General features: G+C 50.5%; 4 protein-coding genes and 2 pseudogenes across 4 annotated transcripts in view; 5 read left to right on the top strand and 1 right to left on the bottom strand.

The window, feature by feature from the left end:
* POU3F1 (POU class 3 homeobox 1) overlaps positions 1–1,372 on the top strand; it is a 2,800-nt gene extending 1,428 nt beyond the window's left edge. Inside the window, exon 1 of the mRNA XM_037032638.1 lies at positions 1–1,372. This exon is cut by the window's left edge and continues 1,428 nt beyond it. The gene's annotated coding sequence lies outside the window, so the exon portion shown is untranslated.
* Positions 1,373–18,774: 17,402 nt separating this feature from the next.
* On the bottom strand, positions 18,775–28,607 carry UTP11 (UTP11 small subunit processome component). Its single transcript, XM_037032586.1, has 8 exons — positions 28,431–28,607; positions 25,289–25,350; positions 24,004–24,106; positions 23,504–23,617; positions 22,948–23,041; positions 22,721–22,851; positions 20,146–20,256; positions 18,775–19,423 (listed from the first exon to the last, which is right to left on the bottom strand). The coding sequence occupies exons 1-8, from the start codon at positions 28,491–28,493 to the stop codon at positions 19,340–19,342; spliced, it is 762 nt and encodes a 253-aa protein (XP_036888481.1). The 5' UTR covers positions 28,494–28,607; the 3' UTR covers positions 18,775–19,339.
* Positions 28,608–33,709: 5,102 nt separating this feature from the next.
* On the top strand, positions 33,710–41,281 carry FHL3 (four and a half LIM domains 3). The gene is made up of 6 exons (XM_037032609.1): positions 33,710–33,908; positions 38,455–38,628; positions 38,720–38,894; positions 39,889–40,058; positions 40,183–40,369; positions 40,502–41,281. Exons 2-6 carry the CDS (start codon positions 38,473–38,475, stop codon positions 40,654–40,656), a joined length of 843 nt encoding a protein of 280 aa, XP_036888504.1. The 5' UTR covers positions 33,710–33,908; positions 38,455–38,472; the 3' UTR covers positions 40,657–41,281.
* Positions 41,282–41,789: 508 nt separating this feature from the next.
* On the top strand, positions 41,790–47,406 carry LOC118977607 (60S ribosomal protein L17-like; annotated as a pseudogene).
* On the top strand, positions 43,661–43,753 carry LOC118977703 (uncharacterized; annotated as a pseudogene).
* A 7,997-nt stretch (positions 47,407–55,403) lies between the features above and the next one.
* SF3A3 (splicing factor 3a subunit 3) overlaps positions 55,404–69,077 on the top strand; it is a 17,538-nt gene continuing 3,864 nt past the window's right edge. The window contains exons 1-14 of the mRNA XM_037032557.1: positions 55,404–55,606; positions 55,879–55,926; positions 57,158–57,210; positions 57,316–57,421; positions 58,531–58,603; positions 58,977–59,068; positions 59,950–60,032; positions 61,964–62,102; positions 62,613–62,681; positions 63,118–63,185; positions 63,352–63,459; positions 64,529–64,598; positions 66,496–66,660; positions 66,746–66,856. Coding sequence (XP_036888452.1) covers positions 55,511–55,606; positions 55,879–55,926; positions 57,158–57,210; positions 57,316–57,421; positions 58,531–58,603; positions 58,977–59,068; positions 59,950–60,032; positions 61,964–62,102; positions 62,613–62,681; positions 63,118–63,185; positions 63,352–63,459; positions 64,529–64,598; positions 66,496–66,660; positions 66,746–66,856 — 1,281 coding nt within the window. The 5' untranslated portion in view covers positions 55,404–55,510. The remainder of the gene's footprint in view (positions 55,607–55,878; positions 55,927–57,157; positions 57,211–57,315; positions 57,422–58,530; positions 58,604–58,976; positions 59,069–59,949; positions 60,033–61,963; positions 62,103–62,612; positions 62,682–63,117; positions 63,186–63,351; positions 63,460–64,528; positions 64,599–66,495; positions 66,661–66,745; positions 66,857–69,077) is intronic.

Consider the following 69,077-nt stretch of genomic DNA (forward strand, 5'->3'; position numbering starts at 1 on the left):
AGCGCGGCCTGTACTCTTTTTGTTCGGTTGCTTTGGATTTTACAAAAAGCCCAGAAACTTTAGAACAAAACCAAACACCCGGACGACCTTCTCCAACGAGCGGCGAAGACGACGGATAGGCTGCGTCGCCCGAACCCCGGGGGAAAGAAGGGAAGATCCGGACCACGCCAACTCACCCTGGGCATCCTGCCCGGTGCCTGCTCCCTGCCCCCACTCCCTCGACGACCCCCGCCCCTGATCCCCGGGCTGTTCGGGCCGGATCCCGGCAGCGGCCTCCCCACAGCGACAGGTAACGCGGTACGGGGTTAGGAATTCCCCGGGAGAAAGGGAGAGAGGACGAAGAGAGAAGGGTTCCCCGTCCCCTCTCCCCCGCGCGGATACTGGAGCCTGCGGATCGAGAGTGGGGGACTGTCACTTTATTCGCTCCATGCCTCTTCTCTCCCATAAGGTTGCTCCCCATCCCCCTTACCCTTCCTCCGGGCTTGGTTTTTTACGGTTTTTATTTATTCATGGAGCCCCTCGGTTCCTGGGGTCCTTCTAACTCCGCCCGCGCCCTTAATTTAAATCGCTGTATACTGTATTTATCGGGGCCCCGGAGGGGAGGCCGCGAGAGCCGCGTCTGTGTATAAAAAGCAGGAAATAGCCAAAGCTTTAATCTAGCCTAATTTATTTTTCCCTCTTACCTTCCCTACCCTACCCCCCAAAAAGCAAAACAACAAAAAAAAACAACAACAACAACAACAAAAATCCTAACAAAAAAATTTTGAGTGCTCATTTTCGTTTCGTTTTATCCGAGTTTCAGCTCGGTTCGGGCCGCGCTGTAGGGGTCTGCGCTCCCACCCACACCCCAAGGGGAAGGGGGTTCTACTCCACTGCAGACCGACCACCGCGAAGCGGGGCCCTGCCTCCCGCCGGGCCCTGCCCTCCTGGCCACAAACAAACGAAACTTGGAAAAGTTGGAGGTATTTTTTAACCAGCTGTAGAAATAAGCCGATCCCTGAGAGCCTTCTGCCTGAGTCCCAGCAGCTTCTGTCTGCAACCTCTGCAGCCCCCTGGGATGCGGGAGGCCGGGAGAGAAATTACCCACGTTTGAGGTGAGGTGGGAGCCATGTAAATATGTGAGATATTGTACACACTGGCGGGGGAAAGAAACATTTTGTGCTTGATTTTTATTTTTTGGTTTTCCGGGTTGCCCTCTGTCCCCATCCTAAAGGATTTTGTACACCGACTAATCCGAAAAAGATATTTTAATATGATTTCCAGATTTCTGACCCATCTCTATTTATTTCTGGATGTGTTTGGAGCTTCCCCCTTCTCCATTTCTTGTTTTGTTTATTACAGTTTGAATTTAAATTTTGTTATTTTTATTATTTTTTGGAACAATGATTTGGTGCATTCTCTTTGTATCTTTATTGCAAAAAAATAATAATAACGTAGACTGGGAAGTTCCCTTTATATTTATGTTATAGTAAATATTTTATTACTCACATAAACATGTACCCCAGGGCTGTCTCCTGTCCTCTTTACTACCAGGGCTGGGTGGATTGTGGGTAAAGTGTCCTGGCTCCCCTCCCCTAGCCTCACTATTTGAGAGAAAGGTGACCACACAAACCTCCTTCCAGGCCAATGTCGGGACAGCCTGTTCACTTGGGCAACATCTGGGCCCTTGCCTCTGATGGGTGAGTTTAGGAAAGATGAAGCTGCCTCGTGTTCACTCCCATAAGCAGACTATCCTGAGACCAGACGAGGGCTGGGACAGTGCACTGCAGACACCACACTGAACGTGGGTCATCTGTTAGGACCTCAGGCACAGCCCCACTGCTGAGCCTGCTTTGACCTGCACTAAAGCCTGGCGTCTTGGTATCCCCCACCTGCACCCCAGCCCTTGCCTTTGGTTTCACTTTGCACTCCTCCTGTGGGGTCTGGGCCGATTTCCACCATTCCAGGTCCTGGGGCAGCGGGAAGCAGGGTTAGGCCCCACCAGCCCGTCCCCGCGGGTTCTCCATCCTCAAGCAGGTGGTGCTAAACCTACCTGAATCCACTGGCAATTCCCACCGTGGTCCTTCGGGAGACGAGCGGGTCTAGCGAGGGAGCCCTATCCATTTGCTTCAGCTACGGCCGTCCTACTTCTCAGCCAAAAAAACCCACCTGCCTCAACTTCTCCCATGGAGGAGCGGGGGGTGTAAACAACCATACGGTCAAAAGCTCCGCCATCTCCTCTCTAGGGATGATACCCAAGGACCACATCCCCCCAGGGAGTGAAGCTTGTGCCTGAGGAAGGGCCCCGCAGCTGTGTGGTCACCGGGGTGGAGGATGCAGGCCCCTCAGACATCCCCATCCCGAGCCTTCTGCAGCAACATAACACCCTCCCCAGAGTCAGCCTGTCAGCCTGGTGGGGGCAGATCAGCGTTCCAGGCCCACAGCTCAAACCACCTGTGTCCCAGCCAAGATCGGCCTTTAAAACAACTCTCCTTAAAAATACTATTAGAACAGCCCTGTTTATTCTGTAGATTCATTCTTTCCCCTTCTCAAGAGAAACCGCATGAGGTTCCTTTTACTCTGCCTGGGGACAATGCGTGAAGGCACAATTGCTTGATTGGGGAGAAAGTCGTGTCCGGATGAAGGTGTAGGTGTGGCCCCACTGTCACCAGGGAAGCTGCCCACACCTAGGCCTGTGAGAGGTCCTGGCTCCAGCCCGCAGCATCTAGGATGCTCAGAGGAGTGTTCCCAGGTCCCCACATTGGCAGTCCCTGGCCAGGCTGGGGCCTCAGGGTGATTGTGCTGTGTTGAGAGTTTCGGTGACTTTCTGGGCTCTGCCCTTCAGTCTTGGGAGAATTGTCTCTGCCAGTACAAAAGCCACCACGGTTCTCAAATGCTCAGCCTCTCACTCACTGCTCCTTTTTTTTTTCTCTCTCTCTCTCTCTCTCCTTCACTCCAGCCTAGTGGGCAATTAGCCCTGTAATTGGCACCCGTGTCCCAGCCGGTCCCCACACTGGCAGGCCGGTGAGTTTCCCCATGCTTCTTACAGAGGCGATCAGGAATGTACAGGCCAGCAGGGTGACACCACCTCCCAGAGCATCAGGCCACCTTGCCTTGGCCTCTCATTTCCTGCTCCACGACCTACAAAACTTCGTTCAAAGCAGTCCCACACTCCCTCCTTACATCCCCATTCCTGGATTTGGCCCAGCCTTGGGGCCCCGAAATGAAAGCACAACGGAGCTCAGAGCAGCTCCCTGTGGCCCACGCTGCCCTGAGCCTCGGCAGGTTTAGAAAGGGTGACTGGGAAGACAGGGCCTTTCTCTGGCCTCTGCCTGCAGCTGACACCGATTGATTGATTGATTTCCTAATTATCTGCTTAATCCTGTACAAGAGGGTGGATTTATTATTTAAGCAAGTCAACTCAAAAACAGCAAAACAATGTGGCCTCCCAAGAACCAGCAGCAGCTGACGAATAGAACAAAAAGATTTTTAAAAAGTAGAAAAGGGGACGGAAGAAAATCTTCCACTTTGTGAGGATTTTGCTTAATGAGACACCAGCCGGGGACAGCTACCCAGTAACCAACCTCTGGTCACCGAAGGCCCCTCGGACCCCTTCTCCCAGACTCCAGCTGGGATTGAGGGTAGGAACCGCAGCACATTTGACCATATAAGGAGAAGCCATAGGGAGAGAAATATTTTACCCTGAAATCTTACTCCCTGAATAGGGTTTAGAAAAAGCACAGTCAGCTGTGAGCCTGACAGAGCCGTTCCCCACCCCATGTGTGTGCAGATCTACCCGCTCGCTCCTGAGAGCCCTCGGACTTCCTTTCATTCGAGAGAGGAAGAAGTCCCTAGCATCGTCCTTGGAGGAAGCCCAAGCTCTCCCTAGCTAACTTGGAATTTTCTGGTCCCATCTTCCTTCCTCATCTGAACAAAATTACTTTCTATGGTCATGTGGCCACATGTCCTGTCAGAGCTCTACTCTCCCTGTGTGAACTTCCGTGTGTCGGCGTACGAATTTGTGTGTGCCATGCGCTTGCAAATCCATAGCTGCTCCCAGAGGTAGGAGAGGGGAAAGCAAGCCTATGCCACACTGCTAATGCCTTCAGCTGGGAGAACATTTGCAGAGTGGGGGCTGGCCAACAACAGGAGGAAGGCAGGCAGCCGCTGTGGTCACCTGGGGTTGTCCAGGCAAACCCAGAAGGTGCCCTGCGCAGTACCTCCAGGACACCCACCTCCTGCATCAGGAATTTGCACTAGCTTATGTGTTCCCTGGCTTTGGTCTGGTGCAATCATCCCTCGACCCCAGGACTCGACTGGATGGCCAGTGAACAAGCTGACCCATAACCACGGCTACCCACTTAGAGCTGTTTGGAATGGAGCCTCCTCTGCAGAGGCTCTGGGTCTGTGTGTGGGAGCGTCCAACCCCCAGTGATGATGTATCCAGGCCCAGGCTTCCCCCGGCAGAGCTTGAGCTCCAGAAAGCAGACCCACCTGAGTGGGGGAAAGAGCCAGAGGAGGTTTGTTATCTGGCCTAGGTGCTCCTCCTAAGCTTGACTAGAGGATTCACTCAGACCTCCGGCTTAGCGACTGCAGCCAGAGTAGCCGTCCATCCTGTCCTTGCCTGACATATTTGAAAACCTTGCCCTTAGTGTTTGGCCAGCCGATCAGGACTCTTCTTGCTGCCTGGGAGGCCTCCGTGTGGGAGGACTGCCCTCTATTGGTCCCTGAACTGGGACATGGCAACGGTCACCAGGGCCACCTCACAGCCACATGTCCCCTCAAAAAGTCAGCTTCAAGTTGCCTACTCTTCGGGAGCGCCAGGTAGACAGAGGCAACTGTCACCTCCAAGGGTGCAGTCACACTTCACACACACAGGCCTGCTGGAGACCCCTCTCACTCCATCTATCAGCCCAGCCGTTCCCACGGCCACTCTGGGGAATGTGCCTTCACAGCCGCCTCCTCTGTCTGTCTCCCACTCACACCCATGCCCACCTCTTCTGTCAACCAGCTAAAACCCCAATGCACACTCTCACCAGCTTGCTCACTTACTCAGGCTAACACACTCATGGTCACACCCCTGCCGCCGTTTGGCTCTCCAGCACCAGCTTTGTGAGCTTTGGCACTGGGCTCTCCAGGGTCACGGGGCACCTGGCGCCTGTAACATGCGATGAAGCACGCGCAGTCCTCCTTTGCAGCATCCGTCGAGGTTCCCCTACTCCCAGGATTTCCAAGCACTTACCCCACAAACCGCCTTCCAAACACATCTCTGCCCGTCATTGTTCCCAGCTCCTCCCAGCTCGCTCCTGTTCCCTTCAGATAATTCAAGTTGGGCTGTGTGTTTGTATGTATGTGTGATCTTATTTTTTAAACACACACCCCCACACATACATATGCGTGTATATATACAAACACACACAGCAATTAGATCTCTCCGTTCCTGCCATCATTCCTCTTGTGCAGTAAAACCTCAGCTACTCACACGTCCCCACTACACCACGTGATGAACCCAGCATCATCTAGTCATGGGCTCCTGATGTCTGTCTGTCTCTCTCTGTCTCCCTCTCACACACACATACATTGGCACTTCACACAGGCACACCCACCCCCAGCTCCCTGCCGTTTGTCCTGGGGCGCGACCCACCTCCAGGTCATCTGAGAGGACTCCCCTCAGATGAGCTTAGTACCAGGAAGGCCGTGTTTCAAGGCCCCCCGCGCACACACGCCCAGTGGACGTGTCTCCGGCTGAGCCTGACCAGGGTGGGTCTGGGTATTATTAGGCTGCGGAGACAGCACGGAGGCATATGGTCTCGTACACAAGAAATAATGTTCATGTTAAATCAGACCTCATGCATAATGCATGGTGCCTGATCTCACATTATTTTGGGTGTTCGTCAAAATCAGTGTTCTTTCTTGTGAGGGCTTCTGAAAAGAAGGGGGGAAGCGTTTGCTAATTGCACCTGCAGCCGGGACCCAGGGAGCCCCCCACTGGAGGGTCTCGCCCACCAGTGGGTCTCGTCCCTCTGTCCCCTCTGCCTTTCCACATGAAAGGAGGGGCTGACTCAGGTTTGCAGCAGGCGGAAGGAAGGCCCGTGTTATTTTTGTTTCTTTTCTCTCGGCGCTCTGTCCCCAGAGGGTTCTGGGGACTGGCAGTGGTTCCGTCGCTCTCGCACCCGATTCATTTGCCGTTTTATGAACTCCCCGCTGATTCATCGCCTCCCGAAGTCAATGATTCACTCTTGATGGCTTTTCAGAAACCCTTCTTCAAAGGCTCCAGATTATTCAGCTCTGAACAGGAGCAGACCAGAAACCCCACACTGCTACTGCTACCCTGGCTTAGGGTGGGAAATGGTCCCCATCCTCGGCCTTTCCCTGGGGCCAGCTGGCCTGGGGCAGACAGAGCTCCCTCCATGCAAAAGCTGCTACAGTTGACCCCAGTGGCTCACAGACAGACCTGACCGTCCAACAAGGCCCCCTCCAGCCACTGTGGGTCATCTGCCTTCTCCCATTGTCACTGAAGTCCCTGGGGAAGCTCTTCCTGTCTCAGGGGGAGACAGAGAGCTGAACAGTGAAATGCAGGGGCTGTGAGACCAGGCAGACCGAGGTGCAAATCCTGGCTCCACGTCCTGTCCACTGTACAACTTCAGGCAGATGTGCTCTCTTGCCTCCGTTCCCTAATACAGTGACCATGGCCAGTCCTGGACCACAGAGCTATTTTGAGAGTTAAGTGGGAGGATGTGCAGAAAGTGCTTCGCATCAGTAGGTTGATGAATGAGTGAAAGCCATTTGATTGTGGGCCCTGGGCAGGGCATCGTACGAAAACAGGTGAACAGGGAAGAGAACCAAAATACAATGCACTTTTACCGCAGACCCCACTCTGTCCCGGTCACGTAGACGTAATACCTCTCCACAACTTACTTTATTCTTTAGTTTCATTAACTCACATTAGTTACTCTTACTTTGCAAATAAGGACACTGGTGCCCAGAGCATTTTAGTGACCTGTGCAGAGCCGCAAAGCTAGATAATGATAGAACCTGGGATGAAACCCGTTTAACCTGACACCCCAAACAGTGTTCTTTTTACACTCCTCCCCGACCCTCAAGGCGGGCAGCAGTGCCCAGTGCTTGGGGGATGCGCACAAAGCAGACGAAGTCTCAGAACTCAGGACTGGGCCAGGGCAGGGAACTGCAGACCAAGGATGTTGGGCTAATTGGCTAGGATCTGCCCCGTTCCCCACCACGCTTCCATCAGGTAAATCCCATGAGGCTCAAGGAAGTTGATGACTTGCTTGGGGTCATCAAGGTCAGTAAGCCCTGGCTGGTGTAGCTCAGTGGACTGAATGCAGGCCTGTGAACCAAAGGGTCACTGGTGTGATTCCCAGTCAGGGCACATGCCTGGGTTGCGGGCCAGGTCCCCAGTAGTGGGCATGCTCAAGGCAACCACACATTGATGCTTCTCTCCCTCTTATTCTCCCTCCCTCCCCTTCTCTAGAAAAATAAATAACCGTATTTTAAAAAAAGAAGATCAGTAAACCCTCCTGATGCGTCTATGCAGAGTGCTGCACACTGAATAATCCATAGGTTCGCTGAGAATGTGGGTCCCGGCCCCCGCCCAGGCTTTCATTGTCGCTGCACCACCTACTCCTCATGGGACCTTGGGCAAGCCATTAAATGCTTGCCATGCCTCAGTTTCCCCTTCTGTCAAAATAAAATAAAGATAGTACCTGGTAGGACTGCTGTGAGGATTAGACGAGAGATGATATACGTAAACACTTACAGGAGAGTCTGGTAGATTGTAATTACATGTTAAATGTTAGCCATAAAATTAATTTTACATGTATAACATATATTATTACATTTTTGCTGGGCTGAAGCGGTGTAGAAAAATAATACCTAGTGTCTTTCCCCCCCTGGATTGTTTCTCATCATTCTTGAAACCCCTCTGGAAAGGCCAGCCCACCCACAGGTCACAGAGGAGGGAATGGAGGCCCCAGGATGTTGAGGGACTCGCCCAAAGTGACCCAGAAAGTTAGTGACAGGTGCGGTCTTCCAACCTCTTCCTCACTCCCCCCTTTGGGACAACCCCGTGTCCCCATAACGCCCAATGAGCCTCTCCCAAGGCTCTGTGCTGGATGCTGGGGAAACAGTCCCGAGGGCCGAGGAAGACCTTACAGATGGTGGCACCAACCTGGGTCATGAAGAATGAGTAGGGTTTTGCCTCGGGGGCTCCCAGCTCAGGGCCTGATCCCAAGGGGGCAAAACCACACAGTCCCAGTGGCGTCAGACCCCACTCATTCCCCCTCCTGAACCTTCACGCCTCTTCTTGTGGGCTTCCACCCCCTCCTTTGATTCCAGCACAGAAGATTCAACTCAGGGTCAAGGCTCTAGACCCCATGGGCCACCTAATATGAGACACAGTCTGACTATAGATTCCTGCAGGTACCAACTCCTGGTCCTACTGCACCCCCACCCTGGGGCTGACCACCAGATCATGCTACAGGGCATTCTGACATCAAGGGGAGGGGTGGTCAGTTACCTGGGTCCAGGCCTCACTCTGCTGTTCATTCTTAGTTTGACCCAAGTTGGCTCATCTGTCATCGGACCTCGATATATGAAGTGGCCTTTCCCTCATTTAATCATCTATCTGTCCACCCTACATCCATCCATTTATCCATTCATCAATTCACTCACCCACCCACCCATCCAACCATTCATTCTTCCATCTGCTCAGCCATCCACTCATCCATTCATACATGCAACCCTCAACTACCTCTTCAGCCAGCCACCATCCATCCTCCATCCAGCCATCCAGTGTGTCAGTCCCTCTGTCAAGCAGCGGGGACACAGACACAAAAACTTTTAGTCCCCCATCCTTAAAACCGTCTTAGATTAGCTTCATCCCCTCCCTACTTCTCAGTCACATAGGGTAGGCATGGGAGGGCCCCAGTGAGACCATTGTTTGGGAGGAAACAATGAAGTCTATTGTCGCATCTATGACTCTCCTGGGTCAGAGCCCTGGGGACTTCCACGCCCTGCTTGCTTCTCCAGGGCCTTCCGGAGGACGTAGTCAGTATGGCCTCTGCATGGCCTAGGACTGCCCTTACCTCTAATTTCTCACTCCAGAGATGCCAGGTGCTGCCCTGAACCAGAGGGACTTGAAAGGCAGTGGGGGAAAGGAAAGGGCTTTGGGGCCTAACTCCTGCCGAGACTGAAGACCCCCAACTGGGACTCGGTTTTCCTGCCAGAAATGGCAGCAGCATCTCAGCACAAGGGAGGTGCAGTGAAATGTTCAGTCCCAGGCCTGTCACCAGCAGCTGGGTGACCTTGAGCACACCCCACCATTCTCTGGACCTTGATCTCCCCGCCGGTGCAGTGTGAGTGGTGGTCTGTGGGTCCTCCCGGCTCTGAGATAGCCCCTCCTGATTCTCAAATCCCTGGGTGGGCCTGCCGCTGACAAAGGAGCCTCTCTGACCAGCCCACACACAGGAGGGGTAGGAGATGACGTGGTTGGTGTCCAGGGCCCTGAGTCCTCTGGCTATTCAACCCTCCCTCCCCTGACACAAACAACCCTCAGTCACCTCCCCCTCCCGCCCCCCAGAATCTGGGCACAGCTGGGGCTAGCTTTGCCCTGGCCACCCCATGAATCACCCCTCTATGGTCCCCTGGGGGAGTGGTCCAGGGAGCATCCTACGCCCCCTGCGGGGTGAGGGCCAGAATCACTGCCCTCAAGCAGGCAGTGTCCACATAAACAATGGGGGCCTGTGGCTGACAGCCGGAATGCAGCCATTGTCCTGCTCTGGCCCCCAACCCCAAGGCCTCAGGTCCCCAGGCCAGGCAGGCTGGCGTGGGTCGGTGCGTCAGGCGCTCGTGTGCCAGGGCCAGGACACATGGCCTGCCGTTTCCCTTCCCTGGGCAGGAAGGCTGCTGGGCTGATGGGCCAGACCCCACCTCCACAGCACAGGATGAGAAGAAGCAAGGCAGGACCCAAGGAAGCCAAGCCGGCCTCCAACCCAGCCATCCCTGGGGTACTGGGAGCAGACTCAGAGAAGGGGCCTTGAAGCTCTGAGACCCAAGCTATACATCACAGTGGGGAGGGGGACCACATTAGAATAATGCAGGATTAGAATGGGGTTGCTATAGCGACGTATTAGGGCAATACATCTAGGGAGTCCCGGCCCCTTGGTGATGTATGACTCCTCTCAGCTGAGGGGAGCAGGGGGAGGGGACCTGTCCTGCTGCTTCCAGGCGAGAGCAGACACCAAACATTCTCTTTATTGGACTCCAAAAATAGGCTTCTAGGGATCCTGTCGAGACTGAGAGATGCCCTGCTCACCCAACCTCCAACAACCCCTCTTCAGTCCCCGCTCAAGTGGGCTGCAACTTCAGACGTCCCCTCCAGCCTCGGCTCCAGCCCCCGCCCACCCCCAGCCACCCTCAGCCCCAGTCTCCAGCCCAGCCCCTCCAGGCTGCATCCTTCTGCTTCAGTGCTGAGGACCATTCTCGGACTTTCTCCCAGCATCCGATGGGATTACTAGGACTGTGTCTTGGGAGGGAGGGGGTGTTGTCCAGAAATACTCCAAGGTCAAACCTCTCGAAGCTATTAATTGAGAGACGCCTGGAGACTAAGTCTGAGGGCGCACATGCAGTCCCCTTCTCACCCTCAGGCCTCCCCACACTGGCCTCTGGACACCCCACCCCATCCAGTCCCAGGTCTGGGAATTCAACTTCCCTCCACATACTCCCAGCGCCACCAAGGGTTGTATGGGTGACTAGCCCTAGCGAAAAAATTGTACAGGCTCCCAAGGAAAAGTTCATTGAAAACCTTCATGTCACGTTTGCCGTGTTACGCAACAAAGTCAGGCCACCAGCTTGCTTTCAAAGTGCTGTATCATTTGTGCCAGCTTGCCCCCCCCCATCTCAGATGCCAGGGTCCTCAACCCCCAGGGCACATTAGGGAAAGTTCTCTTGAGATAACCCCCGTGGCTATTTAGCGTCTTGGTGAGGAATAGGAGGAAGGACCAGTTACCCCCTTTAAGAATCATCAGGCCCTGGCCAGGTAGCTCAGTTGGTTTGAGCATCTTCCCAAAAGGCCAAGGTTGCGGGTTCAAGCCCTGCTCAGGGCACATACAAGAAGCAACCAATGAATGCATGAATAAGTGGAACAACAAATCGATGTTTACTCTCTCTCTGTCTCTCTCTCTCTCTCTCTCTCAAATTAATGAAATTTTAACAATTTTCTTAAAAAGAACCATCAGTGTGCTGTGAGTATATATCCCTGTTTCCATCTTGACTGGCCCTCTGTGTCCCATGTTTGTATGTAACTCTCGCGTGCGTGTGCACATGCATGCACCTTGCTTCCTCGCTGAATGGTAATTTTTTGTTAATTCAACTGATCACAATAATAACACAAAATTTCTCCTTTTTTCTTTTGAAAGTGACGCTCTGGCCCTGTGCCAGAGAGGGGGTGTGGCTCCCGGCCAAGCTGGAAGATGCCGACCGTGGAAGTCACCCCCTCCCACCAGAGGAGAACACAGGTCATAGGTCAAGGCACTGTAGGAAGCAGAGCTCTCCACTGGGCACACATACACACTCCTGCCGGTGAATACACACACACGTACACTGTGGCCCTGCCCTGGTGGTGCGCCTACAGTGGAAGAAGCTACGTTCCTCCTTGATTGGAAAGAACTGATCAAGGGGGTTTCTTCTCTCATTGTCCTCAGCCTGGGCGCCCGCTTTCTGACACTCACATAGACATACATGCTCACACACAACATCCACATGTATTCACACATACGGAGGGAAGGGAAGGACTAAAAGAAGGTGGGGGAAAACAGAGTGTCTGTGCCCAGAGGGTAGTTCCTGGGGAGGGGGTGGCAGGGTGCCCAGGGCACTGAGTGGGCAGGAGACTCCATGGCTTCCTCTCTTCCCTAGCCAGCAACCAAAGGTCAGCCCAGGCAGCTCAGCCACGTGCAATCCATCCACCCCCGTCGGGTCATGTGAGACCAGGACCAAAGCCTCATCAACACACCATTGTCCTCCAGAGCCCAGCCTTGTGCTGAAGGGAACAAGCCCCCTCCAGCCCAGGGCTGGTCAGTGCCCCTAAGGTCCCTGGGCCTCAAGGGACCTTCTGAGGGGGTCTCTCAGCCCCACCTTGAGGACAAGCTGGGTGATGCTCAGCTGGATCTTACCCCTTGTTGGGACTTTCCGTCCCAACAAAATGGGGAAAATGGGAAAGAGCGGCTTTCCACTCACATTGAAAGTACCTGGAGTGAGAGCAGGGAGCAGAAGGACCCACTTTTTCATGTTCCCTCTGAGGGGCATACACACCATCCCATGCCAGCCACCCCTGCCCATTCCCCAAATGCTCTGGAGGGAAAGAGAGCAAAGCAGAGGGGGTCAAGGAGCTGCCCTGAAGGTCACCTTCCACGTCAGCACTGGGATGGGCCCAGAGCCCCTTGCACCCTGGCTCCCAGCCTGGGCCACAACACAGGCTCCATTGACTCCTGGACACCCTCTTTCCCAAGATGCACGCAAAGCCGTGGGCTCGTGGTTCCTGCCCACAGGCCCTGGGCCCCGTAGGGCCCACCCAGGGAAGGAGGCCAGAGCTGGTTGGATGGGTGGCCATGGGTGTACACAGTTTCCCTGGGGCAGCAGGAGGGAGGAAGAAGGAAGGGACGGATGCTGCCCCTACCCCACAGTCTCTTGAATCTGGGCTGATGGTTCCCATGGCCTGTCTCTAGGCCCTGTCCTACCCGGCCTGGAGTAGAGTCAAAGATCCTGGGGACCCAGCGAGGACAGATTCTCTGCTGGTGCCACTTCTACCCATCCCTAATCCATACTTTTTCCTTTCAAAAGCAGGGGCTCCCCCACCCCCATCACTGACACTAGACCCGGGGCACAGCCAGCCTGGCCCACCCTCTGTCCCCCACAGGAGAAGTCAGGTGGGGAAAGATAGCTGTGTCTGGGGGAGGAGGATTGGAGGAAAGCCGGGGCTCCAGTGGGGGGAGGGCTGCCCCAGCAGGATGACAGAGAGATGATTAAACCCACAGAGAAGATTGATAAGGGAGCTAAGCAGCTGCAGTTCTGCAAGGTGGGCTGGGGACAAATCTCATCTTGTCCTGGCAGCACTCAGAGCACTGGGGGGCTAGGCCAGCAAGACAGCTCATGACCCACACAAGCTCCCAGCAGGGGTGGGGGGGCGGGCCTGCTCCCACCTTCTTCCCCCAAGGCCTCTAAGGGTGGCTTCCAGAGCCCAGCCCTCGTGCCTGCCAACCCGGAGCCCCCACCCCGCCTCACACCCCTCTGCACCTGGGCAGCACGCCCCTTCTCACCAGTGCCCCCTTCACCCACAGCATCTCTGCCACCGCTCTCACTCTCGTTATTATTAGATGTGATTTGCAGCGGAAACGCTTAGTCAGACAGACCAAGACTCCCCAGGCAGAGGGAGTGGGAGAGGAGAGGAGAGCCCACGGAACGCGGCCCTCTCTAGGCAGGGTCATCAGAAAAGAAACAGGAGATGGGGCTCCGGGAGGAGCAGGAGGCTCATCTCTCCCATTCCTCCCCTCCTTCCCAGGCCCAGGAGCCTCACCAGAGTCTCTTGGACATCCCGCCCCTTTTCTGGCCCCACCCAGCCTTTCAGCTTTATCCTGTCAGTCTCTTATCTTCCTTGGCAAGGGAACAGCCCAAAGACCTGGAAGTCTTGAAATCAAGGTGGATCCCCTGGGCTGTTTTCTCATACCAGGGCTCCTGGTTCAGAAGGCAGCCCCTGACTCCCAGAGATGGAGAGAGGCAGGAAAAGCGCGTTGCTGGGGCCCTGGCCCCCACTCTGCAGGCAGAGAACACGGGCACTGTGCGTCCATGTGGACGTCCAAAGGCACAAGAATTTGTGAGGAACACACACTCGTTCCTGCCTCCACCTTGCTCAGAAGAACTCAGCAGGCAGGTCCGCCTCTGCTCCCCGGGTCTCTGACTCCCTGGCAGGGAGGAACTGGGCATTGTTGCCAAAAATAAACGTTCCCTCTCCCGCTGCTCCCTGGCTCCCGGCTCCCGCTCATTAGGATGCGTGGCGTTTGGCTGCGGTCCCACACCTTGCAGCTCATTATAAATATGCAGTCGCTGCTGGCGCTACCCCAATCATCTCTGCAATCAGAGCTTTTAATTAGGTTAATTAAATTGTATCAAATCTCGCAGGGACGCAGTTCACTGATGCTGATGAGGCAGCCAAAACAGACCCCAGCTCCTGCGCTAATGAAGGCCGCTGCCTGCCTGCGCAGCGAGGGAGCCCAAGCGCATAATAAACGCAGCGTCCTCTGGGAGGAGCTGCTGTCCAGGCCCTGAGCTCCCCGGACAGGGCAGGGGGTCTGCATCAAGCCCACCAGGCCCCAGCTTGGGCAGAGACTCCCAGCCCAGGGACCGTCCCCTTCACTGGAGAACAAACTGGGGCAGCTTCAGGAGCCAAAACAGGTGGGCCGTGTCAGGGCCTGCGCAGCCACCTCCCCTACGCTGCAAACTTACATGTACCCCCAAGCTCCACTGGCTCCATGGGGGGTTCCTTCTTTACTGTCCCCCCAGAATGGCACCATAGGGCCAGCCCTCGGTCGTCTGCACACGTGCACACATAAACAGGGCCCTGTCACTGTCCCTCTGGATTGTCTTATTAGCCAGGGAGGCCAGCATGAGACCAGAAAGCTCAACCAGCCGCTGGCGGCCTAGTCTCCATCTGCCATGGAGGCCATCTGCCCCTGTGGGAAGCGGGGGTGGTTTATAATGCTACCACCAGCCATAGCAGGAGGGGGTGGCACCCCATCTCCATGTGCCAGATGGACCCTGCACCTTCCCACCTACCACTCCACCTAAAGAGCCCTCTCTAAGGGACACTTGTCCCCCGACCTCCTAGGATCAAATTGGTTCCTTCCCTGGCCCCTGCCCGTCTGAGCTGGCTGTCCCAGGCCACACTGGCAATCCATGGCCAGCCACTGAGGGCCACAGCCTCCAGAGCTGGAGGGCCCTGCAAAGGTCCTCCCCAGCCTTAAGCAGGAAGGCAAGAGCTGCCGCCTCCCGAGGGGCTGTCCCCAACTCTCTGCTCAGCCCGGCTCCAACCCCCTCCACTGAACCCCTCCGGCACTGGTCTGTCGGGTCTGTGGCAAAGCAGCTGAGGAGGGAGGATGGGGAAATTTTCAGTGCTCTCGGGACATGCTCTTTCTGCTGTAGAAGCTGTTTTTTTTTTGGTTTGGAAAGGTTTTTTTCCACCCAGTAATGTGAAAACATGAAACCTGAAACCAACCCCCCCACAGTTATCACCTCAGAGCCTTTGGGGTAACTAGGAGAAAGCTGTAAATGAGTCAGGCTGATTCTGGTGGGGGGGGGTGCTGCCCAGGTGCCTCTGGGGCACGGCAATTTCATTAACACTTCTGATCTGAGCATGGCTGTCAGGTGACAGACGACAGGAGGAAAGCAAAGGGCTTCCTCCCCACCCTCGTTTTCACCCCAAACACAGTCCCCAGGTACACTGCTCCCTGCTAGAAATAGCCAGGCCCTTGACTCTGTTTGGACCAGCCCAGAAGCAAGAGGCCCAGGGCCGATCTCCTGCACCGGCTCCAAGCAGTTTGCTCCCCTCCCACTGGGGAGACCGCCCGGGGAGAAGCAGGCACACACTTTGGTTAGGAGACAGACAGACAGACAGCACTTCCCAAAAGTAATGATGATGAAACAGGAAGAACAAGGACATGACCTCTAGGGAGTCTGAAGAAGCAGGAGGGATGTCTTTTCTTGGACCAGAGCAGTTTAGGAAATACGAAGTAGAGAAGCAGAAGCGTGAACTGGGCTGTCTCTCAGCCTCCTAACTCCAAGTGGTGGGCTAGGGAAAGGAAGCCCCGCCCTCTTGGAGTTTCGTAACTTCTCTCTGATCCTTCCCAGCACTTTCTGCTGAGACAGACCCGTGTTGCTGGGAGGGAGCCTGCCAGCAGGAAGGCCCCGTGACATGACTGGCAAGAGAGAGTGCACCCTGTGACCCCAGGAGACAGCTGCACAAGCCCTAGAAACCTGCCCGATCGGCTCCAAGATGGTATTTCAGGTCTGCCCTCCAATCCCTCCACTCACCTAGGGCCCTGGGCCAGGACTCCCACCCAAGCTCTGGCCCGCCCTCCCCCGACACCCCTGGCACAAGGCTCCGTGAACTGACGCCCTGGGAGAGCTGAGGAGGAAGGGAGGCCAGCACCATATACACCCACTTGCCTCACTCTTTCAAGTCCCAACTGGCCCTGGCCTCACCGGCCCCCACAGGTCTGCTGGCTGCCTTCCCTGCTGGGAGACGTGCAGCTCTAAGTGCTGGCGGCCCCGCAGCCAGCCACTGACACACACTCAGCATTGCTCATGGGGAGACCCCTGCCCGGTCTTGGTGGAACCACCCACTGGACTACTGGGGACCCCAGGACAGTCCCTCTGTGGTCCTGGCTAGGAACGTAAGGGGAAAGCCCTTTCCTACCCAGTCCTTGTCTTGGGGCCAAACCAACCTCCAGGTAGGGGGGCAGGGGTGGGAGAAATGTCTTTTTAACAAGAGCTTTCCCCATGGCATTACATCTAATTAATAAATATACACTAAGCACCGATGGCATACAGGATGCTCTCCGACAGAAGCAGCGGGCTTGTGCGAAGTTGGGTGGACCTCAGCAGCCTGAGAACTAACCCCAGAGAAGGGGCAGCAGCTCCACCTACTGGGCCTTTCCCACCCTGTCACCAGCAGTCAGTTCTCCAGTCAGAAAAAGATTGTACTCAGGAATAAAACTAGGGCTCAACTCTCTCCCGTTTTGGTCAGCAGGGGCTTAAGCTGTGGTAATGGAGCACGTCTCTGCTGGGGGCCGGGGAGGGGAGGGGGGGAGTTTCCGTGTCCTCCAGTCAGTTGCTGCTTTGGAGACTAGGGTTGCACAAGAGACCTGAACCACACAAGCTCTGACTCACGGAAAGGCTTCCCATCTCTGTAGGCTGCCCACATTCCCCTTGGCACACACAGCCAGAGCGGGAGGCCAAGAGCCCAAACCACCCCTGCGCCCAGAGGGTAGATGCTAAGGAACCAAGCGAGGAGCCAGAAGTCTGAGGTCCCACCAAACAACGAGGCCATGGAAGCCCTGGCCTATTTTCGGGACTCCAGGCTCCTTGAAGCTGGAGACCATGTCTCAGTCTGTTCACAGGGGGCAGCCAATCTCTTCCCTTACGAGGCCTGGGCCTCGGAGACAGCCTTCAGTGTGACTGAAATTCCAGATGCCTAGCTTATCCCTGTGGTTCTGTCAGCAGCCTGGAAGTTACGCTGCCCCACGAGGATGGACTTTCCAGCTCCCTTCCGCCTGTGCACATGCCTCTTCAAGGAGAACGGGCACCTACAGACCACGTGAGGGCTCCTACGTGTAACCTCTGTATGTGAAACCCCGGCGCATGTTCGCTCACCAGAGGGTATGCAGATGTGCACGCACCTGTGTTTGAGTCCTGAGTAGCATGTGCTTTTTGCCGTCTATTAATTCGAGAGCTCAGAAGTGTAGCTTTGTGTGGGTGTGTGCTTAGGGAGAAGCATCCAGGCAGCCGCCCTACCACCTGCCACCTTCCTAACCAGCAGAGGCAATGGCCAGTCAGAGCAGCGATCAAGCCACTGTGTCCCAGGAAGAGAATGCCCATTGGCCTTCTATCGCCATGGACTTCGCGCCTCCCCAGGAGTTCACAAGCAGGCTTGGACGCACTTCCTCCCTGAGGGCAAACACTGCCAGCTTCCATTCCCCTGGCCCTCCTTCCTATTCTCCAGGGCCACCAGACCTCAATCCTGCTGGGTTTAACAGGCGGCAGGCTTTCATTTCAGGCTTTGTACGTAGCAGTCATGGGAACTTACGTTTTAACGATTTCTTTTTCAATTATTAAAACCCATGTCCTGCCCTGGCTGGTGTAGCTCAGTGCATTGAGCATGGGCCTGCGAACTAAGGGATTGTGGTTCAATTCCCAGTCACAGCACATGCCTGGGTTGCAGGCCAGTTCCCAGCGGGGGACTCATGAGAGGCAACCATACATTGATATTTCTCTCCCTCTCTCCATCCCTTCTCCTCTAAAGATAAATAACTAAAATCTTAAAAAAAAAAAAAACCCACAATCCACGTCCTGGTTGGTGTAACTTAGTGGATTGAGTGTGGGTCTGTGAACCAAAGGGTCACTGGTTCAATTCCCAGTCAGGGGACATGCCTGAGTTGCTGGCCAGGTCCCTGGTAGGGGTCATATGAGAGGCAACCAGACATTGCTGTTGCTCTCCCTCTCTTTCTCTTTCCTTTCCCCTCTAAAAATAAATAAATAAAATCTTTTAAAAGAATCCATGCATAGCTGTTCCCCCTCCAAGGGTGGAGGTGTAAACAACCCTGCTCCTCCCACATTTGCTGAGCATGCTCAGTTCTGCCCCAACAGCCTGGGCCTCCCATCCCTGTTGGGCAAGTAAGGAAAGAGTGGGGCTCCGAGAAGAGAGAGCTGCCACACACTCTCAGGTCCCCCTCTCCAAAGTGAAAGAGGGCTGTCCCAAGCCATTTACAGCCTTGGATTTCCGAGCTGGCCAGGAGTGCAGAGGCCAGGGGCAGAGGGCAAGGTCTGTTCAGATTAGAGCTTCAAAAGAGAAGAGGTGGGTGGGTTCCCAAGGGTTTCTATCTGTAGCTGTGATGTGTAGGAGAAAAAAATTCCTCCTTGGCTAACTCACGAAGCCACCTGCATATCCAATAATGTAGAATGAATGAGGGTAAAATCAGTCTATCCACTGCATAAAACAGTATGCAGACATTAAAAATAATATTTTATTTTTTACTATGAACATACATTACTCTTTTAAAATTTAGTGATGGAACAAATGGGTAACAACAAATGATTGAAGTGAAAAAAATGAAAACACAAAATTGTTTACTGTATTTCCAACTACAGAACACAAGAACGTACACAAAATTCAGTGCACACCTTTACAAAACGGAGGAGGCAAACCAGAACGCTCCCCTCCTGTCACCTCCACTGCCCCGGCACCGTGAGCGCGCAATGGCTACTTGTTGTTCCTGAATAAGCTCGAGGATTAGGAATGGACTCATTTCTTTCCCAGATTTGTTGTGATGAGATTATATAACTTTCATAATGAAAAAAATAAATATATAAAAATAAGACCAATTTTATAACCCAAAAACAGTGAGGGGAGGGGCTTTAATGTTGTTTATAATGTTGTTTATATCAAATGTCAGATCTGCAATAAATGATAACTACAAATAAGAAAACTATGTCATTTACACTAATGGAATTTGAAATCTTTGGGGAAAAAGAACAGAATTTTTTTCCACGTGGAATGACAAGGCTTACAGAACGCTCAACGTTTCCGACGACTCTGAAATTTGTAAATAGCTGGGGAGTTCACCGTTTCTTTCTTTACCTTCACCTTCTGAGTTTTATCCTATAGAAGAATAAAAAAAGATTACCAGTAAACAGTAGGAGGAAGTTTTGTAAAATAGGAAAGTTCATAAACTACTTTGCTTATTGGGAAACCGCTACTTCGGCCCCTCTCACAGGGCTGGCAGGAGACGAAGCCCAACCGCCCTAAGGCACCCCCGGGGCGCAAAGAACCAGCCTCTCCAATGGGCGTCGACATCGGTGTTAGTGTGCAGAGGCTCCTGAGAAAACTAAGAAACATACTCAAATCTTTTTTTTTTTTCAGTAGAGTTTCTCTCTCACGAACCCTAAGCAGCAAGGCACAACTACATGATGTGCAAAGCGGAAGATTTTGACATTTAGAGGAATCACAGTATGAAAGGGCCACGTATATTCCTCAGTTGTTATTTACTGGCACATTGTTGCCTATTTTTAAACACCAAGGAGTGACACGCACTGTTTTGTTAAACCTGTCTAAATGTTAAAGATAGCTGTTCATAAGCTACAAAGTTCATATGCTACCCGATCCTACCCTCTGCTGTTCCAAACCACTGACTAATAAGACTCTTATTACCTTCTTAATCAAGGCACATCGCAACAATGCCAGAGCAACAGACACTGGCTCCAACCGCTGCCCCTGAGGAGCAGACATTTTGGCTGGGGTTGATTTACACACAGCTGAAATCCAGTCCCAGCTAAGACCTTTACAAGGACGGGGAATGGAGGCCTCGGGCTCTCCCTCCTTACCAGAAGATCTTTGCGTGTTTGAATTTTCTGTGCAATAACGAACAACTTCTTCTCACGTTCAATCCGCTGTGTCAGGCAGTCATACTGCTTTTGTCTTTCTTTCGCTATCCGCTGCAGAGGAGACACATTTTCATGAACACTTAACAGGATAAAAAAGTAGTGACCAACTGTTTCTTAATCCACTTACGCCACAAGGCATAAATGGCTCAATTCCCATCACAGTCCGGAATCAAAGGTACTGTAAATTACTACTAAGTAATGATACTACAGAGTTGTCCGTTTTAGGGACTGACATTCTAGAGCCAAACGGAACCTTGGAGACCTGCCCAGGACACACGGTTCCCCTGGAGCAGAGTCAGAGCTGTCCCGAGTCTCTCGGCCCTGAGGAATCTTTCCACTACTGCGCTAAGCTGCTTTAACCTTCATGCGAGTGTACGGGCACCTAAGGCGGTTGGCGCAGACTCGAACCACTCCTGGTAAAACCCCGCATGCGGCGAGGCAAGAACAAGAGCAGCGCACCCGGCAGCGAGCTGGCACCCGAGCAGGACAGACTCAGGCTGCAGGAGGGCTCCTCCAGCAGAAGCCGACCGAGGGTTCTCGCTGCTCACAGCTCTTCAAAGACCAGTGTGGTCCTTCGATCTGGGGGAGTTACAAACCTCTGAGACACTGACGAAAGCTTTGGATTATTTTTTGAAATAAATGTACAGATGTGTGTACAAATTTGTAGAGCTCATTCTCTCATGGAACCTCAGCTGAGAAAGGCAAAACTAAATGATCTAAATTTGTATATACACGTACCCATTTACTCAAAACTCCAGTGTGGAAAGAGGGCGTTCACAGACTTCCTGAGCCCGTTTATGGACTGCCCACCCACCTCCAACTTACAGGCTGATCGTTCCTTGGCGGTCCACCCACCCGCAGTCTCTTAATGAAAATAATTTTGCCTTAAACACAACCATCGAAACCAACAACACTAGTGGGCAAAAACAGCAAGACGCAAACTCCCCCAGTTTCTCAAACGGTACGTTAGTGAGTTATTCTACACAGGAATTTGGAACATCAACCTCCTTAGGGACTACACTACACTACCTGAAAAGTATCAGCGACTCAGCTGACTGAAAACACAACTTACTGGCAAACAGAGTTATCACAAGAACTCGAGTCAGCCGGCTCCTCAGCTGGAAGTGTTATCTGCACCGAGGGGAGTACTACTGGGCCTCAGACTGAAACAATTCCCTAATCCTAGCACAGTCTCACAGCAGTGGCTTCAGACAGCTTTTGTTTTCACTTTATTGCACAGACTGTCAAATTTATGGGATTACCCAATATAGTCAAACTAATTAGGGGTATTTATATTACTAAAGCAAGTTTAGCTGCCTCTGAGCTAGAGAAACTGCTGTGAAATTAAACATTGGAAGCAAAGCTGATGCAGTGTAAATGATTCAAATCAAAATAGAACAGCTGTCTGACTGAAACACATTCACGGTGTTTTTTTTTTTTTTTTTAAATGAATCAGTCAGAAGTGAGAGTTCAACTCCAGACGGCTTTGAGAGAAAGCATGTCTCCCGTACAAATCCAGTTACAGTCATGGAAAACACCATAAGGAAGTCAATTCAAAATTCTGGCACAGCCGTGGCCAGGTGGCTCAACTGGCTGGAGCACCATCCGGTACACCAAAAGGTTGTGGGCTGACCTTCAGCAGGGGCGCACACAGGGGGCAGCCAACGTTTCTCTCTCTCTCTTACCCTTCCCCTCTCTCTAAGGTCAATAAACAGCCTGGCTGGTGCAGCTCAGCGGACTGAGCACAGGCCTGCAAACCAAGGGGTCACAGTTCGATTCCCATGCCTGGGTTGCAGGCCAGGTCCCCAGCAAGGGACACTTGAGAGGCAACCACACAGTGATAGTTCTCTCCCTCTCTTTCTCCTTCCCTTCCCCTCTAAAAATAAATAAAATCTTAAAAAAAAATAAAATAAAGTCAATAGACATATCCTCGGATGTGGATTAAAAAGATAAAAAATTTTGGTGCAAATGCACATTAAAGACTTTTTGATATGTGTATTCACTGCTAAAGATTCACCATCGAAGTGCCCCAGATCCATCAACCTCCGGTGCCCTCTCCTTGCTCGGTATTTTAACTGCTGACACCTGGCCCTGGCTAGGTTGCTCAATTGCATCATTTCAATACACCAAGGTTGTGAGTTCAGTCCCCAGTCAGGGCACATGCAAGAAGCAACCTGTGAATAGATAAGTAAGTGGAACAACAAATCGATGTTTCCCTCTCCCCACCCCCTAAAATTAATTTTTAAAAAAGTGAAAAAGAAAAAACTGTTGGCACTTGTTACAAGCCTCAAGAGCACAAAGCCCAGGATCAGAGTTTGGATTCAAATGCAGGACAAAAAGCCAAAACCTGAGCTCCTGACCATTATGCTACCAATCCTCCAAACTTGGAAACCAAGAAACTCTCCCCGACTCCCATTCCCACCATCAAACCCTCCTTCTAAGGAAATTTAATAAATCTTCCAGAAAAAAAAAAGCATACAAAATTCAGTGGCAAAAAAGGAAAACAGTAAATTACCTTAAGTCGAGTCTGATGAGTGACTCCTTTCACTTTCTCCTTCCGCAAGGTCTCTATCGTGGGTCTGTTAAAGACCCTGTCCACTAACTCTGGGGCTGTTCGCAGGTGGGTTGCGATATCGAACTGTTCAACTAAAAGTCAAAACGACCCATGAGGCACTGTCTTGGACACCAGACCACAGAGACGAGTGTGCCAAACTGTCCCAGGAACCTTCCAACAGCTCATACCTTCCTTTTTAGTGTCGAAAAAGAACACGTGCTTATTCTGTTGCTTCCCCTGGAAATCCAGCAGGTGGAGCTCTGACTTTAGTCTTTCAATTTTCTAGGACACAGAAGATGGTCTCATTTTATAGTGGGTTCTTGAAGGGTATCACAAATGAATCTGCAAAACTTAAACCATTTCACATCCTTATCACCAGCCAGCAAAGACATTGCTTCCTTCTTTTAAATGGAAGAACCAGTAAAATGTATCAAGCACCAAACATGTATTAGAAAACTTATTTAATCCTTATAATAATCCAATGAGATAGAAAGAGCTTCAGAGAGATTAATTTGCCCATAATTTGGGGGCTAATAAATAGCAGATCCAGAATTCAAATTAAGCCTGTCTCATTCACCACATTCAACTCTTTCCATTCTACCACACTTCAAAATCACTTTCACAATGAAGCATACTTCAAAACTGTAAATGCCAGAAGAAATCAATGTATAACTTTAGATTGATGAATTTATATCTCTTCCTAACTGAGAAAAATACACCAGAACAAAGAGTTTCAGTTGTTACCTTAGCTTCTGCAACCCTTTTCATTTCTATATACTTGACATCCTGCGTTCTCATCAGTTTCAGCTGCTCTGGAGTTACTTCTTCCTTAGTCTCCTTAATAACATGAACTCCATCCTAAAATCCAAATTTAAAAGATACAGTCTCTATTAGATTAAAACCACCATTAAGTTGTTGACACGGTTTATGGTCAGAACAAAGACAACCCAACGTTTTATACAACAGCCATTCAGTGCACTAGGCCTCAAGGTGCACGGTCAGTTTGGCACCTCCAGCCACCCATTCTCAGGTGAGCTCCAGGCAGAAGACAACTCAGAGTCTGGGGCAGAAACCCGTGCTGCACTGAAGGGGCAGTTTCGCCCAGGATACTGGTCAAGAGCACCTGAACCACCTGGAGAGAGGCTACATAAAGGCCAACGCTCTTTCCCTCCACCTCCTCTCCCATCTTTACTTTACGTATTTTGCTGAAGCTCCAAACACCAACTGATCCATCAGACACCCACCTGGAGTTTAACGCGAGTCATTTTATAATAAAATTCATCTGGATTTTTTTCAAGAGCTTTCTTCCGAAGAGCTCTGAGGTAGTCTTGCTTTCTCCGGTAGTCACTAAAAGGCAGGTTAAACAAAGTTCATAGCAAAGAAGAAAAAAAACACAACAAGAAAACTTCACAAGCATCTAAAGTTCACATGAAATGAAACTCAAAAAAGCCACAGCAATGACGATTTGACCCACCCTCCACTGTCCCTGATGTTGAGCCCCGGTCTCTGCAGGCCCTCTCCTGGCCCCGTCCCACTTGAGATTAACTATTCCTATCTCACAGGTATTTCGGCGCCCTTTCTATCACCACAAGGCAAAACCAAACAAAGCACAAACTAAAAGTGGGTTCTGATGGGAGCTTGGGCACCAAGTGCCCCAGTGAGATTCAGAAATCACACAGTGCAGTTATACCCTAGTGGCTAGAATTGTGGACTCTGGAGCCAGACACCCTGGGTTCAAACCCTAACTCCACCACTTCTGGCTGAGGAATCTTCTGGCTCAGTAATCTGGCTGGGTAAATTAGGTAAGCACTCTGTATCCCTGTTTGATCTGTACACTGAGTGTATTAACAGCAGTATCCCAGAAGGTTGTTGGGAGGAATAAAAAGGCACAAAACCTGTAACTCTCTTAGAACACTGTCTGGCCCAGTAAGAGCCCAAGATTATTATTATCGGCCTTAAAAACTCTAGGACTCAGAGTGACCCATCGCCCATCATGGGCACGGAAAGGACTTCAGCTGACATGCACAGCTAACAAAGAATGATAAAGTATTTGGAGTGTTTTGCAAATGAAGTATGAGAAAAAGAATGGGAATAATTGTTTTATAAAACGTTTTCAGAGTTCATTATCACCCACGCTCAGTCTCATGAATCCATCTTTCACTTCACTTCATTCCACACTCAACGACTGGAATTTTAGATTGTATCTTGCACTTCAAGAAAGGGGAGAGAAAAAGACTCAGCTTTTGGCTCAAACACCAAGGCAGGGGCAAATCAAAGCCACTGCGAGAAAATGATCTGTAGCAATATAATAAAAAATTTCACAATGCAACTACAGTCAAAGAAATAATGGTCTGCCTAAATAAAGAGAGAAGTTTAGGGTCACAGACAAGTATCTGACAGGCTGCCAGAGCTGGCCATTCCATCAATGGCAGGAAATTATCCCCTGCTGGACACTCAGGCAATTCAACTGCAGCGCAGGGAGGCCGTGAGCTGCCTTGGCAGCGTCTCTCCCAGAAAGACTGAACTCACTTTGCACGAAGTTTGTAATCTTTCTTTTTTTCCAGCAGGCCCAGATGTTTTCGAAAACCAGGCTACAAGACAAAAAAAAAAGTTAAGTTTCCTTACAACATGAAGGGAACAGGAGTCTCTGGAGTGCCCAGTAAACCCATGTCCTTGGGGCCAACTCAGTACCCTGTTCCCTTCCCTCCCCCCACTGGGCTCTGCCCAAGGATGAGAGGAACTGTGCAGGTGCCAGCGAGGTCACAAGCACTGCCGTAGTAGGTTTCTTGGCCTATTAAGGACAGAGAGAAGCAACAATGACTCGGCACTAAGCAAGCAGTTGCCAGTTGTACTAAAATTACTACGGACTTAATCCAAGGGTTTATAAAATACTATGAAGGGAAAACATAGTAACAGGGAGGCAACTGTGCTAAGTGAGCTAAATTTAGAGTCTGGAGAATTGGGCAGAGATCCAAGCTTCACCTCTTAACAATCTGTGACCTTGGGCAAGTCACTTAACTTCTCTGAGCTGCTGTTTCCTAACTATAAAATGAGAACAGTACCCACTTCTCGTGGTTATCTCGAGGATTAAATGAGCCTCTGGAAGCAGTGGTGGCAGCACACAGCTTGGCACATAGCAGGCGTCCGGCATGTGTTTACTGTGATCATTGTACCTTTGGTACAAAGCATGAAAGGGAACCAAATATGACAGAAAACACTTTCTGCGGCACTTGGATAGCACAGAAGGTGCAAGGATTATATCTGTGTTATCTTTCCACGAGCCGCCATTTGTGGAACATCTGGCCTATGTCAGGGTCTGTGCTAGATGTCTGTGCCCGCGTCATCATAACAGGCCACGCCAATTAAGTACTTACTCTGATACAAAGCAATCTGTTGTGCTGGTCACATACAATCTCATTTAACCCCCAGAACAATCATAGAGAGTAAGTAGGTAGAGCAAAGACAAAGAAATGGTCATCCCAATACTCCAAAGGGGAATAAGGTTTAGAGAATGACTTGGCCAAGAACACAGAACTAGTAAGCAGCAAAGCTGGAAGCAGAGCCCACTGTATCAGGGCCAGTCTGTGCTTCCCCCCCCCCGCCCCCCCGCCACTGGACAGCACCCTCTTCTGCCCTGAAAAATTTCAACTTTTGAAGAAGCGCACCCACTTCTCCATTATTTACACTTGTATAGTAATTTGGGTGGAATTTTTTAAGTCATCTTTCTCATCTTTTATCCTTGAAGTAATGCCATTAAAATAATTCAATATTTAAAAATAACACCCCAAACCTCTCCTGATAATTTTTATTTTAATTACAGCTGACAGAGAGTGGAGAAAGAAAACTCAGGGGCAACACCACAGGGCACAAATCCTGCCATGCCCACTCGAATGTACATGAGCTTTAAAAAAAAAAACTTAGCATCGTATCTGAAATTGTTCACATAACTACACATCCCCCTCCACACAGAATACCTTCAATAGCTCCCCACTGCCTCAGCGAAGGACCCATGGAATAAAGTTCAAACTTTACCCAAACAGAAGTGCTCGTCAATGTGCTTACCAACCTGTCCAGCGCAGCCTTCTCCACACCGCTCCCAAGGAGACCCTCTATTCCTCTTTAGCCATGGCCTTGGCTTATTCACAACCAGCCTCGAAAGCCCTCTGTCTTCTATGCTAACCCAAATCTGCTACTTTGGACACACGGTTCAACCTCTTTAAGCAGCAGATGCCTCACTTGTAGAGTGAGGATAACACCCACCTCATACGGATGCCATAGGACTGTATGAGATAGTCCTTGTACAGCATGCTGGGCTGTACCTAACAAACAGCCAGTGCTCAAAGCATGGCGGCCATTGTCACTGCCTTCCAAGTCCAACAAGCTTCACCACGATGCTTTCACTCATCATCTCTACCCTAAACTCCTCATCTGGCATTTTTTATGTGCCACCTCTCATGAAGTGGCCTCTTTATTCACCTTCTAGTAGCCTCTGGATTCAAAACACTTAGTCTGATTCCTGGCTTTGCCTCTTACCAACTAGAGCTATACGTCTTTGGGCAAATTACTTTACCCATCTGAACCTAGGTTTCCCCACCTGCAAATGAGAGAAAGCAATTGCACCTACTTCCACACCCTGTTGAAAGTTAAACGAGACAAAGAGAGCACAGCACTTTGCACACAGTAAGGAAGCACTTCTAGCTCCTGCTGCTTTCAGACAGATCCATATATAGGTCCAAACGAGGTGGCAAATTACACTATTGCTCCCGGCACACCATGGAGCACACAGTAGATAAACAATAAATGTCTGATAAACGCTATTAAGTAGGAAGGCTGAACTGCGGCTAAGGAGGCTTTGATTCTACCCCATCAGTTGGCACCACAACTGTAGCCACACCCCTCTCCCTCTCTTTTCCATCTGTAAAAGGAAGCTAGACCAGATATCTCTAGGGCCTTTCTGGATTGGATATGAAGTGATTCCCATCATTTGCCTTGCAGATGGAGGAGCAGAATCAATTGATTCTGCATACATTACGCGAATTCCTACTCAAACTTCCCCCACACACCCCCTCCAGAGAAGTCCTACAGCTGTTTATTCGGCCTGAATTTGGTGTCTGTGACTAGGCAAGTCGCTCTGGCTCTCTGGACCTGTTTCCTCATTTGTATAATGGGGATGGAAAACACCAACATTACGGGGTGAGACACACACAAAAAGTACATGTGGCGGATCGTCATGATCCAAAAAACCCGCGATGACACCGTATTTATAATCCCCGCCTCTTCACGCGGAGGTCCTTTAAGCAGCGAGCAGAGCTGAGGTCCTTTAAATGTGGGGGCCACTTCCAACCGGGGATCTAATTGGCTGTGTGAGCTTTGACCTCACCTTCCGCAGAAGTCAAGCCCTTTACACACAGTACCCCATTTAATCACCTCATTGAAAACTTGCAAGATAGCTTTGATTATACCCGTACCCTTCCCAGAGAGAACAAGGCCCCGCTTTCCCGAGAGCGTGGCACCGCCCCAGAAACGCCGGTGTCGTTACAATATATTTGCATTCACTTAAACGCAGTATCTGTGTACCGAACAGACCGGTACCCGCAGGCAGAGAGGGGGCTGGGGCGAGAGAAAGACATGTGGCAATGAGCTGGCGCTCGCGGAGCCCCTGTGGTCCTACCTGGCTTCGCTCTCGGTGTTCCCGCTGTCGGGACTTAGCCGCCTTCCGAAAAGCCGCCGCCATGCCTGTTCACGCGTGGGGAAGCTCAGTAGACAACGCCAGTTCCACACTACCTCGGTCGCCGCGTCCACCGACCCCCACGGGAAACAGGCCCAGCTGCGAGAGGCTTAGAACCAACCCCTTCCTTTCCGCAGCCTCTGCGGCGCCTGCTGTTCCGGAAGTACGTCCTCCGGCCGAAGCGTCCACCACAGGCTACCCTGGGAAGTGTAGTTCTCCAAGTCTAGTCTCCTGACTCTACTGGAGCCAGTTCTCATTCGCCGGAGCTTGTCTACGTGTACCTCGCCTTCGCGCTCTGCTCGCGTTGGCACCTGGGAACACGTGGCTGGCGCTGACTCCGCGGAGTGAACTTGAGTGTGCGCGTGCGCAGTCACCAACGGCCGCGTTCCCCTTGCGGTATTTAGGCGGCGCATTTAAAGTCCGGAGTTTTGTGAATTTTAGGATATACCAAAAAAAGCGCCCCATAGAGCAGCGGTCCCTAACCTTTGGGGCACCACGGACCGGTTTTTCAATGGATTGGGCCCGGGTGGGCGGGAGTGGAATCGGAGACGGAGCTCAGGCGGCGGGGAAAGGGGGCGTCGGGAGGCGGAGCTCAGGGGAGCTTCACTTGCTTGCTGTCGCGCACCGCCCGCAGTTTGCTGCGGGCAGGTGGGGAGGGGGTCAACGGGGGTGGAGACATTAGGCGGAGATCAGGCGAGCTTCCTTCGGGTCCCGGTTTGTAACAGGCCACGGACCGGTACCGGTCCGCGACCCGGGGATTGAGAACCTCTGCTATAGAGAAACAACATATCTTAAAATCATGTCTGGCTGTGTCACTTAACTGGCTTTCTGACTTCTGACAAGCCACTTGACTTTAATGAGCATCATTTTTCTCATCCATAAAACAGTATTACTGGCATGCATTGCTTGCCTTATGGGTCCATCAAGGGGCTCACAGTTAAATGGAGGAGTTACATCAAGGCAGTAGCTTTACAACTGAGTCTTCCACCCTCAAGAGAACAGCTGGTTGACAGAATGAGTGTCAGGGGCAGTACAATGTAAATGATTGGGACCTCAAACCATAGAGGTGTGTTCTGATCCTACCTGCTACCAGCCAAGACAAAGTTAGCTTCACTCAACTTTGGTCTCCCCATCTGTAAAATTAAGGTAATAATACTATACTCGGGATGGTTTTGAGCATTAAATGAAACAGTATGTTTAAAATGCTGTGTTCACAATCAAGTGGAGCTATTACTGTTATTATTACTAAACGTAACTGTAAGGACGGAGAGAGGGTTGAGCACAACAGAGCACTCCAGAGGCACTTCATTTCTTTTCCACCACATAAAACTGTAAGTTTTCAGAGAGTTCTGTAATTGTACCCATTTCGCACAGCAGGGCTCACTCCAGCTGAGGAGCTGTGGGGAAACCCTTTCCTCTGTCCCTGGAGGTGCAAGTCCAGTAGACCAGTGGGCATGAAAGAGCTGAGAGTAGCCGGGATTTGCGGTGTTAAAATTTTTTTTTCTGCCTCTGAGTCTGAGCCTTCCCCAACTAGGGCTATATGCACTAACAACATTCCATCTCATTTGTTACTTAACCATGGAAAGAAGGCCCTTCATGATCTGGCCTATGCCCACCTTTCCAGCCTCACTTTGATTAAGAAGCCCAGCCTTCAGGCAGAGTGAGGAGGTGGCAGCCCCAGTCACTCCTGCCACTTGCTCTGAAGAAGGCATTGAGTGATAGGTATACCCAGGAGAAGGGAGCTCTGTACACTGGAAAGGGGGAAGGAACCGTAGGCAGCCCAAGGGGTAAGAGTGAGCAATACATCCAAAGAAGGAAAGAAGTTTTCTCACTGTGAGGAGGGCTTGTGGTTACAAGCATCAGAGTGATTCAGCACCCAGAGGAAACCATGAGAGGCCTCTCAGTCACCACCCAAGGCCTCCTTTTGAAAACCCAAGGTGAGAGAACAGTTGGGAGACCCTGTGCAAGGCCCCTTTCACCACAAGATAAGGGTGTGTGGGGACCTCCTGAGTGAGCGAAGGGACAACCAGATCTCATTTACCCAAGGCTAGTCATCCAGCACTCAGGCTCTGCTTCTAGCCCTGGGCTCAGACACACCTGTTCCCTGGAGAGGGGGGGAAGACTGATGGGAAACAGGAACAGGGAGTCCATGTGGCTGATCCCTAGACCTCCCTGGGGCACGTCCTCCTGAGTCACTGGAAATAGAGCAGGCAGGGAAATGTGAGCCCACTAGGGGAGCTGGAAATGGAGAGGGGGAACTGGAGGGGGCACTTATAGTTTAGGCATCAGGAACAACAGTGATAAACAGCCCTTGCCCTTCACCAGTTCCCTTTCCCCAGGCTGGGCCAAGTCAGAAATCTCCCCACTTTTTCTGGCCTCCAGACTCCAGGTCCAGTAGCAGAACCTAACTCTTGACCATGAAAGGGAGTGTGTGTGGCAGGGACAGGTCCCACATATTGGATGCCTACTGTGCGTTCTCATCCAACCCTCACAAGAACGCTGTGAGACAGGGGGTCATCCCCTCTTCCCAGATGAGGAGACTGAGGCTTAACAAGGTGAAATGACTGCAGAGACTGTAGAGTTTAACAGCTAAGCTCTTGAAGGGAACCAAAGTTTTGCTACCCTGAGGCTGCCTTTTTGGGATATTGATTTCAAGCTGTTAATTGAGAAATGAAACACTCAGAAATCTAATACCCCATTCCCTTCACTTCCTCCTCTGTCCAAAACAGTCTTGTGTGCCCCTTGTTGCCTTGCTGTCTTTGGAATTTCATGCCTACATGGATTCCTCACGAACATGTATTAAAATCTTTGGTTTTCTCCTGTTCATCTTCTCTGTTAATTTGATGATTAGTCCAGCCAGAAGAACTTTAAAAGGTGGGAGAAAAAGTATTAATATTTTTGGCCCCCACATTCTTTTTTGGCATTAGGGGTTTTGACACTTGATTGAATATGAATCCAGTCTGCCATTATTAGCTCTGTCACCACTGGCAGGTTACTTACTTTCTCTATGCCTCCATTTCCTCTATTTGTATCCCTGTTAAAACAGGGATACAAATACATATTGCAGAAGTTGTTGGGCCCCGGCTGGTGTGGCTCAGTGGATTGAGTGCCAGCCTGCAAACCAAAGTATTGCCGGTTCGATTCCCAGTCAGGGCACATGCTTGGGTTGTGGGCCAGGTCCTCAGTTGGGGATGTGCAAAAGGCAACCACACATTGATTTTTTCTCCCTCTCTTTCTCTTTCCCTTCTCCTCTCTCTCAAAACCACGAGTGAAAACTGAGACCCCCAACTCTACCTTTGATCCAGCTCCATCCTGATTCACTCATTCACTAGTAGCCCCCCACCCCATCCCGCTTCAGAAGGCTGCTCACTGGTTCCCTTCCTCCAGAGACTTTTTAAAAAAAGATTTTATTCATTTCTTTTTAGAGAGAGGGGAAAGGAAGAAGAAAGAAAGGGAGAGAAACATCGATATGTGAGAAAAACATCGACAGGTTACCTCTCACAGGGGCCCCAACCAGACACGGGGCCTGCAACTCATGTGCCCTGACCAGGAATCAAACCAGTGACCTTTCTTTTTGTGGGAGGACGCCCAACCAAGTCACACCAGTCTGGGACAGAAGGGACTTTTTTGCCATCTACTCCAGACAGGCAGTCTTCCCTGCACTCTCTAGGGCTGAGAGTCTCCCAAACCTGCAAGACAAATCCCAGACAAAGGGCCCACCCACAGGCTGGCTGCTCACTCCCTGCATTCCGCCTGACAGCTGGTGTCTGTGGTCCAAACTAAGGGGGAAGGAGGGATCCACACTGAAGCATATCTGTTATTCATGCATCACCAAATATTTGTTAGGCAAACATTAGAGTAGGTACTGGGGATAGGGTCATGATCAGGAAGGACCCATTCCCTACCCTCATGACTCTTACAGCTTAGGCATCAAGAACAACAATAATCAACAAGCAATTAGTTAATTTTGAAGGAAACCTGGCCTCAGGGGTGACTTGGGACCCAGGAAGGCAAGCAGTTGGTTCAGAGACGGCAGAGGAGGATACTCAGGACCCCAGCCTGTGTGGAAATGAGTCTTTGCCCTGACAGCTCAGCTGGACCCATCCTCTGTGCCCACCTGAATCTCCACCCTAGATACAGAGGTGTTTCTAAGGTTGGTTTGTTGTCTTGTTTTGCAAACAGCACAGCAGAACCTCCTCCTCCCCCCTCCCCTTCCAGATTGAGGCTATTTATTCCTAGTGACAAGCCTGAGGATCCCAGGGGGGATGGCCTCAAAGACTTGGTCGGGCTTTGTGTCCCTGGTAGGCGCCAGTCCACGCTCCAGGCACAGTGAGGAAGCCAGAGGGTTGGAAACTGTAGAGGTGAGGAAGGAGGGGTTCCCTCCACTTCCCTCCGCCCCCGCTGGAGTGCCCTGACTGTGCGCACTCCTCACACCCCTCCCAGAAAAGCCCAAACTCCAAGAGGCCAAGGATTAGGGTCTCCCCTGGGCTTCAAAGGTCAAAACTATTCCTGGGCGCGGTGGAAACCTAGGCCAGACCTCTCAGTCCCAGGATGCAGCTGGAGGCGAGGAGGTGGCTACTTTTGTTTTTGCCACTCGGAATTGTGGAATAAAACCCTTTGAAAGTCAAGGCCCTAAGGTTGCGGGGTGGGGGTGGGGGTCCTCCCTTCACTCCATGTTCCCAGAAATCACCTAGGTCACTGACAGGGCTGAGAGCGCAGGGTCAAAAAAACCACCCGCTCCTCCAGGCTAGATTGAGGCCTCTTTCACAAACTGGGGCTGAGTGTGACTCCTGGGGGTAATTTGGGGGCGGAGGGAGGACACGAAAAGGGCATGAAAACTCTTGGTCCAAATGGACCTCGGTTGGCTGGGTCCTGTACCCTTGCTTGAGAGTGAATACAGCAATCGCCAGCTTGCAGCTGGGGGGCGGGGGAAGAAGAGAGGGGGAGCAGGGAGGGAGGACAGCTAAAGCTGCCGGGAGGGGACAGGGGCGGGGTCCTGGCCGCCCAGGAAGGTCGGGAAAACCAGGTTAGGCTGGGCCTGAGGAGAGGGGCTGGGGTGGGCTCCAGTCTAAAAGAAAAGTGGGGGCGGGGTCTGCACCCCCCACCCCTCGCCTCGGGGACCAGGGGCCGGAGGCGGGGTCCGCACCCAGCGGGCAGGGGCGGCTGGGGGCGGGGTCCGGGCGGGGCGGGTCCGGGCGCTCACTTCCTCGGGGAGGGGTTGGGGCCGCGCTCCCACTCGCCCACACAGTCCGGGTCACAGTCCGGGTGCAACCGGCAGCCTCGCCGGCAGCTCGCTTGCTCCCCGCGCGGCGCGGCCCGGCCCGCAGGTAGAAGCCGCCGAGGGACGCGGGCCCGGTTTCTCGCACCACCCCCCTGCCGCCGCCACGAGCACCGCGCCCCGCTGCGGCCGCCGGCTTCGAGGTGAGATCCCCCGAGCCCGACTCGGATCCCAGCTCCCGGCCCCAGCCCGGGAGCCGCGGAGGGAGCGGTGGCGGCCCGCCCACTACCGCCGCCTGGGTCCCGCCGCGGGTGCCCTGGGCGCTAAGCCCCGAAGGGCGTCCTCCGGACCGCGCGGCTCCCGGCCGCCGGGAGGGGCGGGGATTGCTGCAGGAGTTAGGCCGGGGAGGGGGCCAAGTTTGAAATAGAAAAGCCCGAGTCTAGAAATAGAGACCCGGAGGGTTTGGGAAACTGAGGCTCCCAGAAAGCCTCGTGGAGCGGGAGACCGGGGCACGAGCGACAGGCTTAGACAGGAGGCTGCTGAGTTATTCGAAACAGGGACGGAGACTGGGGCGTAGCGTCACTGAGAGACAGATCTGACGCATAGGGACAGACCCAGGTTTTGTGGAGCATTTTAGGAAAAAGCGGACGACTCCAGCGAACACTCCATAGGGCCCTTCCCAGGGCCTTGGAGGGTCCTGGACAAGTAAGTCTCCTTAGCGCGTGGTGAATCAGCCTCTGTGAGGCCTGTAGGGCATTCAGAGACTAGAGACAGAGACGCTCAGGCACACAGAGATGCTAAGAGGTAGAGAATTAGGGTGGGGTGGGGACCAAGACATTCCTCCGAATAGCGACGCTAAGAGACCAGACCTGGGTGTTCAGAGGTAGAATTCACAGAGGCGGGCAGTTGGGAGATGGCCAGTCAGAGATATGGAGACTCCCACAACTTACAGACGGCTGTGAAGTGTGCAGAGGTAGACAGAAGCCGAGTGGAACACCGCTAGACACGGAGAGACCGAGATTTAATGGAGGCACACTGACAGTCCCCAAGACAGACCCTGAGAGACTCAGGCCAGGAAGATTGGGAAGCAAGAATGTGGGGAAACACAAACTCTGGGCCAAGTGAGTCCCCATGAGGACGAGACCTGAGACAGCAAGATTGAGATCAAGAAAGAGCCCCAGGCATACACCAAGACAGCCCCAACTTATTTTTAAACTCAGATCTTGGACGGACTGCTTCAGCCCTGGGGGACCTGGGGTGAATGAACTGTTCCTCTCTTGTCCCCAGAGCAGCTGCTGGGTGCCGCTTCCCACCCACCCCCCTTCCCCTAAACTGCTGTGACTCCCAGGCTCTGTTCGGGGGTGGGGAGGAAGGGAGAGCAGAGAGTTCGGGGTAGGTGCCTGATGCCAGTGGGTGGGGTGGGGGGGGAATTAGATTTCTTGCCTTTAGTCGCCTGTCAACTCCAGGGAGCTGGGGGAGGGGTCTCTTCTGATCCTGACTCACAGCGGTGGGGCCTGGCCAGGGTTCTGGACAGTGGGGGCTGGAGGGAGGCAAAAGGGTTGAGTGGTTGGCATGGGTAATTGGAAAGGCTCCTGGGTGTCTTCCAACTGAAGGGCTGGCAGCTGGGGAGATGGACCAGGACCAGGCTCTCGTTCTACTGATGTCACCCAGCGTCTCATGTACCCCTGCTCTTAGGCGTTGACCGCCCCCTCCACCAGCACCACAGCACCTCCAGGCAAACAGAAACAGGAAAGGGCTCTGGGCTCTCCCCATCCCGGAATGACCTGGAGTGTGCCCCTCCCTCTCCCTGGCCTCTGTGCTCAGCTGTAAAATGGGGATGACCCACTGCGCTGCCTGCCTTTTGTGAGATGAAACGGTGGGTGAGTGGGTGGGAGTGCGCTTTGTGAGAGGCAAAGCAGCATGCAGACGTGTGCACCTGTGTACCTGTGTGAGGGTCTCAGAGTTATGCTCGCTGCAGTCAGGCTGGCCCCAGGCCTGGGCCTCTTTGGTGCCCCAGCAGGAGCACCCCTTTGGAGTTGCCCTAGGAGCACCCCTAGGAGTTGCCCCTTTGTTCTTTCCCTGGGCCTACACTGAGAATGTCCAGGTCAAATCCTAGGCAAGCTCCCTGACTCAGGTGGGGCGAGAAACTACTGTCTGACCCCAGTATGAGGGAGGGGCCAACAATCAAAACACTAACATTCTCCATCTCGTGACAACGAACTAACTGCGAGGTGCTTTTCAAGTATCATCACATTTTAGCCCCAAACAACCCAGGAGGGAGGGGGTCCTATTAGATGGGAAAAGGGGATCAGAGAGCTAGAGTGACTTGCCCAGGGTCCCCGAGGTGTATATGTCACAGCTCGAGCCTCTGCACACCACAGGCCACACCATTTATCCAGCCACTCTGAGCTCTGAGAGGTGCCATGTGTGTGTTTGGGTCAGGTGTGGGGGGGTGTTAGTGGGGGCAGGAGCTGAGAGCCATCAGGCCAATGGAGCAATCTCCCTTGCACAGCCCTCCCCACCCAGAAGGAACACAAAACTGGCTCCCTCAGTCCCCTGGACCTGCCAGAGAAAGGGGGAGGAGGGAATGGGCAGGGACAGGTGGGCCTTGATAGTGCCCTTCACTCTGTCCTCACTGGAGCCCAGCTGGACAGACTGGGGGATTCTGGGAAGGGGAACAGAAGCCATGCCCATACCCTATTTGGGGTACCCCTGTCTCAGAGTGATGACTACCTCTCAAGGCACGGGCCCAGGGCTAGCATGGGCCTGGAAGGCCATCGCTGCTTAGAGCCAAGCCAGGAAGGAAGGAAAAGGTCCAGCATACTCCTGGACAGAGGAATGGCCACGCTCCACCTGGGTGGCCCCCTGCTGCCCAGTGGCTGATGGCCCAGGCAATCCTCAGATGTTGGGCCAGAGGAAACCCAGGCCTGGGTGGTGGGGAGCGGAGTGAGAAGCGGGGTACCCTCCACCCTACAGCAAAACCCCTACCCCAGAATTCCCTGCTATGAAGACCGCAGCCGCTGGTTGCCTCGTGCCCTGGCCTGGGCTGTCAACTGAATGTCCTCCCATGGTACAGAAGGACAGTTGTGAGCTCACGAGCCATCCCTTCAAAAGAGCCAGACTCTACAGGCTTGGGGAGTCTGCTGGCGCCTGGAGTCTGAACTCCAAGCCAGAGCAATGCTTGATTGGGAGAATTTCCCACTAGGGGTGGCTTAGAGGAGGAGGGCTTTTCCTTCAACTTGAGCCAGGACAGGCTCTGGGGACTGCCAGTTCCTGAGGCCTAATGTAGAGGGAGTGGGTTGGTGGGTTCTTTTGTACTCCCCAGGCTCATCTGCAGCTGTGAGAACATCCCCTCCCTATGGGTCCTGGTGGTTTCTTTCCACCCACCCCGGGATCCCAGTCCCCAGCAAGCTTCGTGATGGAGGAGGTGGGGAGCTGTGAATCTGGGGCTAGAGACTGGAATCGGGCAGCAGAAGGGACCAGGAACCCCACTTCCCTACCCGCCCCACTCCCCATGCTCCTGTTCCAGAGGCAGCTGTGTGGATGACCTCATCCCACAAATATGCTTTGTTCCTGAGAAAATGGAAAGTGTCTGAGGTTTGGTTGGGGGGTGGGTATCTGTAGAACAGCTTTTAGGGCTCCCCCTTGCCGGACTCCCCATCTGAGACGGGGCCTGACTGGGGAGAAGATATCTTCAGTGGCTCCCCACCTCACCCTTGACTCCCCCTACCCCAAACCCTCAGAAATCACGAAAGCTGGGGAAAGACTGTTTCTCCCAGAGGCAGGAGGGAAATCATGACCCAAGGGATGGAAAGATACTGGGGCTTTGCCAGATGCTGCCAGGAGTGATGGCCCCCAGCAGGAGAGGGCAGGGAGGCACACTGCATAATCTATCTCCCCTGCCCCTCTCCCTCTCTTTTCCCTCCCCTGTTGCTGGCAAAACCTGACATCTGGCCATCTGGGCTGCCACAGCTGCTGCAGATGTTGCAGGCCAAGGCTGCCCAGGCTGGTGTGACCAGAGACTCAGTAGGGGGTGAGGGCAGAGGGTCCAGCTGGGGAAACTTAGCTGGGTCCAGCTTGCAGGATTTCCTTCCTGCTTTTAACCTAAGCTGAGCCTCTGAAGTCCTTGCTGCTGAGCTGATTCTCCTGGGAGGTGAGGCTCGATGACATCGCCTCTTCTACCTCCACCATTCATCCGCCCAGCATCCCCCTAACATTCCACTGTTTCCTGGATGGGGAGGGGGGGGGCAGAACAGCCCAGTACCATCCCTAAGCTCCCCACTCCAGCCCTCTGCATAGGGGTTCTTTTATCCATATCTCAATGTCCTTGCCTAGGAGTCAGGAGAGGGTGGGAGTGCTATTTGTATGGGAAGGGACAGGGTGGCTCTCTGCCCCTGCTCTTGCCCCCTTGGGGACAGTAGTGACTGTGGAGGCTAAACTCGGGCTGGGGCAGGAAATGAGTCACTGACCCAGGAAAAGCCCCCTCCCCCCAGATCTGCCAGGGCCCAGATAAGAAAACAACTTCTGCTTCCTGATTTTTTCCTGACCCCCTCCCACCCCAAAGTTAAATAAGGAAATAAACACACAGGGTTCCTGGGTTCCCAGAAGCATCCCTTCCCCATCACCACCTACTCTGACCTAGAACTTTCTGCACCTGTTTCTCTTGCTCTTTATCACACCAAGGGCTCTTGCAAGGGGCTAAGCCACAGCCCCTCTTGGTGACCCCACTGCACTGTGTGTCCCTGACAGGGCTCACTCACAGCCACCATGAGCGAGGCCTTTGACTGTGCAAAATGCAGTGAGTCCCTGTATGGCCGCAAATACATCCAGACAGACAACGGCCCCTACTGTGTACCCTGCTACGACAACACCTTTGCCAACACCTGTGCAGAGTGCCAGCAGCTGATCGGGCATGACTCGAGGGTAAGGAGTGGACTGGGCAGGGCAGGGAGTGGGTGGAGGCTGGGGAGAAGGGGTAGAGGTGCTAGTGCCCCTGCCACGTTCCGTCCGGCAGGAGCTGTTCTACGAAGACCGCCACTTCCACGAGGGCTGCTTCCGCTGCTGCCGCTGCCAGCGCTCCCTAGCCGATGAGCCTTTCACCTGCCAGGACAGTGAGCTGCTCTGCAACGACTGCTACTGCAGTGCCTTCTCCTCACAGTGCTCCGCCTGTGGGGAGACCGTCATGCCGGGTACGTCCCCGAGGGCTTACTGCGTGCGGGACCGGCATGCCTGGCATCTTGGGACGCAGGGTTCATGTATGTGCAAGGGACTGGCCTGCCTGTCTGATACATACATGGGGGCTTATACAGTGAAGACCTGCGCAGACAGCAGGTTCCTGGAAACTGTGTGCAGGATCTGTCGTGCTTGTGTGCTCTGGGGGGTTTAGCAGAGGGACTGGTGCCCTCCGGTATACGCACGGAAGCCCAGCGTGTACAGGAACTGCCAACCTTGGTACGCTCCTGAGGGTTTAATATGTGCTGAACCAGTGAGCCTGGTGTACACCTATGGTCTTACCATGTGTGGGCAGACCAACACACCTGGGGGCTTAGCATGTCTGAAGAGCTGCACATTTGGTACGTGCAGGAGCCAAGAGTATGCCGAAACTGTCATGCTTGGTGCACTGGGGCTTGGTGTGTGCGGGGACAGGTAAACAGAGGGTCTGACGTGTGCACTAAGCTGCATGCCTCACAGATACATGTGAGTATGTAGAATATGTAGAGAATGGCATGATTAAGGTATGCAGCGGCTTAGTATGTGCTGAACTTAATGTCTGAAACATTAGAACCTTGTGTGGGCAGAAACACTTACTGGGCTAGTGTAAGTGGGGTCTTTGTGTGTGTGCTGAAACCATCATGCGGTGTGTAAGGGCAAAGCATATACTGAGTCATAGTGCCTGTGACATGAGAGAGTCATGTCTGGTCCACTTTGGGAACTTCACATATGTCAAACCCTCATGTCTAGTTTATGGGGCTTAACTAGGAAGTGCCCCACCAGCACGTCCAGTGCGTGGGGCAGGTCAGCGTGTGCAGTATACGTGGTGGGGGCCCTGCTGCACGTGCATGGACACCGCCCTGCTCCGGCTATGGAAGCAGTGGGGGTTCCCCTTGGTGGGGGTTGGGGAGCAGAGGGTGGTACTCAAGAGCTTGGGACACGGGTTCTGAGTGGGGGCCCTGTTCCCCACAGGGTCCCGGAAGCTGGAGTACGGCGGCCAGACCTGGCACGAGCACTGCTTCCTGTGCAGTGGCTGTGAGCAGCCGCTGGGCTCCCGTTCCTTCGTGCCCGACAAGGGCGCTCACTACTGCGTGCCCTGCTATGAGAACAAGTTTGCTCCTCGCTGCGCCCGCTGCAGCAAGGTGGGGGCTGGACCAGCAGGGCGGGGACACTGCTCCCCACTGCACACGTGGGTAGGGGTGAGCCAGACTCTGTCGTGGGGTGGGAATACCCACTCCCCCCTGCTGACAGATGCTGCCCCCACAGACGCTGACACAGGGTGGCGTGACCTACCGCGACCAGCCCTGGCATCGAGAATGCCTGGTCTGCACCGGGTGCCAGACACCCCTGGCAGGGCAGCAGTTCACCTCCCGGGATGATGATCCCTACTGTGTGGCCTGTTTTGGAGAACTCTTTGCACCCAAGTGCAGCAGCTGCAAGCGCCCCATCACAGGTGGGATAAGGGTCAAATAACTGAGCGGGTAGGGTGCAGGCAAGGGACGGGGGGCCTCGGATGGGGTGAGACTGAGGGCCTTCCCAGGACCGCCTTCTAGATCTGCAGAGCTAACCTCCAGCCTCCCTCCAGGACTCGGTGGAGGCAAGTACGTGTCCTTCGAAGACCGCCACTGGCACCACAGCTGCTTCGCCTGCGCCCGCTGCTCCACCTCCCTGGTGGGCCAAGGCTTCGTGCCAGATGGAGACCAAGTAATGTGCCAGGGCTGCAGCCAGGCAGGGCCCTGAGCCAGGGCTCCTGGGCCCAGGCCCTCCCAAACCAGGGCTCGAGGACTAAGGCTCCTTTTCCAAACCACCTCTGGGTCCCAGCCTCTCCCCAAATTGGGGCTCCCCCTGGGCTCCAGGATTCAGCTTCCCCACTGCAACATCCACAGACTGGTACTCCTTGACCCAGGGCCCCCAAACCTGGGCTCTTACAGAACCTCTCATTCAGATCCCCTCTCATGCCTGAACTCTAGAACTCAGCCCTGTCTGATAGTGTCATGGTTCCCAGACCAATCCCCCTCCCCAAATCAGGGCTGTAGACCCCAGCCTTTCAAAGAGGGACTCTGGGACCCAGGCCCCTTCAATCTAGGCTTCTCTGCAGAGACTCTAGGTCTGTGATGTGCGCCTGAGAAGTCCTATACTCAGGCTTGACCCTCCCACCCTATTCCACTCCTGCCCCCAGGGCTGAGGCTGTTTGGGCAGCATATCTGAGGTTAGCTGGCTAGGGGGTCCTAGGGTACAGGGTTTTGCCCTTCCCACGTTCGTTGAGTGTTCTCTCATTTCAGCTCCCTTTCGCCCAGAGATGGGCAGAGGGGTGGAATTGTTTCATCCACTTAGAGATTCTGCAATAAAGCAGTGTGAAGTAGCACAGGCCTCTGTGTGTTTTTCTGGGGGTGGAGGGGGAGAAAGGTTCCTTTGCAGACCATAGACTCGGAGGCTATTCCAAACCTCCTCCATGCAGGGCAGAGGGAGAGCTCTGGGCCACAGGATGGGAAGTCTCTCTGGAGAAGGGATCCCCGCCACTGCTACCGTCCCTCTAGGGCTTAGCCTGCCTCCCTCCTGCTGGCTAAGGGTTTTTTCCTCCTGTGGAGAAGGGAGGGATTTGGGACAGATTCTGAACGGAAGCAGGAGTGCCAGTGGGTTACCCCGTCTCGTACAAATCCCGCCCCACCTCCCTTAACAGTCCTTTCCAAATCCCGCAGAGCACCCGGTGCGGATCCCCAGTCTGGGCCCAGACCCTCAGCCCCCTTCCCCCTCTTCCCGAGGATTAGCCGAGGCGGCCGGGGATCCGCTCGTGGCCACACGTTTTTTGCCAAAAAAGGCAAGGATGCAGCTGCACGCGCCGCGGGAACATCTGGATCCGATTCCCGGCATGAATGGGTCATGGCCCCGCCCCCGCCCCCCCCTCCCCGAGCTTCAAGGGCGAGGGCGGGAATGAGCAAGTGAGCGAGGGGGGCTGGCCCCCAAAGTGGGGAGATGGGGTGGAGCGCTGCCCGCTTTGCCCTGCGTCCGACGCCTCGGTCCGTGCCTGCGCCGTGGCCTGCGGTCTGGGCTCCGTTTTCGGGAAGAAAGGCGGAGGAGTCTGGGTACTCCCTGCACGCCCAGCTCAGGCGCTCAGGGTCTCCCCAGCAGCCTCCTGGGGTGGGGACTGGCGCTGCGAGGCGGGCGGACTTTGGCGCCCGGTGGAGGAGGGGCCCTCGGGACTGCGGAACCGCGTGATTATATGTATCTCATATGAAATCCTCCCAGAAATACTATGGGGCGGGCATTTTTCCATTTCACAGAGGTGGAGACTCCACTTGCCAAGTTCCCCAAAGTTACATAGGTAGCCACTGGTAGATACAGGATTCTAATCCTCTTCAAACTGCCTCCCTGGCCCTATTCGGATTCTAAACTTTCTGAGGCTGTGGTTGACATTTTCAACAAACCTTAACGAATGCCCACTTATAATTAATGATTATATGTTTCTATTTTTGTCTCTTTCTTCCACCAGCCTCTGTGAGGACTGGGCTCCTGCGTGCTGTGCCCATCCCTGCATTTTCAGCTCCGGCACTTGCTACACGTTCAATAGTTGTTGAGGACGGAAGTCAAAGCCTAGAACACAGCTGAGGCCAAGGCCTGGAGACCTGAAAAAAAAAAACATGTGCTTTAGGGAAGCAGCAAGTAATTTTATTTGGAGGAAGTGCCAAGAGACTAAAACGCAGGCAGAGACCAGGTCTTGAAAAGTCAAATGTAAAACAGTGGAAATGTTTAAGCAGGGACATGAGATGATCACTCTGGCTGCGTGTGAATAATAGATTGGGAGGTAAGATGAGCAGGCTGGCTAGGAGGCCAGTGCAGTGGTCCAGGTGAGAGATAATGAGGCAGGTGGCAGCAGGGGTGGAAAAGACTGGACTTCGTGATTGGTTGGACAGAGTGGGGAAGGAGAAGGTTGTAGGGAAAAGAAGGCATCAGGTGAACGGTGTTGCTTAGGTGACCTCCCCACCAGGAGGAAGAGATGTGCACATACAATACTGTGTCATTGATTTCAAGATAAAGTTTTCAGATTGGACATAGCAGAAACCCAGATGCATTATACATTCAAAGATGGAACATAATTTAATTGGCAATTTCCCCTTCCTTCCTTCCTTCCTTCCTTCCTTCCTTAGTGGAATATAAAATAATGGTGAGGTCAACATTTGACAGGATCTCGTATTCAATAAAATATGGCAGATCCCAACCTTACCTAAATAAATAAGTAAGACACCAGCTGAGTCTCCGAGATCCTGAATGGAGATTCCCCACCTCTTCCCTGCTGGTGCAGGAAACGCCTCTGCGGAGGAGGGATCCTCTCCCAACTGTTGGGGCCTTGCTTACATTTTTGGACATAAATATAACCCTCACAACATCATTTGATGTGAACCCCAGAATTTACTTGCTAAGCTGGACTCCATGGTCAACTGAAGACTCAAATTTTACAAATAGAGAGAGCCTAGTAGGCATCTACTGACCAGGGCTTCTCGAATGCTCTGTGTACCATGAAAAACCTCTGCTTGAGCTCAATTTCCCACACTGCCCTCCTGGTTTATGGCATCTGAGTCAACTATGACAAAGGAGTTCCTGGTTTCAATACTGGGCTGAGACCCAGCAGTCAGACCTGTGTGATTCAGACCAATCAGAACCATGTGAATTTGGATATCTCATTTACATAAAATGGTCCTAATGAGGAACCTGGGTGAGAACTTTTGGTATAAAGAACAGCCTCCCCCAGACTATACTTTCAGGGATCATTTCTAGAGTTTGTTATGAGAAGTTTCCGACTATGTAGAGCACCTGAAACGTAAGGAGGCAGCGCAGCGTTCTCTCCGAAGCTCAAAGCCAGCTCTTGGTGTTGTTTTGTTGTTTTAGAGAGAGGGGAAGGGAGGGAGAAAGAGGGAGGGAAACATTGATGTGAGAGAGAAACATTGATCCGTTGCCTCTCATAGGTACCCCCAGTGGGGACCAAACCTGCAACCTAGGCACGTACCCTGACCAGGAATTGAACCAGCAACCTTTCTCTTTTTGGGATGATGCCTAACCAACTGAGCCACACTGGCTAGGGTCTTGGTGGTGTTTTTGCCTTTACTGTCGGTCATCGATGATCCTTCTCTTCCTTAGGAAGAGGAAGAGGACATAGTCTAAGGGATTTTTGGTAGTGGGGAGCCCCCCTCTTATCTCAGGTGGAGCCCACTTTCACCTGTTTACCGAAGGCCGTGTCTCCCCAGTTTGCCTGAACAAAGCCTATCTTTTTATCGTCCGGATACTTTTCAGATGTGTTTATATTTTGGCCGCAGCGGTGGGATCTGACACAGCACCCAGGCTGTCTTCCCAATGCCATCTCAGAGTCAATGCCCTGGTACCCGCAAGAGCCCTATGGACTCAGTTGTTTCCTACTGTGCAGAGAGGCCTCGGGTGAGCCAAACCTCCCACGCTTCCTGTTGAGGTCTCCGGGACTCTATTCACTTCAGGGAGGGGACCCTTCATAAAGTTTGATTTGGACTTGGTCCATATGGCTCTTAGAACCTCATCCCTAAGGCTCAGACTCCGTACAGTTTTTGGACCTTGTCCATAAAGCTTTTGGGGGGACAGTTGGGCTTAAGGGGCACTCAAAGGGATGAAGGGACACCTTCACTGGGTGAGTGTAAATGGGGAGCCCATGTTCTAAGTTCTCTTTCAGTGAGAACTCAGCACCCTCTGGTACCCCAGCCAACTTGACACACAAGACCTACGGCTCAGAAAGTTATAACTGGCTGGGTCTTCGGACAAAAATCACTGAGACATGGAATGATCTTAAAATTTGCTGACCCAAATGGGCTCTTTTGAGATTTCAAAACTTTTCTTATTCGGTGGCAACAAAGAACATACCGAACCTCCCATGGACCATGGGAGGCGTTCTTTAACCGGTACCTTGAGAACGCTAAACAAAACGTGTTCTCGCCTCTCATAGAGAGAATAATTCTAAATCAACTAAACATCTTCATTATTAGAAAAAGGACTTTGCACCTGTAAAATTGAAGTTGAAGAGGAACCAGGTGGAAACTCTTCCTCTAAATTTTGCACGTGTTATTCGGAAGCTAACAAGCCCCCAGAAAAACTGCCGTCTCCACCTCTTCTGCCACTCCCACGTCACCCAGCTTTCTCCTCCCTTTTCTGCTTTTTCTGAACTTCCCTTTTCCTCCTCTCCTGGTATCTCTGCTTCCCTTAACACACCAGGTCTTCCATCCCTTTTCTTAATGGCTCCTTTTAAGGTTGAATCAGGTGATGGAGACAACCAAAATTCTTATGGAGCTCAGACTAAATCCAAATTTATGGCCCTGACCTTAAGCTCAATTCCCTTAAATTTGAACGGCATTTCAGTCTAATTATCAGTCCCTATCAGCCTGGGTTTTCTGATCTTTATCAACTTATTCACACGGTTTGTAGAAAATGTTTAGCCTGGAAATTTTTGTTGGCTACTAAATGGAATAAACCTCTGGAGGACATTAACTGGCGCCCAGGGCTTTGAGAAGGCGCGACAACAGGCCGCTACATTATGGAGTTGTCTCCCAAATCGTTCCTTGCCAAGTTATTTGGAACGCCATACATCATCACATACAGAAAAAGGACAAATCTGTTCTTGCCTATTTTGATAGATTTGAACAGACTTTCTGACAAAATTCAGGGATAAAAAAATGTGACTGATGAAGCTCTCGGTCCATTCAATTTCATACTTGTGGCCGGCTTTCCTGAAGCCTTCAGCACCCTGGTGGAACAAACGACGTTGGCTGGGCCACAAGACAACCACACAGCATAGCCTCTTCGGCTAACCAGCTAAGACTTTGGAGAAAGACATGGAAGCCAGGGCTACTTGAGCCCCAGATTGTCAGGAAAAGGCTGCTAAGCTCTGGCATTCCAACTCCAACAATTAAAAAGACATGCCGCACTCTGCCCTAAAGTAGCCAGCAGTAACCGCTGAAAATGTTCGATATTCAGTTGACCCAGACAACCCCACAAAATCATGCACATTGAGTTTCAAATCTTGTCCTGGTTGGTGTGGCTCAGTGGTTTGAGTGCTGGCTTCAAACTGAAAGGTCGCTGGTTCAATTCCCGGTCAGGGCACATGCCTGGGTTGAGGGCCAGGTCCCCAGTTGAGGGCCTGTGAGAGGCAACCTATTGATGTATCAAGAGATACACTTTGATGTTTCTCTCCCTCTCTTTCTCCCTCCCTTTTCCTCCCTCTAAAAAAAGAAATTCTTTTTTTCCCCCATTTCCATGTATTTATTTATTTATTTTTAGAGAGAGGGGAAGCGGGGGAGAAACATTGATACAAGGGAGAAATATCAATCACACCTTCTCATACACACCCCAGCTGGGTACCAAACCCACAAGCCAGGCATGTGCCCTGACTGAGAATCAAATTGGCGATCCTTGCTTTGCAGTACAACGCCCAACCAATTGAGTGCCACGCCAATCAAAGCTAAAATCTTCTTTAAAAATTAAAAAAAAGAGGTTCGCCCTGGCTGGTGTAGCTCAGTGGATTGAGCGCGGGCCTGTAAACCACACAATCGCGGTTCGATTCCCAGTCAGGGCACATGCCTGGGTTGCAGGCCAGTTCCCCGCAGGGGCCAGTTCCCAGCAGGGGATGCACAAGAGGCAACCATACATTGATACTTCTCTTCCTCTCTCCTTCCCTTCCCCTCTAAAGATAAATAAATAAAATCTTTATAAAAAAAAAAGAAAAAAGGTTCAAATCTTTGTGTTTATTTTAAGAACACTGATGAAATTGCCCAGACCATCAAGGGTATGCATATTCAAAAAGCCACCAAGTATCTGAAAAATGCCACTTTACCTGGTGGAGTTGGTAGGTGTGCCCAGGCCAAACAGTGGAACTGGACACAGAGTTGGTGGCCCAAAGAGAGGGCTGAATTATGTGCTGCGCATGCTTAAAAATGCAGAGAGTAATGCTGAACTTGAGGGTTTATAGTAGGGTTTATAGTTTATAGGGTTTATAGTTTTTTTCATTGATTTTATATACATATATATATATATATATATATATATATATGACATCTATTTGTTGTCCCACTTATTTATGCACTCATTGGTTGCTTCTTGTATGTGCCCTGACCAGGGATCAAACCTTCAACCTTGGTGTATTGGGATGACGCTCCAACCAAGCTGCCCGACCGGGGCCAAACTTGAAGGTTTAGATGTAGATTCTCTGGTCATTGAGCACATCCAGGTGAACAGAGATCCCAAGATGCCGCACAGAAGTTACAGCGCTCATGGGCGGACTAAGCCGCCCATGACCTCTCCCTGCCACGTGGAGATGATCCTCGGTGAAAAAGAGCAGATTGTTCCTGAACAAGAAAATGAGGTTGCACAGAAGAGAAAGATATCCCAGGAGAAACTGAGGAAGCACACTTACGAGGCCCAGGAGTAAATTCAGCATAAAATAAACACTAATAAAAGAAAAAAGAGAGAGATGTCCCAGAATTGCCAGCCCCTCAAAATCAAAATCAGGAACGTCTTTTTTCTGTAAATACTCTGGACAATTTGAAAGGGACTCTCGTGCTCGGGCCGGTGTGGGTCAGTTGGTTGCGTATTGTCCTGTAAACTGAAAGGTCATCAGTTTGATTCCTGGTCAGGGCATGTGCCTGGGTTTGGGGTTTGGGGTTTGGTATTCAGTTGGGGTGCGTGCAAGAAACAACCAATCAATGTTTCTCTCCCTCTCTTTCTCACTCCCTTCTCCTCTCTAGAATCAATAAAGAAAAATACTTTTTAATGAAAAGGGACTGTCTCAAATATGAACAATGGCCATAGCTAAACCCCAATAAAGTTTACCAACCCTCACTCTCTAAGCAGGACTAGGGATGCTCCAGGGACATTAAGGGGGATATTCCCCCACTTAAAACAAGCCAATTAGGGGAGTCAGATATAAAAATCAGGGACCAATTCTACTTGACACTGGAGCCCTGTCAGTCATCAACCCCAACATGCTTTCAGAACCCCTCCCAGTTTTTTTTAAGATTTTATTTATTTATCTTTAGAGGGGAAGGGAAGGAGAGAGGGAGAGAAACAACATTGTATGGTTGCTTTTCGTGCGTCCCCTGCTGGGAATTGGCCTGCAGGGACCTGGCCTGCAACCCAGGCATGTGCCCTGACTGAGAATCGAACCGTGATCGTCTGAGTCGCAGGCCCGCGCTCAATCCACTGAGCTACACCAGCCAGGGCTAGAACCCCTCCCAGTTTTGAATTTACCCAGATGTTCAGTGTCGCAAACCAGCCTACGACAGTCCCTAAATCCTTACCCAGGCCTCTTCACTGGCGGTCGTCATTTCTCACTCGTTCCATCAGCTCCCATACACTTCCTGGGAAGAGATACTTTCCAAACCTACCAAGCCCATATTCCCCTTTCTCACCAGGGCATCCTATCTCTAGGTTGGCTTTCACCCCCATCCCCATTTAGTCTACCGGCCTCACCAACTGCATACATTAACTGTGTACACCCTGTCCTCCAAGTGCTGTTCAGAAGCCTTCGGGCACAGTCCAACACTGACGTGGGCCATATCCATCCAGCAGCCTCAGTGAAAATACAGGTAGACCCTCCTTAATGTTAAACAAAACCTCCCAAGCCCTGAGGCCTTAGCCAGGATACAACCTATAGTAGATGACTATATATATATGAAGGTATCCAGTCATGCACTATGAAAAACAGGGACCTTTATTGAAGAAGATACGAGATACAAGAAACATTGTGCACAGGACAATGATGCCTCAGTCCCCTTCAAAAGAGGCACCTTGGGACCTCACACAATTCTCCCCATCACCACCAGCTGCCCCATTATATTTTCCTGAATCTCACTAACAGTCTGAAATCTCTCCCTTTTCAAAGGTGATTTTAGTTTTGGGAAAAGCCAGAAGTCACAGGGTGCCAAATCTGGCCTGTAGTGAGACTGAGTCACCCAAGTGATTTGATGTTTGTCAAAAAAACTCTGCATGAGACAGGATGCATGAGTGGGTGCATTGCTGTGAGGAAGCTGCCAATTACCAGGTGCCCATGGCTGTGGCCTTCTGAATCAACCAAGTAGTTTCCGCAGATGAATATTCAAGCTTAATGCAAAATTTGATATAGATTTTTTGCTTTACTTGCTTAGTTATTTTGAGTATGATGGCCACACAGTACAGATGCTCACTCAGTGGTATCCACCATCTCTACCAACTACTAGCACAGTGAAGTCGTCATTGTTCACCCATGAGCATTCAGTCCACTTTCCTTGGCTACTGAGTGACACTGATGTTGCCCAAACCATTCTCATTACATTAACAATGGCTGGACTTTTCCCAGACAGACTATATATATGCCCCCTTGAAATACCCCCATCTTACCCATCTGCAAAATGGAAGAGGATGGCAATTTGTTCAAGACCTCAGAGCTATAAATAACAGTCATTCCTTGACATTCCATGGTTTCCAACACCCACACCCTGTTCTCTAATGTTCCCTCTGAAAGCTATTGAGTTCTGCAGTGCGTTTTTTCAGTAGATTCAGACAGCCAGTCTCTTTCTACCTTTGTGTGGAAAGGCCAACAATTTACTTGGACTGTTCTTCCTCAAGGATTCACAGAAAGCCCAGCTTATTTCTCCCAAATCCTTAAGGCCAACCTAGCCACTGTTTCTTTCCTACATGGATGATTTACTTTTTTAAAGACTTCATTTATTTATTTTAGAGAGAGGGGAAGGGAGAAAGAGAGGAAGAGAAACATCAACCACTTGTTTCTCATACCCTCCCAACTGGGGACCTGGCCCACAACCCAGGAATGTGCTCTGAGGAAGGGGGGGGCGCTAAGGGCAGGGACGGACCACCGACCTTTTGCTGCACAGGAGGCACTCAGTCCCTTCAGCCACCCCAACTAGGGCGATGATTTACTCTTATGTTCGCCTTCTGAAGACGCTTACCTCATTGACAGCCTCCATCTACTTCCTAACCTAGTTTCCAAAGAACACAGAGAAACTCTAATTTTGTCAGATCTCTATTAAATTCTTAGGACACCTCCTAACTCCTGAAGGAGCTTCCTGATCCACCTTGCCTACCTGACATCTTAGACTACCCCCTCCCCCAAACAAAAAGACAACTTTAAGGGTCCATAGCTCCTGCAGGTCATTGTCAGAACTGGCTTCTTAATTTTTTTTTAATGTCTCAACCACTTTATGAACTACTCAAGAATCCCTCTCCACCCTGGCTGGATAATTCAGTTGGTTAGAGCATTGTTGTAATATGCCAAGGTTGTGGGTTAAATTTCTGCTCAGGGCACATATAAGAATCAACCAGTGAATGCATAAATAAGTGGAACAACAAATCGATGTTTCTCTCTGTCTCTCTCCCTCTTCCTCTCTCTCCGAAAAAGAATTCCTCTCCTGTTCCTCTCCAATGGACCTCTGATGCCCAAGAATCTTTTGAAAAATAAAAACCAAGCTTACCTTAGCTCCCACTTTAGACTATCCAAATTATATTCTCCCTTTTCACCTCTCTACTCAAACTTTGAAGAGAATGCCCTAGGGGCTCTTACTCAACCTTCTGCAGGGCAGACTAGGCTTATAGGTTATTCTGGTCAGCAGTTAGATGCAGTTGCTCAAGGACTTTCCTTTGCCTCAGGGCAGTTGCTGCTGTTCCCACCCTCAGAAGGCTATTGAGAAGATGATTATGGGATTCCTCTTAGTGTCTATGTTCCACACTCTGCTGAAATGCTCCTTAATTCCCATCCTGCTCAGTATATTTCTGCTCATGGCCTAGCCAAATCTAACATCCTCCTTCTGTCTTCACCCCACCTGACTATCACCCAATGCAACTTTTTCCTGCTACCCCACTTCCTCTTCCAGAGGGTAACACTCCCCAGGACTGTATCATGTTGACTGGCCAACTCCCTACCACACTACTGCATCTACAAGAAAGTCCATTTCCAGTTCAGACCAGGGATGGTTCACCAATGGATGCTATTTAAGGGGAACCAATGAAAATTACCAAGTGGATATGCCATTGTCTCCCTGAACAAAATCATAGACCTCAGCCTTCTACCTGATGCCAAACCTGCCCAACAGGCAGAACTACCTGCTCATACTGATAGGAGAACTCAGGAGTTAAAGAGTTTAGCTTTCGTTATAGTTGATAGGCTTAAGTGATTAATGCACGTGGAAAGCTGTTATTCCAGGAACTGGAACTCATGACCCAAACGACTCCAGGAAGTGAAATGCAATTCAACCTTTGCGACCCAGAGGGTCTGCAGATGGTATCTGAGCCATTGTGTTCCAGGGAGCAAACACAGATAAAGAATTGTGGATCACCAGATAAAGGAAAACCATGCAGGACTATAACTTTTATCCCATTAACCTTTCTTCCCACCCCCTTACCTACCCTCTCTTTTCCTTATAAAAAGCTTAGCTTGAGCCCTGGCTGGTATGGCTCAGTGGATTGAACACTGGCTGAAAGGTTGCCAATTTGATTCGAGGCCAGGGCACATGCCTGGGTTTCCGGCCAGGTCCCCAGTTGGGGGGCGTGCAAGAGGCTACTGACCAACATTTCTCTCTCTCTCCCTCTTTCTCCCTCCCTTCCCTTCTCTCTAAATATAAATAAATACAATTTTAAAAGAAAAAGGTCAGCTTGAGATGAAATGTTAAGGTGGTTTTTGAGGGACATAACCCACTGTCTTCTCAGATTGCCAGCATCTAAATAAAGCGCCCATAAAGATTCGATCCTTGTCTCTACTTATTGCTTCTGGTAACAACGGGCAGCACAAATGCCAGCTTTCCTGGTTTCATTACTGAGGCATGCTTATTAGCCAAAGAGAAAACAGCCAGTATCTACACTGACAGCAGATACGCTCTTGGAGTTGCCCATGACTTCGCCAGGCTCTGGAAACAACCAAGTGTCGCGACCTCATTTGGACAGAAAATTAAAAACAAAGACTTTGTCCAGGCACTCCCAGATGCCGGGCTGACTTTCCGAGCCTTTGCTGTTATTAACACGCAGGGTCATTCTTCTGCCCAAAATATAGAGGCACAAGAAAATGAAAAGGCTGATACGGCTCTGCCAAACTGGCTACTTTATAGGAGGTAACCACAGCCCTGCCTATAAAAACCTCATCTACTCCTGCCTTACCTCATCTATAGTTAAACCTCATGTCACTTCTCTGGAAGAGGAAAGGGGGAAGTGGATTGAACAAAAAGTTGGTTGTTCCTCTGATTCTTCTTAAAGCTTATGGATAGGCCCTCCTAACGGCCCCATCCTTCCCAACAGTCTCCAAAAGGAGATTTTTAACCTCCGTCCATGATTCAGCTCCTCAAAACGCTGAGAAAATGATCCAACGAGGAAAACAATATTATTGGGGCCCTTCACCAGTCTTGTCCATCAGACACATCAGATGGGCAAAGTGTGTGCCAAAATGTAATCCTGGGAAACTGTGGCACGCCTCTCTGGGCACTTTCCATTACCAATGGGTCCTTTAGAGGTGAGGCAGTTAGACTTACCCAACTGCCCCCTCCCACAGTCATGGATATGCCCTGCTCACGACCTGTGTGTTTTCACTTGGGTTGCATCTTTCCCTGGCCATGGCCCTGGCAGTAGCTAAGGCCCTATTAGAAAAAAAGTTATTCCAACCTCAGGAAACTTCAGAGAACTTAGTGATTGAAGAACCCATTTTATGGGACAAACTGTTCAGTCATTTATAAAATTTGGCCTATCTGTCAGCCTTTCCATTATGCTTATCATCCTCAACCCCCCTGGATTGGTCGAACAAACCAATGGAACAATAAATACCCAATTGGAAAAAATTCGCACGGCATTTAGCCTGTCATGGCCCACGATCCTCCTTAACCCTCCTGAACCTTTGCTCCCCGTCAACTGGAAAACATGAACTTCAGCCCTTTGAGATCATCACGGGTTGTCTTGTGCACCTAGATGAAGAGCCGCACTAAGCAGTACTTGTCAAAGGAGATCTCCTGTATCACTGCAAGGAGTTTATCAACACCCTACAACACAACACCAACCTTTTAAAGATTCCTTCAAGCCCTGGCTGGTGTGGCTCAGTGGATTGAATACCAGCCTGTGAACCAAAGTATCACTGGTTCGATTCCCAGTCAGGGCACATGCCTGGGTTGCAGGCCAGGTCCCCAGTGCGGGGCACATGAGAGGCAACACTGATGTTTCTTTCCCTCTTTCTCTTTCCTTTCCCCTCTCTCTACCAATAAATAAATAAACATTAAAGATTCCTTCAACTGCGGGCTCCTGGGAGACGAGGAATGTCCTCACAGCCTCAAACCCAGGGATACCATGTACTGGAAAAGACACCAACTCAAAGAGTCTCTTCAGCCCCTCTGGAAAGGGCCTTACGGGGTGCTTCTGACCAGTCCATGTGTGCTGCTAAATTCCACGGTGTTGACTCGTGGATTCATGTTTCTCACTTTAAAAAGTTCCCAGACCCTGTTGCTGAATGGGTTTCCCAGCCCATGACTGCCACCAAACTCTGACCAAAATCTAGGCAACTGAAGAAGCTGAAGAATCTAGACAGCAGCTGAAGAAGACAACTTTTTCCAAGGAACTGGACAAGGGCTGTATCACACCAGTCCTCACAGAGATTCTTAACTTGAATTTCTTGTCTTTATCTCTTGCTGATTTTTGTTTATCAGGCTACCTTGTGTTTTAGAGAAGATTATCAATATGACAGCAAACCCACTTGTTCTCCCTCTTCTGACTCCCTCCCTCATTTCTCTCTCTAATGCTTGAAATGATAACATTTCAGTAAAACTCTCTGAGAGTGCTGCCGAGGGAGAAGATTTAACTGATTTTCAGTCAAGTCCCCAAAACCCTAAATCAATAAAAGACAGATACCAGCCACTTGTCACTCAGTTACCAACTTCAATACCATGTCCAATATCACTGTCTTCCCACACCAACCCATATCCAATTGACCTTTCAGGTAGACATGATTCAAAAACCAGAGACATCTGCTCCCACTTATCATTACTCATTGTCCCTGTCATGTCTACTGAATTTAAATTTAAATCTTCCCCCCATCTCTTCCTTACCTGATCTCTAAATGTCTACATGACAAAACTAAAAAGAAAGATATAACCAAATTATGTAAACTTGTTTCTTCAATTGGATACCACCCTGATGGGTTTTGAAAAGTGTGTAAATGGTTTCACCCTGGGATGGAAAAACTTCTCTCAGTCATACCTGTGAATAAATCCATAAACCAGAACACTTGGGAGAGAGGGGATGGTTTATGCACCTCCCGGGTTCATTTTATTTTTGGTGTGGGAGAAGATACCTTGACTAAAGGATGGATATATCAGTGTTTAGACAGTTGCTTGTTGGGACAACTTGTCATTTCTTTCTTTATAAGGATCCCTGCCTTTCCAAAAGTTCTCTCTTCTTTTTTCAAAGATGTGATTTATTCATTTTTAGAGAGAGGGGAAGGGAAGGAGAAAGAGAGGGAGAGAAACATTAATTAGTTCCTCTCATATGCACCTCAACCAGGACCGAACTGGCAACCCAGATATGTGCCCTGACCGGGAATCAAACCTGTGACTCTTTATCCTGCAGGGATGACACCCAACCAACTGAGCCACAGCCCCACCAGTCCGGGCTCCATAAGTCCTTTTAACAAAGAACCACAGGACCAAAGGCAGATCGTGAAGCCCAAAAGGGAAATGCTGGCCATTTATGATGACAATACAGGACAAAGTATAGTCAACACACTAATCCCAAGTGCCAGTATAGATGTCAATAAGAATATAATTAGGAATTTATCCAACACCATTGGACAAATAGCTGAAAAGTGGCCAAGACTGTTGCTGCTCAACAAAAGTCCCTACAGCCCTTTGCTCTGGTGGCCCTCGACAATCCCATAGCTCTTGAATACTTGCTGGCCAGGAGGGGTCTGAAAAAGAGGATTACTCTGGCATTTCAAAGGCGTGTTAGCCTGCATGCACAAGAACAGTGAGCAGAGCTTGCTTAAACTCTTTACTAAAAAGGTTATATGCCTGTGGCATGACTACTCACCATGACCTATCCAGTCAGGAATTCATGATCAGATCACCCTGTGAGGTTACATTTCATCACCATGCTTATAGGTTTTATTATACGATCCCTTATTCGTTCACAAAAGAAACAACATAAAACTACTAGCATCCCCATTTTACTGGCAAGGACACTGAGGTCCAGAGAAGGGACAAATGTTGTCAAAAGTCACCAATGCGTGCTCTTCCGTACTCCTCAGTCCACACAGTCTCCCCTTGTGCGCCTGGCGGGCCCCAGGAAGGCGCCGCAAAACGACAGGTTCCCGGACTTTCGTATGCCCCCTAGAGGAAACCTGCAGACGCTACCACACTCCCGGCCAGCAGAGGGCACTGCTACCACCTCGATAGCACAGATTGGGTCTCCTTGTGGTGCTCACTTTTCCTCCATTCCCCGGGACACTTCCGGCACGGCGGAACTTTGGTGCAGCCGGACGCGCTGCGGTAGGGACGCTGGCGAGCAAGGCGGCAGCAGTTGTTTCCGGCCCTGTCGGTGGTGTGAATTGAGTGGCGGCGGCGGAGTGAACATGGAGACGATTCTGGAGCAGCAGCGGCGCTATCATGAGGAAAAGGAGCGTCTCATGGATGTCATGGCCAAAGAGATGCTCACTAAGAAGTCCACAGTGAGTGGGGCCTGGGTAGGGGAGCCGCATTCCCGTGTGTACCCTCTGAGAGCTTTCTTTGACTCTCAGGCCTGCCCCGCTCCCCGCCCCCTCCCAGGGCTCCCCCTCCGAGGTCCGCCCTTGGTAACCTCCTCCCGGGGCCCAGCGCCCCCGGGGGCCCCAGCTTTAGCGGCTGAGACCTGAGCGGGTAAGTTCCGCCCGCCCTCGGGCGGCCTTTTCAATTCCAGAGCTCGAACTAACGGCGTCTGTGTCACCCTTTGCTTTTTCTTCAGCTCCGGGACCAGATCAACTCTGACCACCGCACACGGGCCATGCAAGATGTGAGTACCCCGTTGTCTACTTCTCTTTGGGACAGAGCGAGCTGGGAAAGAAAAAGGCAAGGAGCGGTGCAGGATCTAAGATAACCAACCAGATTGGCCAGTTGCGGGTTGTCTGCCCGGAGTGGTTCCACGCGGCTGCTGAGCTTGAGGGCGCTGGACCGCCCTTCCTCGCTTCTCTGAGTAGGGAACTCATTCATTCTTCGTTACTCGGAGGGACTCCACTAATAGCGTCCTGTATCACATCGATGTGCAAAGTATAGTTATGACAAGTAGATTACTCAGGCGCAGAAAGTATTATCTCTTCTCTTCAAAACAGACACATTTTTGAATTATTTGTGCCTACATTGCCTGCATTTACCTAAGAATAGTTCAATTTATTACTTTCAGGAAACTGATCAAACTGTTGATTCTCGTTAAACCTGAGTGATAGGTAAATGGAGGTTCATACTGTGCTCTTTCTTGCATTTGCTTGAAATCAGTTAAGAAAGGCATAAAAAACCTAATCAGAGTTTCTGATTTTTAGGAGATAATTTATATTATAAGTTTCTAATCCTGTGTATAAATCCCTACATTCAAAATAACTCTGAGAACAAGAGGGTGTTTCTTGTTTGTTTGCTTTGGTAATTATTTGGTGGCAAAACTTTTATCCCACTTAGTAAGTAATGCATACGTTTTACTGCAGAACTGTTCATATTTGTTCCAGATTCCACTAGGGATCTTACATAGCAAGACTTTTGGAGATGGGACCACGTGCCTCCTCCATCCTGAGTTGGAATCTAAAGGAGCCTGTGCGATGTTTTATTTAGCCTGTGCACTCTTCAGTCACACTTTTCTTTGAACTTTATTGTTGACACTATTACACGTATCCCCCTCTTCCCTCCGCTCAGTCAAGCTTTTTGAAGAAGTGTAAATCATCTTGGAGAACCCTTTTGTCTTGGAGGGCCTTAGGTGGAAACCGCGGTTTGGCTGGCTCTTTGACGTGACTCTTGTAGGGACAGTGAAACCTCAGTAGCATGTAAATACAGGAACCCTCTGTCGCCCCTTTCTTGACCTGTTTCAGAAGCTAACCAGGAATCAGTGCCCTCCACTAAAGGTACCAGGAAGCATGGGAACTTGTTACACCACCTTCCTGGAGGTTTCCCTGGGCTTTGATGAGAGAGCCCCTCTTGGGTGCTTAGCTCTGTGGTTGTACAGAGTGCTTCGTCCTGATGGGTCTGTGTTTGTCTTCCAGAGGTATATGGAAGTCAGTGGGAACCTGAGGGATTTGTACGACGACAAGGATGGGTAAGTGACAGTCCCAGCCAACCCGGGGGTTAGTACTTCTGAGGAGCCATGGTGAAAGGGCTGATTTTATGCTCTGTGTTCTCTGGATTTGTGGTGACATTGCAGGTTACGAAAGGAGGAGCTCAATGCCATTTCAGGACCCAATGAATTTGCTGAATTCTATAATAGACTCAAGCAAATAAAAGAATTCCACCGGAAGCACCCAAATGAGGTATGGCCTCAAAAAGTATATTCTGTAAACCTGCTCACAGCTAAATAACGCATTCTTCTTTGAGGGACATCTAAGTGGTACATCTCCATTTTCCCTACACCTTCTCTCTAGTAGGCTCTCACAGTTGTTTGCCTGGGAGATAATACAATAGTAGATAATACAAGAGTAAACTCTGTTTCATGTACTCACAACTTAAACCCACTTTTCCTCCACCCTGTATATTTAAGTACACCGAGCAGTGGTTTCCAAATGCTGCTGCCCATGTGAATCGCCTGGAGATCTTTAACGAGCACCCACAGCGGCCCCGCCCCTTCTGATTTAATTGCCAGGTGCATCAGGGTTTTGTAATGCTCTTTTAGGTGATTCTGATGTGCAGCAGACTTCGGGAATGGCTGGCATTGGAAAAAGTCTGTTGACAGTGTTAGCTATTTGTAGGAGAGTTAAAGAGGACTTTGCGTTTTCATTTTATCTTTTTTATATTATTTGAGTTTTTGTGAGCGTGTGTTACTTTAGCAGTATGTCTAACAATACAAAAAGGAAAGAAAAAGGTAAATGGAAAACAATAGAACAATAGTAGGCTCCTAAGGAAAATCCAGACTGCCGCGACCAGTGTGGCTCAGCTGGTACGTCGGCCCATACACCGAAAGGTCGTGGGTTGGATCCCTGGTCAGGCACATGCCTAAATTTCGGGTTTGATCTTTGGTCGGATTAGTAAACAACCAATCAATTTTTCTCTCTCTAAGATCAGTAAATTTTTTTAAAGATTTTATTTATCTTTAGAGGGGAAGGGAAGGAGAGAGGGAGAGACATACCACTGTATGGTTGCCTCTGCCAAGGACACGCAATGTATTGTGTGTCCCCTGCCAGAAACTGGCCTGAAACCCAGGCATGTGCCCTGACTGGGAATTGAACTGTGGTCCTCTGGTTTGCAGGCCCGTGCTCAATCCACTGAGCTACACCAGCCAGGGCAATAAATTTTTTTTTTTTGAAAAAAGAAAAATCCATACCAAAGTGTCAGAAGTCCCACTCTCTATACAGCTCATTTTTGTGATGTTGCAGCTTTCTTTACATTGAAAAATCCACCTGAGCTTTTCTCTTTCTCTCATCAGATCTGTGTGCCAATGTCAGTGGAGTTTGAGGAGCTCCTAAAGGCTCGAGAGAACCCGAGTGAGGAGGCACAAAGTGAGTGGGATTTAACTTGTCTATCCAGTACTAGCCGGAGTAAGAGTTAGTAACAACTCAGTTTGCCCTCCAAGCCCAAGAAAACAGGGCCCCAGAGAAATCTCTAGCCAGGTTCTCCTAGTGGTTTTCTCTTTGCTGGTTTCTCTGGGCTAGATTAACCTCCTATATTGGCTTTGGACAAAGTATGCAATTTTGTGATAGCCTAGCTCAGATTTACTGGCCCGGAGAGCTGGGGTCGATTCGCTTTGTGAGCGTAGGAAGGACATTTCGGTGAAGGGCTGCTTCATGAAACAGGGAATAGCAGTGCATTTGAAAGGTCGAGTCCAAGAAAGTGGTCTTTCGTATTTGAGTCATTGGTATCCGATTCCTTCAGATCTGGTGGAGTTCACAGACGAAGAGGGATACGGCCGTTACCTGGATCTCCACGACTGTTACCTCAAATACATTAACCTGAAGGCCTCTGAGGTAAGACGCAGGGGAGGAGAACGTGGTTTTCATACTAAGAGTGAGTCAGGATGCCGGGCCGGGGCTCTCGGGCATGAGGCAATGAGAGTGTCTTCCTTGGGCCTTGTCACTGTTGTGTAATATTAAAGAGGTGATATGTTTTTCTTAGAATGAAACAGCACTCAAAATGAACGTCAGGTTTCTACAGTGACTGCAATAAGCATATTATTAATGTTTATTAATACAAGCGTACTTTGCTTTTGTAAAAATAAATGTCTTTAAAAACTCAAACACATATGTTCCTGTGTTGGGCGCATATGGTACCTGGTACCTGGAAGATGCAAAACAGTCTCACCAGCAAAGGGCTGTTTGGTGTCTTTCTTAAAAGACATTTGAAAAGTAACTTAGCGCAGGAGATGTGATTTAATGTGGCAATCTCAGAACGATCTCAGGAAAGTGTATGATTAAGTTCCTCCTGAAGTTGTGAGGAAATGTCCCAAAAGCTCAGTGACTAAACTTTAAGCTCCACGAGGGCAGATTCCGGGTTTGTCTTGTTCTTGCCTGTATCCGTGTACTTGGCCCAAAGATGCTGAATGAGTGACTGGCACCGGCCAGCATTTTATGTCAGGGTACAGCGGCTATCAGAGTCGGTAACCAAGTGCCTCCAGGTAACGCTCAAGTACTTCTTTCCATTCACCACTCGTTAACCTGATCTTGATTTCGCAGCATTAAGTGTATGCCTGCCATTCTCCCCAGTTAGTGTAGGAATTAAATGACAGAACAGAAAAAGGCTAAAATGCTCATTAGGCAGCATTCAATTTTGATTTTATTTACTGGAGATTATATTGCAACCTGGTGGGAACACCTAAGCGGAGCTCTCGTCGCCTCTCTTCTCCTTCCAGAAGCTGGATTATATCACTTACCTGTCCATCTTCGACCAGCTGTTTGACATCCCTAAAGAGAGGAAGAATGCGGAGTACAAGCGGTAAGCAGCAGCACTAGCCTCTAGGCCTCTGCTGGGTTTGAGTCGATTGCTCAGTGTGAAGGATTGAGAGCGGAGTTCTGAATCCTGTGTGGAAGGCGTTCGTGGTGACTTCCAGGTTTAGTGAAGGATAGGGGTCTTGAGTGACACGGTTTTAAAACCTCTGTAATGCTCTGGCTCTGGAGAACGCGTGTCCACGGGCGCATCTGCACTCTTCACCCATGCTGTTCCAAATTTTGCCTCATTGTAGAAGGAAGTCTCCCATCCAGGGACCTCTCTCTTCGGAGTTTAATGGGGAAAAATTAAACTTTCTCAGGTGACTGAAGTGAGGTGCCTGGGTCTGAGGTATAGATGTTAAGTTTTGTGTTATACCCCTGGTTAGTGGTAAAATAAATTTTTATTTTTACCTGAAATAAATTTTAAAAGATTTTTCTCCCTCTTTTATTGAGTATATCGTGGTGACACTGGTAACAAAATTACGCAGGTTTTAGGTTGCCTGTTCCACAACATGCCATCTGTACCGTTGGTTCACCAGCCCCAGTCAGGATGACCTCAAATCTTTTATGTGTGAGTCAAGACTTGAGTATCTGGGCCCTGGCCGGTGGCTCAGTTGGTTGGGGCATCGTCCCCGAGCACCAAAAGGTTGTGGGGGTTCAATCCCTGATCAGGGCACACAGAAAGCACCAGTTGATGTCTGTCTGTCTGTCTGTCTCTCTCTCTCTCTCTCTCTCTCTCTGCTCTCTCTGCTCTCTCTCGCTCTCGCTTTCTCACTCGCTCTCACTCGCTCTCTCTCCCTCTCCCCCCTCCCNGGAGTTTAATGGGGAAAAATTAAACTTTCTCAGGTGACTGAAGTGAGGTGCCTGGGTCTGAGGTATAGATGTTAAGTTTTGTGTTATACCCCTGGTTAGTGGTAAAATAAATTTTTATTTTTACCTGAAATAAATTTTAAAAGATTTTTCTCCCTCTTTTATTGAGTATATCGTGGTGACACTGGTAACAAAATTACGCAGGTTTTAGGTTGCCTGTTCCACAACATGCCATCTGTACCGTTGGTTCACCAGCCCCAGTCAGGATGACCTCAAATCTTTTATGTGTGAGTCAAGACTTGAGTATCTGGGCCCTGGCCGGTGGCTCAGTTGGTTGGGGCATCGTCCCCGAGCACCAAAAGGTTGTGGGGGTTCAATCCCTGATCAGGGCACACAGAAAGCACCAGTTGATGTCTATCTGTCTGTCTGTCTGTCTGTCTGTCTCTCTCTCTCTCTCTCTCTGCTCTCTCTCGCTCTCTCTCGCTCTCGCTTTCTCACTCGCTCTCGCTCGCTCTCTCTCTCTCTCCCCCCTCCCTCCCTCCCTCCCCCCTCCCCCCTCCCTCCCTCTCTACCTCTTTACCTCCTCTACCACCTCCATCCCCCCACAGTTCCTCTTTCTCTAAAATTAATGAAAAGTAGATCCTCAGGCAAGGATTTAAAAAATAAAAGACTTCAGTATTTGGAATTATGTGTGAGAACGAAAGAAGATAGGAAAGGTCAGAATCAAGATGTCATGTTAGAAAGAAAGTCCATTGTAAGCTCATTTTAAAAAGTAGTAGTATTACTTTTAAAAACTAATATCATTAGAATTATAAGTATAGCCCTGGCTGGTGTGGCTCAGTGGGTTGAGCGCCAGCCTGCGAACCTAAAGGCCGCCAGTTCAGTCCCCAGTCAGGGCACTTGCCTGGGTTGTGGGCCGGGTCCCCTGTTGGGTGCATGTGAGAGGTAACCAATCAATGTTTCTCACAGACATTGATATTTCTCTCCCTCTTTTTCTCCCCCTCTCTGAAAAAATAAATAAAATCTTAAAAAAAAAACCAATTCTAAGTATACATGTATTTTACAGGGCATAACAGTTTATCGAAATAGAGACCCTCTTTGCTTTTTTTGAATTGCTTGTTCCTCTAGATACCTGGAGATGCTGCTTGAGTACCTCCAGGATTACACAGATAGAGTGAAGCCCCTCCAGGATCAGAATGAACTTTTTGGGAAGATTCAAAATGAGTTTGAGAAGAAGTGGGAGAACGGTACCTTTCCTGGATGGCCGGTGAGCTTCGGTGGAGGTGTGGGCAGAGGGCATGCCATGGAATTAGAGTAACTGTTTTACTTTAAACTTGAGCCCCTGCTCTAGGGCATTTTATTCCGGTCCCAAGATCAGCGTGGCCATGAGGAGCTCTGTGCCCACTGCGCTGGGTCTTCTCTGTGTACTTTGAAAGGAGCTTTGTCAGGGCCCACTCGCCATTGGCTAAGCCCAGGCTTTTCATCAACCAGGTCATCACTGCTGTGTGCTTCCTGCTGATCAGAAATGGATGGATTGTGTGCTAGGAAATGCTGCTATATATTCTTACAGATCCTGCAGATAAACTTGAGTCTCCCTGAACTCTCAGGAAGAGAGTGTGCCATCTCTTGTTTTAGGTTTTTCTCTGCTCTTGTAGGACTTTGGTTCTTATTCATGCACGTATATAACAACAGAGCCAGCAGCACCTGGTGCTTGAGGTGGCTCCCATGCCTTCTTCCTAAACCTCGATCTTAATAAACGTATTGTCCCTCTTGCCAGAAAGAGACAAGCAGCGCCCTGACTCACGCTGGAGCCCACCTTGACCTCTCCGCTTTTTCCTCCTGGGAGGTACGTTTTCTTTAGCCTGTGTACTCGTCTTGCTTGTTCCCTCCTCAGAGGGACCACTCGTTTTCCTGTTTTAATGCTATGGACTTACAGTTGTAAGACACAAGTTCCTGGGACCAGACATCTACAGAAAATACAGAAAAGGGAAAAGAAAAAAATATATATAGTACTTTGAAAACTGTGAAATAATAATTCAGACTGTATTCAGCTATAGTGGAGGTCATGGAACATTACCAGTATGGTTATTTATGAACTTGACCACAGAGTCAGCCAGTCCTTCGGAGGTGTGAGCTGAATGCTGGGAGGTGACTGTGGAATGTGGGTGCCACAGCTGCAGGAGCACCCACGCCACCAGCCTGCACTGACCCACGTTTGAGCATTCATTGTTTGTCAAAATCTGTTTACATAAAATTCTTGTAACTTGTCTTTTTTTATATAGGAGTTGGCCTCCCTGGGTCTGGACAGATTGAAATCTGCACTCTTAGCTTTAGGCTTAAAGTGTGGCGGGTAAGAGCCTGGTTTTTCTGTCATAACTGTCCCAGTTATTGTGTTTGCACAGTCTGCGTGGCTCTGATGCCATTTGTCCTCTTCCCCCAACCCCCCACCCCACTGCAGAAATAAGCAGGTCTGTACGAAAAGTAATCCTGAGACGCTTTCCCTCACGTCTCCTTAGGACCCTAGAGGAGCGAGCCCAGCGGCTATTCAGCACCAAAGGAAAGTCCCTGGAGGCACTGGACACCTCCCTGTTTGCGAAGAATCCCAAGTCAAAGGGCACCAAGCGGTGAGTGGCTGGGGCAGCACCTCTGCTTGCGGTTTTAAAGTGAGGTTCCCGTGCGGGATTTCCTTCACAGCGGATTTTAAACTGTTCTGTCACCATTCCTCACCCACAGAGGTCTGGTCTGCTCTTTTTCTCTGTGAACGGCAGAAGGTGCTTCGTTGTCACAAACCAAGCGCAGTTTGTACGTGGCTGGTTGAGTGGCTGAGGCCCTGCCGTTGCAGCTGCTCTGGGGACCCAAGTCACCTTGGCAGTCTGTGGATAGGTTCAAAAATATTTCCCTAAGTTTGCTTTTCCTAATGACAGTTGTCTCTGTTCGTGAGCCACATGCATACAGGGTACTTTTTATATGTTTGTTCCGATGCTCACAACAGCCCTGAAAAGTACTTGTTATCCTGATTTTTCTTTTTTTTTACAGGTAAGAACGTAGAAAAGTTATGAGTATTCACTTTCTTCCTTTCTTTTTTTTTAAGATTTTATTTACTTATCTTTAGAGGGGAAGGGAAAGAGAGAGGGAGAGAAATATCAATGTATGGTTGCCTCTTGTGCATCCCCTGCTGGGAACTGGCCTGCAACCCAGGCATGTGCCCTGACTGGGAATCAAACCATGATCCTCTGGTTCACAAGCCCGCACTCAATCCACTGAGCTACACCAGCCAGGGCTCTTTTTTTTTTTTTTAATTGTATATTTTCCATTACCATCTATGCCTCCCTCTTCCACCTCCACCCAGAAATATATCCACCCTCTCGGTTGCTAAGTAGCAGGGTCAGGGATCAGGCCCAGATCCTGGAGCTGGCTTTTTGCATCACGTCTCCTCTGCAGGTTTTAGTGTTGGGAATTGACACATCTGGACGTGCCCCCTACCTTGTAGAAGGAGGTCAAAGGAAGCTTCCACGCACTCCCGGAAATAACCTCAGTATTTCATCAGCAAGTCCTGGGATGAACAGAGCATTTGCTTTCACAGCAGCTTTCGCATGAACTTAGGATTTTTAATGCACCTGTTGAATAAGTGTTTGGCACAGGAAACAAGCCGTTGGTTAAAAGAACCCTTGAGTGATACTTTTTTCTTCCTAGAGACACGGAGAGGAACAAAGATATTGCTTTCCTAGAAGCCCAGATCTACGAATATGTAGAGATTCTTGGGGTAAGTAACCAACTCTGGTGAGGACTATAAATGCTACGAGGTATGGAAGTAAGAGAAATATGAACTCAGGATACTTTTTCTAGGGTGAAGGAAGAAGAGTAGCTGTTAAACCAGTTCAGCAGAAGATAGAGCTCTCTCGGGGCACTCGGCCCTTGGGTGAGGGCCTGTTCTGTCCTTAGGTGTCTGTTGTCAGGTGATACTCCCAAGGCCGCCCAGCTCCCAGGAGGCTAGGCAGAGAGAACAGGCTCCCCTCTCAGTACAGTGTTCAGAACGGTGCAGGTTCATTGCCTGAGCTCCAGAATATACCCAGCAGGTAACCCAAGAACCAGACGCTCGAAAGGCAGGTAAGAGAAAGGCTGCTCACAGCAGCTTTTAGCCGTGACTTAACACGAAAAGGCGTTACTTTCGTGTTTACCAGATGGTGAGAAACTTATGAGGGCTGGAATGTCCATGGCACAGCTGTGTGTGAGCTGCTCCTTGAGTGTTCTCTCCGGAAGGAGGTCTGGTTGGGGGTGGAAAAGGCCTAAGCTGACCAGGATGTTTGTTTATCTCAGAAAGTAGGGGAAGGAGTAGGAGGAAAATAGTTCTCTTTCAGGAACTAGGGCAGCGCTCACCCAGAGAAGATGGCCAGCGTCCCTGCAGCGGGCCAGCCGGCCTGGTAGTGTCGGCTTTGCACAGTTCTCGCCTGCTCTCAGAGGCTCTCCCTTTGCAGATGCTCAGACGGCGCTGTGAGTGGATGGCTCTGGGTCAGAGAGCTTGTTTCTGGGCTTCTGTCCATTGCCATGGATGCTCTCACCCTGCCCTTATTTGAGGACCGCACATAACAGCAATAAGTGTGGAGTCACCTGTTGGTTCCCTCTGTTATACTGCTTTCAACGAAAGGAGGCTAGCCAGACGCTGGACACTGGGGACACTAGTACCCTCCACAGTAAACGTGGGCTTTGCTGCTGTGGGCAGCAGCCCAAGGTGCCAGTGCTCTGAAGATGCCTGGAGACCAGTTTTGCCCTTGTCTTAAGGTGTGCTCACTACTTTCCCTCCTTTGAGAGCGTTTTGTTTGCCCTGCCAGGAGGTGGCACTGTTCTCTTAGGAGTTGCGGACAGAGTGGGTGCCAGTAGTTGCTCTCGTTGTACTGATGTGATTTGTATCGTTATTTCATTTATTGCTATCTGTTGGCTTCCACACATTGTGTTAAATCTTTGGATACAACAGTGAATATGATAACGGCCCTCTGCCCCTAAAAGACCCACTTTGTGGTGGGAAGAGACAGGTGGATGCGGTAGAATGAGATATATGCTGGGATACGTTGAGATTGAGTTTTCTAAGTAGAAAGAGGGAGGGAAAATGTTTCCGTAGAGGAAACGGTAAGCATGGAAAATTTCATGAGCTATGCCAGAAATTTTGACTGTGTCCTTCAAACAGTAAAAACCCAATGCAAGGTTTTTATGCAAAGTGTACCATTAGATTGGTTTTCTTTTAAGCAGATAAATCAGAAAACAGTGGAAGCTGGACCAGAGTGAGGAGAGGCGCAGAGCAAGTTAGAAGGTTCTCATCTGCGGGAGGGCACTAAGGTGGAGAGGAGAAGAAAGGACCAGTTCGGGAAACCGAACCGATTTTCAGATACGACTCTGTCCTCTGGTTTCTGTGGCAGTCCGTGGCCTCAGCTGAATGATTTAGGCCCGTGACATAAAACCTTTGACTTTTCCGTTGGGGTCAAGGAGGGCCTGCTGACAGGATTCGTGAGAGCAAAGCAGACCCTCCCTTCATTATCTTCTCAGAAGGGAATCTTTTTGTCCTTCGACGTGAGGGTCAGCAAGGGTTGCAGGAAGATAGGAAATTTCCTTTCTTGCTTTTCACTGCTTTTCTCTGACTTCCCTTTTCATTTATGGACCTGACTTAGGAACAGCGACATCTCACTCACGAAAATGTCCAGCGCAAGCAGGCAAGGACCGGAGAAGAGCGAGAGGAGGAGGAGGAGGAGCAGATCAGTGAGAGTGAGAGTGAGGATGAGGAGAACGAGATCATTTACAACCCCAAAAACCTGCCCCTTGGCTGGGACGGCAAAGTGAGTCCCGGTGGCACCGCCTGTCCCTGTTCCCTGCTCTGGGGGCGAACTCCTCTGATGCTGTTTGTTTCCTGGTTTCTTTCAGCCCATCCCCTACTGGTTGTATAAACTTCATGGCCTGAATATCAACTACAACTGTGAGATCTGTGGAAATTACACCTACCGAGGTCCCAAGGCCTTCCAGCGGCACTTTGCTGTAAGGAATTGAGAGCCGTTTCTCCTGGAAATTGATGTATAAAACACAAGTCCTTCAGCGAAGAGGAGGGGCGCTGCCCGAGAGGCCGCTAGTGTCCAGGGCTTACGAGAATCAGAAGGATTGGGCCTAAAGCCAGGCGTGCGGCATGTGGCCTTGGGTGCCAGTGCCAGCCTTGGTTGTTGGTGCCTAAAGTAGCTTGTGGGGCGTTCTCCCACCTGCTGTTGGAACCTCATTTTCGTTTTCTCTTGCTTACACTTATCTCTGTCTTGCAGCATCTTAGACCAGCAATTTTCAACCAGTGTGTCCCAAGAAGTTTTAAAACATACAACACCTGACTATTTAGTCAGGGGCACCAACCTCTTTTCCCTTAAGAGTGTCAAATAGGAAAATGACACCCTTGCTGGTGTGACTCTGGATGGAGGGCCAGTCTGCGAACCAGAGTGTCACTGGTTCAATTCCTTGGCAAGGGCACCTGCCTGGGTTGCAGGCCAGGTCCCCAGTTGGGGGTGCTCAAGAGGCAACCATACATTGATATTTTTCTCTTTCTTTTTTTTAAATATATTTTATTGATTATACCATTACAGTTCTATTCCCCACCTTCATTCCCCTCCACCTGCACACTCCCTCCCCCACCATTCTCCCCCCCTTTAGTTTATAACCACGTGTCTCAAGTTCTTTAGATTCTATATTTCCCCTACTATTCTTGCCCTCCCCCTATCTATTTTCTACCTACTGTCTATGCTATTTTCTGTACCTTCTCCCCCCTTCTCCTCCTCCCCTGTTGCTAACCCTCCATGTATTCTTCATTTCTATGGTTCCACTCCTGATCTAGCTGTCCTCTTGGTTTGCTTTTGTTTTAGGTGTGGTTGTTAATAACTGTGAGTTTGCTGTCCTTTCACTGTTCATATTTTTCATCTTCTTTTTCTTATATAAGTCCCTTTAGCATTTCATATAATAAGGGCTTGGTGATGATGAACTCCTTGAACTTGACCTTATCTGAGAAGCACTTTATCTGCCCTTCCATTCTAAATGAAAGTTTTGCTGGATAAAGCAATCTTGGCTATAGGTCTTTGGATTTCATGACTTGGAATACTTCTTTCCAGCCCCTTCTTGCCTGTAAGGTCTCTTTTGAGAAATCCGCTGACAGTCTGATGGGTACTCCTTTGTAGGTGACTGTCCCCTTATCCCTTGCTGCTTCTAGGATTCTCTCCTTCATTTTAGTCTTGGCTAATGTAATTATGATGTGCCTTGGTGTGTTCCTTCTTGGGTCCAACTTCTTTGGCACTCTCTGAGCTTCCTGGATTTCCTGGAAGTCTATTTCCTTTGCCAGACTGGGGAAGTTCTCCTTTATTATTTGTTCAAATAAGTTTTCCACTCGTGGCTGTTTCTTTCCCCCTTCTGGTACCCCTATAATCCGGATGTTGGAACGTTTAAAGATGTCCTGGAGGTTCCTAAGCCTCTCCTCATTTTTTTGAATTCTCATTTCTTCATTCCTTTCTGGTTGGATGTTTCGTTCTTCCTTCTGGTCCATTCCATTGATTTGAGTCCCAGTTTTCTTTCCATCACTATTGGTTTCCTGTGCATCTCCCTTCATTTCACTTAGTTTAGCCTTCATATATTCCTCTAATTTGTGACTTTGTTCCTCTAATTTGTGACTATAATCTACCAGTTCTGTGAGCATCCTGATAAATAGTGTCTTGAACTGTGCTTCTGAGAGGCTGGCAATCTCTTGGTCACTTAGAGTTATTGGCTCTTGGACTTTGAGTTCTTCTTGCACCATCTTTTGGGCTGTTTGTGCCTGTTATGTAGCAGGATCGGATCCCTAGGTGTTCACCAGAGCAGGGCAACTCAGTCGCTGGGTTGTGACGCTGTATGTGGGGGCGGGATCAGAGAGGAACAATGGCGTCCCGTCTGCCACCTCCTGCCTCGCCCCCCCCCCCCAAGGGGCCGCAGCTGCCACCGTCACCGGGGCTGCGCCTTTCATCCCACTGCGCACGAGTGTGCCACCGCCGTCAGCCCTCCACCACTGGGTTCACCCGCTGGGGCCTGCGTGGTCCGTCTCACTGTGCGCATCCTGACTGGGTCCGGGCTGCCTTCGAGCCTAGGTCGGAGGATCTTTCCTGCCCGACCCTGCTCTGCTGCTGGCTCTGCCCCTCTTACCGTCCCGTTGAACGGTTAGATGTAGTCGGACTTCCGCATAGTTCAATTTTCTGTTCTTTGG

The sequence above is a fragment of the Sturnira hondurensis genome, unplaced genomic scaffold (genome assembly GCF_014824575.4).
Source record: "Sturnira hondurensis isolate 20B ecotype Veracruz unplaced genomic scaffold, ASM1482457v3 Scaffold0021490, whole genome shotgun sequence".
In the NCBI taxonomy this organism is placed as follows: domain Eukaryota; kingdom Metazoa; phylum Chordata; class Mammalia; order Chiroptera; family Phyllostomidae; genus Sturnira; species Sturnira hondurensis.

What these genes read in the sequence shown, in the direction of transcription:
- UTP11 (XM_037032586.1), bottom strand. Translation starts at nt 28,493, where the DNA reads ATGGCGGCGGCTTTTCGGAAGGCGGCTAAGTCCCGACAGCGGGAACAC. An exon ending in CTCATCAGACTCGACTTAAG is followed by an intron (nt 20,257 to 22,720) that starts GTAATTTACTGT and finishes TCTCCTCTGCAG; the next exon opens with CGGATAGCGAAAGAAAGACA. An exon ending in AAACACGCAAAGATCTTCTG is followed by an intron (nt 19,424 to 20,145) that starts GTAAGGAGGGAG and finishes ATTCTTCTATAG; the next exon opens with GATAAAACTCAGAAGGTGAA.
- FHL3 (XM_037032609.1), top strand. Translation starts at nt 38,473, where the DNA reads ATGAGCGAGGCCTTTGACTGTGCAAAATGCAGTGAGTCCCTGTATGGC. An exon ending in TGATCGGGCATGACTCGAGG is followed by an intron (nt 38,629 to 38,719) that starts GTAAGGAGTGGA and finishes TCCGTCCGGCAG; the next exon opens with GAGCTGTTCTACGAAGACCG. An exon ending in TGGGGAGACCGTCATGCCGG is followed by an intron (nt 38,895 to 39,888) that starts GTACGTCCCCGA and finishes TGTTCCCCACAG; the next exon opens with GGTCCCGGAAGCTGGAGTAC.